This window comes from Schistocerca cancellata, chromosome 3 (genome assembly GCF_023864275.1).
Source record: "Schistocerca cancellata isolate TAMUIC-IGC-003103 chromosome 3, iqSchCanc2.1, whole genome shotgun sequence".
Taxonomy (NCBI): Eukaryota; Metazoa; Arthropoda; class Insecta; order Orthoptera; family Acrididae; genus Schistocerca; species Schistocerca cancellata.
The window spans coordinates 842286876-842358964 of NC_064628.1; positions in this window are offsets into that span (position 1 = coordinate 842286876).

Sequence of the window (72089 nt, forward strand, 5' to 3'; positions counted from 1 at the left end):
CCTCTCGGTAATGCCAGATGGTCATCTGGAGACCGATCTTCTTGCGACCGTACATTCTTGCGACCACCGCTGCATGTAAGTGGCTTCATTCCTGTCGAAACTTTCTGCAGTATTACAGAAGTAACGCCCAGCTCCCCATATCCCTATTACATGACTTCGTCTAAACTCAGTGAAGTGTGGATAATGGCGTCTTCATCGCTTTAAAAGCATTCTCGACTAATATCAATTGACCACGTCCAAGCTCAAAGGTAACCAACGTTCACGATCGTTACAGCGTGTATTCAAAGAAAACCTGATTTGCAGCCTCATAGTGGCGCTACTAGCGTCCTTCATGTGCGGCTGGCTCTAAATTTGAATGGATATCATATTTCAGATGTAGAAACACGCGTACCAACGTCGGCTTAGGTCACACAGCTTCTTCTTGGTGCTGCGAGTTTTCTTTCTATCACTGTGTAATGCGGGAGGTTATTCCAGAGTCGGGTTCCCACTACTGAGAAGAACTACACGAAAGTGGCAGAAAGGTTCAGTGGAACAGAAAGAATTTTGGTGTGATTGGAACGGCTGTTTCTGCCATCAGAAAAGAGAGTTAAGGTTGAGGAGAGATAAGGGGGACAGTGTGCGTTGATACAGCAGACTGATGGTATGACGGTCTCTGCATATGTTCCCACGCAGCCAGGATAGCTGTACATATTACGGTGAAATATGATCGAAGAGCCGAATATCACAGCTATGACATACACAGAGATTCATAACGTTCCAAACGCTGTGAGCTTTCCTGAGAAAGCTCTTGCAGGATAACATCGCTGTAATCAATTGCTTCACAGAGTTGGAAGTCCTTCTGAGGTATACCATGGCAAATTGTGTCAAAATAGCGTGATAGATCGTCAAAATCGAGATCCGGTTGGAGGGCCCTGCCCATAATGCTCTAAACGTTCTCAATTGGGGAAAGATCCGGCGAGCTTGCTGGCCAAGGTAGGGGCTGAATTGTAAGTCCACGATGGCTTGCAATTATGAGCAACAAAACAGGACGTAGGATATCGTCGACCCACTGCTGTGCCGTAAGGGTGCCGCGGATGACAGTCAAAGGGGTTCCTGCTATGAAATGAAATGGCACCCCAGACCATCACTCCTGGTTATTGGGCTGTATTGCCTGCGAGAGTCAGGCTGATATCCCACCATTGTCCGAGTTGTCTCCAGACACGTCTTCACTGGTCACTATGTCTCAGTTCGAAGCGGGGCTCATCACTGAAGATAATTTTACTCCTGTCAGTGACGTTCCATGCTGAAGTGTGTGGAGACGTTGCAGACAATGGTTGAATACCAACCTGATTGTTGGGTGCCATACGGCCTGACAACCTGGATTCATGGTCCACGATGCCATTTCTTTCCATAACAGGACAACTTCGGTGCAGCACAGCCCCATTTTGTAATCCTTCTTGACAAGCCGTCCTGGGCTTATATTTCAGCAATATAATGCCAGCCTGCACATGGAGAGAGTTTCTACCGCCTGTCTTTGTGCTTTCCAAATCCTACCTCGTCCAGCAAAGTTGCTGGACCTCCCCCTAGATGAGAACGTATGCAGTATTACCGGCAGGAATCTAAAGTAATCTCGGGATTTTGACGATCTCACCTGTCAGTTGGACAGACGTTGGTACGATATCCCTCGGAAGGACATACGACAACTCTATGAGTCAATGCCAAGCCGAATAACTGCTTGCATAAGAGCCAAACGTGGACCAAAGCGGGACTGACTTGCTCAATTTGAGAAGCTCTTTCTGTTGAATGAATCATCCAATTTTTCCGAAATAGTAACCATTTGTTTCTCGATGAATATACATCACATCTACCCATAATGGTGCGTTCCTTTTTCTTATTTTTTATTGTCTTACAATGCAACAGACTACTGGCCATTAAAATTGCTGCACCACGAAAATGACGTGCTACAGACGCGAAATCTAACCGACAGGAAGAAGATGCTGTGATATGCAAATGATTAGCTTTTCAGAGCATTCACACAAAGTTGGTGCCGGTGGCAACACCTACAACGTGCTCACATGAGGGAAGTTTCCAACCGATTTCTCATACACAAACAACAGTTGACCGGCGTTGCCTAGTGAAACGTTGTTGTGTAAGGAGGAGAAATGCGTACCATCACTTTTCCGACTTTGATAAAGGCCGGATTGTAGCCTATCGCGATTGCGGTTTATCGTATCGCGACATTGCTGCTCGCGTTGGTCGAGATCCAATGACTGTTAGCAGAATATGGAATCGGTGGGTTCAGGAGGATAACACGGAACGCCGTGCTGGATCCCAAAAGCCTCGTATCACTAGCAGTCGAGATGACAGGCATCTTATCCCCATGGCTGTAACGGATCGTGCAGCCACGTCTCGATCCCTGAGTCAACAGATGGGGACGTTTTCAAGACAACAACCATCTGCACGAACAGTTCAACGACGTTTGCAGCAGCATGGACTATCAGCACGGAGTCCATGGCTGCGGTTACCCTTGACGCTGCATCACAGACAGGAGCGCCTGCGATGGTGTACTCAACGACGAACCTGGGTGCACGAATGGCAAAACGTCATTTTTTCGGATGAATCCAGGTTCTGTTTGCAGCATCATGATGGTCGCATCCGTGTTTGGCGACATCGCGGTGAACGCACATTAGAAGCGTGTATTCGTCGTCGCCATACTGGCGTATCACCCGGCGTGATGGTATGGGGTGCCATTGGTTACACGTCTCGGTCACCTCTCGTTCGCACTGACCGCACTTTGATCAGCGGACGTTACATTTCAGATGTGTTACGACCCGTGGCTCTACCCTTCATTCGATCCCTGCGAAACCCTACATTCCAACAGGATAATGCACGACCGCATGTTGCAGGTCTTCTACGGGCCTTTCTGGATACAGAAAAGGTTCGACTGCTGCCCTGGCCAGCACATTCTCTAGATCTCTCAGCAACTGAAAACGTCTAGTCAATGGTGGCCGAGGAACAGGCTCGTCACCATACGCCAGTCACTACCCTTGATGAACTGTGGTATCGTGTTGAAGTTGCATGGGCAGCTGTACCTGTACACAACATCCAAGCTCTGTTTGACTCAATGCCCAGGCGTATCAAGGCCGTTATTACGGCCAAAGGTGGTTGTTGGGGGTACTGATTTCTTAGGATCTATGCACCCAAATTGCGTGAAAAAGTATTTACATGTCAGTTCTAGTATAATATATTTGTCCAGTGGATTCCCGTTTATCATCTGCATTTCTTCTTGGCGTAGCAGTTTTAATAGCCAGTAGTGTATTACTCTTACACTGTTTGTTGAAGGAGTGAAGTTGATATTTACCCTATCCATGGTTAAAATGTTTGTGGTTCCCAATATTTCGGCTAATGAGCCTAGAATGACCAACCCGTGCCGCTTGGATTTTGAATGGGTTGAGCTTTATATTCTGTACCCATTTTGTTAGTGCACGCAGGTCGGTATTGAGGTTTTCAACAGCTGTGTTAGAATGTGTTAGTTATGCACTTAGATTTAACTGGGGGTCATCAGCGTAAATGTGGTATTTTGAGTAGGATAAAGTTGATGGGATATCACTGACATACATGAAAAGAGTGTAGGATGTAATACTGAACCTGAGAGCGCTTGATACTATATGCCTCCACTGTAACTTTATGGATCTAGGCAAGACGCCTTGGTGGTGAGAGACGTCAGGTATGAATGAAATCATCGCACTGCACTTGTCACGGAATTTAGGCTGCTAAGTTCGGCAAATAATATGCAGACGTCGACAGTATCAAAGGCTTTCCTGAAGTCTGAGCAGCACATGATAGTAACCCGTTGTGCATCCATGTGAAGCTACTGGTCATCTGCTACAACATTAAGGCAGAAGTTGTGCTACAATGCTTATGGAAACCAGACTGGTATTCGTCTAGTAGGATGTTTGTGGTTAGTTAGTTTATTAGCTGGTCATGGATTACGTATTGTATAGTCTTGGATAGTGCAAAAAGAATGCAAATAGGTGAGTAATCAGAGGCAACATCCTATTTGGCAGTGGGTTAACTAGTCCCTCTTTCCATGCCTCAAGGAAAACACTTGTGGTTAAAGAGCGGTTGAAGATATCTTTTGTAGTGGCCAGTAGTTGGTAAATAATAAGCTTCATCGTCTGGACTGTGACGCCGTTTTGTGCTCCGATACGTATGGTTTCTTTTATGATGGTGTGGCAAGTAAGATATTTAGACAGAATTTTTCGTGACTACTGTCTTTTACCTGCATGAAGTAATCAATGAGTCTCTGTCTCGTTTGAGGTTTTATAGTTGTTTTATGAGATGTGAAGTATCTGTTCAGTTCTTCGGTGAAGGCAATGGGATCAGCTGCAGCCTTTAACTTTGCCTATACGGAGCCATAAGACAGCTGGTCTACTTCTTTTGTCGGTTAATGTATAGTACGCCTGAGTTTTGTATTCCTCACAGCTCGATTGACTCTGTTCCACTTCTGCTTGTAAGCAAAATGATTTCCAGGCGTGGTTTGAATGCTCGATGTGCGCTTCTTGAGTTCTTCAATTAGCCAAGGTGCAGGTTTTCTTCTTACTTTTCCCATCCTCAGGGGGGCGTATTTGCCATGTAGCGGAGTAAGTTCGGTGCTAAAACTATGAAGCTTTTCGTTTGTGTCCAAGAAGGGAATAGAGGACGTCCGTCAAACTATCGCTTGCACTTCAGTTGCTATTTCAGATAAATTAATGCGCCTGAAGTCTCGACGTTTATTCAACTGTGGTTTCCTCTCGGTACGTTTTACCGAGTACGTCATGAAGATGCCGGCCGCGGCGGCCGGGCGGTTCTAGGCGCTTCAGTCCGGAACCGTGTGACTGCTACGGTCGCAGGTTCGAATCCTGCCTCGGGCATGGATGTATGTCATGTTCTTAGATTCGTTAGGTTTAAGTAGTTCTAAGTTCTAGGGGACTGATGACGTCAGATGTTAAGTCCCATACTGCTCAGAGCCATTTGAACCATTTGAACCTCATGAACATCACTGCCAGCGGCTTAGAGAAACATGTGCCTCGAAATTTCTTGTCTGGCCGAATGTGTTCTCAAGCAGCTGGGACTGAGACACTAAAGACACTAAGTGCACTTCATCAGCGATCTAGCAGCAATAAAACAGAGAAAGCATGTAGACCATAAATAGTTTGCGCCAACGGTGAAATGATAACTAACAACGTTAGTTGCCGTTCCACATTCTTATAATCTGCGGAGACGAAGATTGCCACCGCGAAGGAATGTACTGTTTACGTAAGGCACAACCTGACATAACAGCCGTTGCAACTCCAGGCAAGCCTGGATGCTGCACGCATCCAGAGTAATGAAGAGTTTTTAGCAAACAGAACACAGCATGTTGTTATCAATGGGGAGACGTCTACAGACGTTAAAGTAACTTCTGGCGTGCCACAGGGGAGTGTTATGTGACCATTGCTTTTCACAATATATATAAATGACCTAGTAGATAGTGTCTGAAGTTCCATGCGGCTTTTCGCGAATGATGCTGTAGTATACAGAGAAGTTGCAGCATTAGAAAATTGCAGCGAAATGCAGGAAGATCTGCAGCGGATAGGCACTTGGTGCAGGGAGTGGCAACTAACCCTTAACGTAGACAAATGTAATGTATTGCGAATACATAGAAAGAAGGATCCTTTATTGTATGATTATATGATAGCGGAACAAACACTGGTAGCAGTTACTTCTGTAAAATATCTGGGAGTATGCGTGCGGAACGATTTGAAGTGGAATGATCATATAAAATTAATTGTTGGTAAGGCGGGTGCCAGGTTGAGATTCATTGGGCAAGTCCCTAGAAAATGTAGTCCATCAACAAAGGAGGTGGCTTACAAAACACTCGTTCGACCTATACTTGAGTATTGCTCATCAGTGTGGGATCCGTACCAGATCGGGTTGACGGAGGAGATAGAGAAGATCCAAAGAAGAGCGGCGCGTTTCGTCACAGGGTTATTTGGTAACCGCGATAGCGTTACGGAGATATTTATCAAACTCAAGTGGCAGACTCTGCAAGACAGGCGCTCTGCATCGCGGTGTAGCTTGCTCGCCAGGTTTCGAGAGGGTGCGTTACTGGATGAAGTATCGAATATATTGCTTCCCCCTACTTATACCTCCCGAGGAGATCACGAATGTAAAATTAGAGAGATTAGAGAGCGTACGGAGGCTTTCAGACAGTCGTTCTTCCCGCGAACCATACGCGACTGGAACAGAAAAGGGAGGTAATGACCGTGGCACGGAAAGTGCCCTCCACCATACACCGCCAGGTGGCTTGCGGAGTATTGATGTAGATGTAGCTGTAGATGAATGAGGCTGACAGTCGCTCACGTGTCGACTGGAAATTCGATCGGTCGCCTGTGCACTACCAACGTCAGCAAAATACCCTGAGGCAACACGGTTGGGCCACCGGACACAGCCACAGTGTCCAGTGGAAACACGGGGGCCTCTGACGCATGTCTCGTGACCCGCTGGCTGTCATGAGCAGATGTCAGATGGTCTGTCCGGAGGTATACTCCACACATCGCCTCCAGGTGCAGGTAACAAGTCGAATATGCAACATGTGGCATTCGGAGCAGGACCACTGGTTCGCCCAACCAGCAGAAGGAGAACGACGCAGAGAATTCAGAAACCGCCGTGGGTGGGTATTAGTACGCTTCGACCGACATGAACCTGCCGAGCTCGGTGCAGAAGAAGGCAGGCAGTACAACGACGATACTGAACGGAAATCACCAGCGGCGTCAGCACACGGTAACTCGGAAGCAGACCAGACTGCCTGAGGTACACCATTGGCCACCAGCGGCTGTTTACCACACACAGTCAATTATCAGAAAGGATTTCCCTCACCGCCGTCGTCAGGTCACGCAATTCTGCTCAATCTGGACTACGTCTGCTAAGGACGGTTTAGACGAAGTCATCGTCCGACTCCGAATCTTGGAATCAGCAAGTCTGCGCAAAAATGTTGCCTTCGAGATACTCGAAACGACATGGGGTCGAGAGGCCCTGTAGATAAGCGAACCTGGTCCCACACAAACTGCAAAATGCAACCACGCCGCCACCAAATGGGCCGGCCGCGGTGGCCGGGCGGTTCTAGGCGCTTCAGTCCGGAACCGCGCGACTGCTACGGTCGCAGGTTCGAATCCTGCCTCGGGCATGGGTGTGTGTGATATCCTTAGGTTAGTTAGGTTTAAGTAGTTCTAAGTTCTAGGGGACTGATGACCTTAATGTTAAGTCCCATAGTGCTCAGAGCGATTTCAACCATTTGAACCACCAAATGGGTTTTGTGTCCGAAACACTGCGTCAGCCACGGACAAAGCTTGGCAAAGGGGAGTTTCTCAAGCTCAGTGGAGGGCTTCAAATTTTGGATGACTTCGTATAAATCCGCGCTGCTGGACGAGAACAAGGTGGCCTTAGGAACAGCACCGACGATACGTCTTACGTGACAGTGCAGCAAAAAAAGGCGAAATGGGCAAACGGCGTCGGTGGTGGGAGGAGAGGGGCGGGGAAGAAAACCGCATAACGCCTGTCCCGCTGCTGGTAGGGAGGCGTGGGCGCAAAGCAAATCCGCAAACCTGCAGCTGCTGCTGCTGCTGCTGCTACTCTTTCTGTAGGCGCAGCTCTTCCTGCCAGCACTGCAGAAATGTCGGCTGCCATTGTGGTCCAAAGTTAACACTAGTTAAAGGTAAACGAAATATAGGGGCGCCACACGCGTAAGAACATCCTTCTTCGCCATTTTAGTATCTGCACAGGCATAACAAGGTGACTACACTTCATTGTTGGTGTGGGTACTTCACGGGCCGACAGTGGCTCCATAATAATTCGGAACAGAACACCTGACAGGAAATGAATCTCGCCGTGTGAGTCGCTCTGCAGAAAGCAGAGAGTCCGGAACCACGTATAGAGACGTGCACTAGAATAAGCTCAGCATGCATCTGGAACGGGCGGCTAATGACTGAGCACTCGGTAACAACGCTTGGCATGAAATACAAGGCGAGGTCTGTGGTGGCTGAAGTCAGCGTAAGCACTGTCCTGCTCAGCTTACAGGTAGACACTTCTGTCAGCGGTCTGCCCATACTAAGCTTCGCTTCCGTCCTCCATGGCGGGTTTCTGTACTATTCCGCTGTGCTACTCAAGCCAGCTCATCTGCCTCCATCGCTGCAGTGGTTAGCACACTGGACTCGCGTTCGGGTTGACAAACGTTCAAACCCGCGTGCGTCCATCCTGATTTAGGTTTTCGTGATTTCCCTAAATCTCTTCAGGCGAACTTCACTCCCCACATATGCATTTTAAAGAACAACTGTAACAAACTGCCTAGTGCTATAGCACACTTGTACCTACTTGCTCAATACCTCGACACATCACGGCAAAAATGTGAGAAAATGCTCCGTGTTAGAACAAACATTCCCATGTTACAGAAAAAAATGTAACAAATCGCCTGATACATCTCTATGTTACATTCTAATTGCAACAAATTGCTCCATACATCACGGTGTTTTATTACGGGCAATGCTGCTGTTAGTGATTAAACTCTTCGCGACACTCATACAGGGCGCAGCACTGAATAAAAGCGATGTTCTAATAATAACCAACATCATTCGTACTATTTTAGCAGCAATCCATGTCAAAGCATTTTTTCACTTTATGCATAGCGGAAAAAGTTATGGAGCTGACAGTAACATGTAAGTGACAATGAACTAATTTTGGTAGCGACTCACCAACGATATGCTACAGAGTTTTTTCTCAACTTCCCACTGTTACACTAACGACACAACGTAGTTCGTACGATATAGAAAGTGCAGATAGGCAGTTATTCCGGTAGCTTGTATTTTCTTCTTTCAGAAGTCACGCCTCAATTGAGTTTTTAATATGCCACTGCCTCATGGATTGATCTACCACAGGTATCTCGGTGTGGACAAAACCACTGCATCCTTACCGCGGTGAGCAAACGGAAGCCATGTCGATGATGAAGTCTGTTGTGACTCGGCAAGACAGCCAAGTCACTATGCGAGGATGCCGAAATGCACGCGCTTAGCTCACGCAGGCTTGCGTGAGGTCTGGAACAGTGTAAAGTAATTAATATAGCAAATAAAGTACGGTCGTAGCAATTGACGTAGCTGAAGGCTATGCTAACTATCGTCTCGGCAAATGAGAGCGTATTTGTCAGTGTAGCTTCGCTAGCAAAGTCGGCTGTACAACTGGGGCGAGTGCTAGGAAGTGTCTCTAGACCTGCCGTGTGGCGGCGCTCGGTCTGCAATCACTGACAGTGGCTACACGCGGGTCCGTCGTATACTAGCGGACCGCGGCCGATTTAAAGGCTACCACCTAGCAAGTGTGGTGTCTGGCGGTGACACCACAAAGTCCTTACAGACAGAAGCCAATTAGTAAACAGAGCATGGTGTATTCAGCAGGAAAGCAAACTGAAGACCTGGGTAGGTTGGCAGCATTGCCCTGTTTACCCTCTAGAAACATGGGGCTCAGACAGTGGCAGGGTACAGTCCAGCGTTCTCACAAGTGGAGCGCTGCCACTCGCTACTAAACACTGAATGGCACTTTCTCCAATATTCTTAACAAATTTTGAAAATATACGCTACTGGCCATTAAAATTGCTACACCACGATGACGTGCTGGAGACGCGAAATTTAATCGACAGAAAGAAGATGCTGTGATATGCAAGTGATTAGCTTTTCAGAGCATTCACACAAGGTTGGCACCGGTGGCGACACCTACAACGTGCTGACATGAGGAAAGTTTCCAACCGATTTCTCATACACAAACAGCAGTTTACCGGTGTTGCCTGGTGAAACGTTGTTGTGATGCCTCGTGTAACGAGGAGAAATGCGTATCATCACGATTCCGACTTTGATAAAGGTCGGATTGTAGCCTATCGCGATTGCGGCTTATCGTATAGCGACATTGCTATTCGCGTTGGTCGAGATCCAATGACTGTTAGCAGAATATGGAATCGGTGGTTTCAGGAGGGTAATACGAAACGCCGTCCTGGATCCCAACGGCCTCGTATCACTAGCAGTCGAGATGACGGGCATCTTATCCCCATGGCTGTAACGGATCGTGCAGCCACGTCTCGATCCCTGAGTCAACAGATGGGGACGTTTGCAGGACAACAACCATCTGCACGAACAGTTTGACGACGTTTGCAGCGGCATGGACTACCAGCTCGCAGACCATGGCTGTGATTACCCTTGACGCTGCATCACAGACTGGAGCGCCTGCGATGGTGTACTCAACGACGAACCTGGGTGCACGAATGGTAAAACGTCATTTTTTTCGGATGAATCCAGGTTCTGCTTACACCATCATGATGGTCGCATCCGCACATTTGAAGCGTGTATTCGTCGTCGCCATACTGACGTATCACCTGGCGTGTTGGAATGGGGTGCCATTGGTTACACGCCTCTGTCACCTCTTGTTCTCATTGTCGACACTTTGAACAGTGTACGTTACATTTCAGACGTGTTACGACCCGTGGCTCTACCCTTCATTCGATCCCTGCCAAACCCTACATTTCAGCAGGATAATGCACGACCACATGTTTGAGGTCCTGTACGGGCCTTTCTGGATACAGAAAATTCTCGACTGTTGCTCTGGCCAGCACATTCTCCAGATCTCTCAGCAACTGAAAACGTCTAGTCAATGGTGGCCGAGGAACTGGCTCGTCACAATACGCCAGTCACTACTCTTGATGAACTGTGGTATCGTGTTGAAGCTGCATGGGCAGCTGTACCTGTCCACGCCATCCAAGCTCTGTTTGACTCAATGCCCAGGCGTATCAAGGCCGTTATTACGGCCAGAGGTGGCGCTGGACAGCAAAACGTCAGTGAGTGCTACCGTGACGGAAGAGAGGTACGCCGATATGTTACAGAATCGCATCATCCCCAGCCTGGCTGATAAACACCTGCTGGATGGCGCTCCACCCCATATTGCTAGACGCGTGAAAGGTCTCCTGCGCGCGTCGTTTGGTGATGATCGTGTGCTCAGCCGCCACTTTCATCATGCTTGGCCTCCCAGGTCCTCAGACCTCAATCCGTGCCATTATTGGCTTTGGGGTTAACTGAAGTCGCAAGTGATCGACCGACATCTCTAGGGATGCTGAAAGACAACATCCGATGCCAATGCCTCACCATAACTCCGGACATGCTTTACAGTGCTGTTCACAACATTATTCCTCGACTACAGCTATTGTTGAGGAATGATGGTGTACATATTGAGCATTTCCTGTAACGAACATCATCTTTGCTTTGTCTTACTTTGTTATGCTAATTATTGCTATTCTGACCAGATGAAGCACCTGTCAGACATTTTTTGAACCTTTGTATTTTTTTGATTGTAATAAAACCCCATGTCATTCTAAGCATGTGTGTCAATTTGTCTCTCTCTACCTACATTATTCTGTGATTTATTCAGTTTTCAAATTTATACTGACTTTTTGATCACCCGGTATATACACTCCTGGAAATTGAAATGAGAACACCGTGAATTCATTGTCCCAGGAAGGGGAAACTTTATTGACACATTCCTGGGGTCAGATACATCACATGATCACACTGACAGAACCACAGGCACATAGACACAGGCAACAGAGCATGCACAATGTCGGCACTAGTACAGTGTATATCCACCTTTCGCAGCAATGCAGGCTGCTATTCTCCCATGGAGACGATCGTGATACATGCGGACGTGCATTGTCCTGTTGGAACAGAAAGTTCCCTTGCCGGTCTAGGAATGGTAGAACGATGGGTTCGATGACGGTTTGGATGTACCGTGCACTATTCAGTGTCCCCTCGACGATCACCAGTGGTGTACGGCCAGTGTAGGAGATCGCTCCCCACACCATGATGCCGGGTGTTGGCCCTGTGTGCCTCGGTCGTATGCAGTCCTGATTGTGGCGCTCACCTGCACGGCGCCAAACACGCATACGACCATCATTGGCACCAAGGCAGAAGCGACTCTCATCGCTGAAGACGACACGTCTCCATTCGTCCCTCCATTCACGCCTGTCGCGACACCACTGGAGGCGGGCTGCACGATGTTGGGGCGTGAGCGGAAGACGGCCTAACGGTGTGCGGGACCGTAGCCCAGCTTCATGGAGACGGTTGCGAATGGTCCTCGCCGATACCCCAGGAGCAACAGTGTCCCTAATTTGCTGGGAAGTGGCGGTGCGGTCCCCTACGGCACTGCGTAGGATCCTACGGTCTTGGCGTGCATCCGTGCGTCGCTGCGGTCCGGTCCCAGGTCGACGGGCACGTGCACCTTCCGCCGACCACTGGCGACAACATCGATGTACTGTGGAGACCTCACGCCCCACGTGTTGAGCAATTCGGCGGTACGTCCACCCGGCCTCCCGCATGCCCACTATACGCCCTCGCTCAAAGTCCGTCAACTGCACATACGGTTCACGTCCACGCTGTCGCGGCATGCTACCGGTGTTAAAGACTGCGATGGAGCTCCGTATGCCACGGCAAACTGGCTGACACTGACGGCGGCGGTGCACAAATGCTGCGCAGCTAGCGCCATTCGACGGCCAACACCGCGGTTCCTGGTGTGTCCGCTGTGCCGTGCGTGTGATCATTGCTTGTACAGCCCTCTCGCAGTGTCCGGAGCAAGTATGGTGGGTCTGACACACCGGTGTCAATGTGCTCTTTTTTCCATTTCCAGGAGTGTATATATATTCTTTACTGTCGTTTCTCGTTAACAATATCAGCTTATTCCCAAGAATTAGCAGGTTTTACTCAGTTAATACTCGGCAGAAATCCAATCTACATTTGTGTGGCACTTCCTTAACTCTTGTGCAGAATGGTGTGCAGTATACTGCTGCATCCATTTTTAATAAGCTACCATAAGAATTCAAAAATCTTAGCAATAATCCACGCACTTCCAAATCGAAACTGAAGAGTTTCCTCAGGGGCCACCCCTTCTATTCTGTTGAGTTCTTTGAAAATCAAAGTGATCCTTAAGCTATAGTGTTGATTTACTTAAACTGATGGCCATTTTTTTTTTGGATTCTTAAGCATTTTATTTTTTATCGGTTATTACTTTTATGTTGTAGTTTCATGTACTGACACGTTCCATGACCTTTGAGATTTGTTCCTTAACGTGGTCCAACGGAACTAGACGTGTAAATACAATCGCAAAAAAAAAAAAAAAATCAACTAATGTTTCCGCATACTTTGATGTGATAATGCAGTACACCTTATTTGAAAATACGTCGTCTTGTTCGTACACATGACCACGCATTTATTGTTGCATGTTTTAAAATCAAATTCCATAGATCAAATTTTCTCACGTTTCCTTGTGAGACTTGAAGGCTAGTCCTGTGCAACAAAATCGATTAACTTCTCCCAAAATTGTTATTATTTTGTATAGTTTATAGTATCCCAGAAATCTTTACCTAATAAAACGTTTATCCACATCGACTTTGGGATACTTACAGGGTGCAGTTTCTGTCTTCTTTGCGATTGGTCCTTGAATCTCATTCTGCTAAGTATCATGCCCCTACTGCCATAATTTGCGCACTACGGTTTTATTCAACTTTAACATTTTGCTTGCATGCATCGTCAGCATTGCCAATCTTTCGCGGTAGTCGCTAACATGAAGTTGTTGGGGCTGCCCACGGAGGCATGTTCGGCAATGACATTCTTCCTTTTACTGCAACGTAACAACGTGCATTACTTCGAACGGGAACGTGGCTTTAATTAGTCACATCACCAGGCTAGTTTCTCATACAGCCTAGTATACGGTTCACTTCATCGGCTAATACAAAGCTAGCATAGATACGAAGGATCTGCATGATTCTTAATATCGCGATTTTTCCGATAGCAACGGTAAACAAGTAAAGCCGAAAATTGTCTTCTGGTGTTGTATCAAAGCCCCTGAAGTGCGTAATGACCATAAATACTGTTTAAAATCCATAACTCGTTACGAAGTATTTGTTGGTTTATTATTCCAACACGCTGTCATGGAAGTAGCCTAAGTTAACTCCTTTCTTCCAGGAGTGCTAGTTCTGCAAGGTTCGCAGAAGAGCTTCTGTGAAGTTTGGATGGTAGGAGACAAGGTACTGGCAGAACTGAAGCTGTGAGGACGGGTCGTGAGTCGTGCTTCGGTAGCTCAGTTGGTAGAGCACTTGCCCGCGAAAGGCAAAGTTCCCGAGTTCGAGTGTCGGCCCAGCACACAGTTTTAATCTGCCAGGAAGTTTCATATCACCGCACACTCCGCCGCAGAGCGAAAATGTCATTCTGGAATATTGGAAATACATGAAATGTATTCGCAGTTGCGATCCATCAGCTGTATCCTGGAATAGCGACGTTGAAAATTGAACCTGAATGTCCCGCTTTACGCGAACGGTCGCCTAAACCGCTTTTGGTATCCGTGCAGGACCCACGGCTAGACCCAATCTTCCAACTATCGTCGTTTCTAAGTTACAGTCTCTGCTCGTACACACATTATGTAATTCCCGTACATGAGAGGACATTGTTTTTGAAAGTCGCTGCGTGGTATCGGTGCCCGTGTTGTTAACAAGAATGATGCAATGTTCCTTCGGACATTCTTATTAAGAACGCAGTACTGTACATATGTGAAGTTTTGATATAATATACTCCTTGATTATAACTTAATGGACTCTGTCTACACAATTCAAGTGACTATTTCTCCACAGACACAGCGAGCTGTAACCGGAAATTTCTCAACAGCTGATGTTTTCCTTAGCTTGTGAGCGAAAACAAAAACTAGACTAGCGAAGGAAGATCGAAGGAAATGGTATGACTCCATAGTTGAGGTTACAGCTCTAATGTTCAACTGTCTTACACGGTAAGCAGATGTCACGGAAAGTAGATACACTAGCTGAAAAGAAACACCAGAATTAATTGTGAAGAAAGCACGCATCTAATGGCGAAGTTTTAGCCGTAAAACACCAAACAGAAAACTAGAGAACTTGCGCGGTGGGGCCGAGCAGTTCTAGGCGCTACAGTCTGGAACCGCGCGACCGCTACGGTCGCAGGTTCGAATCCTGCCTCGAGCATGGATGTGTGTGATGTCCTTAGGTTAGTTAGGTTTAAGTAGTTCTAAGTTCTAGGGGACTGATGACCTCAGAAGTTAAGTCCCACAGTGGTCAGAGCCATTTGAACCATTTTTTTGCGCGATGGAGGTGAGTACCGAAACAACGCTCATCGTAAAATATTCTTTCTTCCACGTGACTAATGAAGAAGGCTCGTTGCTTTAGATGATGTGCACAACACACGATTTCTATACTCGACATACACTGGGGTGGCAAACGTCATGGGATACCTCTTAACATCGAGTCGGTCTTCCTTCTGCCCGGCAAAATGCAGCAACTGGACGTGGCATGGACTCAACAAGTCGCTGGAAGTCCCCTGCAGAAATACTGAGCCACGCTGCCTCTACAGCCGTCCATAATTGAGAAAGTGTTGTCGGTGCGGGGTTTTGTGCACAAACTGACCTCTCAATTGCGTCCCATTAATGTTCGATAGGATTTATGTTGGGCGATTTGGATGGCCAAACCATTCGCTCGATCTGTCCAGAATGTTCTTCAGTCGCGAACAGTTGTGGTCCAAGGACATGGCGAATTACCATCCATAAAAATTCTATCGTTGTTTGGTAATATGAAGTCCATGAATGGCTCCAGATGGTCTCCCAGTAGCCGAATATAACCATTTCTAGTCAATGATCGGGTCATTCCACTTAAACATAAGCCACACCTTTATGGAATCATCACCATCTTGCACAATGCCTTGTTGACAACTTGGGTCCATGGCTTCGTGATGTCTGCGTCACACTCCAATCCTATTACCAGCGCTTACCAACTGAAATCAGGACTCATCTGACCAGGCCGCGGTTTTCCAGTCTTCTATGGTCCAACTGATACGGTCACGAGCCCCAGAGAGAGGCTGCAGGAGATATCGTGCAGCAAAGGCACCCGCGTCGGTCGTCTGCTGCCATAGACCATTAACACCATATTTCGCCGCACTGTCCTAACGGATACGTTCGTCGTACGCCCCACATCGATATCTGCGGTTACTTCGCGCAGTGTTGCTTGTCTGTTAGCACTGACAGCTCTACGCAAATGCCGCTGCTATCGGTCGTTAAGAGAAGACCATCGGCCACTGCGTTGACCGAGGTGAGAGCTAATGCCTGAATTTTGGTATTCTCGACACTCTCTTGACACTGTGATCTCGGAATACTGAATTCTTCAACGATATCCGAAAGGGAATGTCACATACTTCTACCTTCAACAACCATTCCACGTTCAAAGTCTATTAATTCCCGTCGTGCGGCCATAATCACGTCGGAAACCTTTCCAAATGAATCAGCTGAGTACAAACGACAATTCTGCCAACGCACTGCCCTTTTATTCCTTGTGTACGTGATATTACCGCCATATGTTTATGTGCACAGCAAACTACTTGATATGGTGCAGAAAAATGGTTAACTGTCCTCTGCTCCTGATTAGATCTCTGTTGGTATTTGGATGCACGGCGATCCGAATACAGGGCCGGATATAGTTGCCAAATACTCAATTCTATAAACGTTCGCCAATTCCTGGAGAGCGAAGCTTAAGGACAAGAGTTAAAAATACAGGAGGTCGCAGTTACTTAACAACGCGCGTTATTGTCACTTAGTTCATTTGGGATATGGGAAAGTCATAAGAGATAAAGCCTTTACTGTGAGGACCGTTTCTACTACCCTTACGTCCAACAAGTGGCATTTATTATTTTCAATTAACTGCAATTAATTTCAAAGCCAAAAGGCTTCATCCACAGACACGTAACGTGGTAATCGATGCAGTACAGATTCGAATATGTGTAACGAACCCATAAGGCAGCATCTAACCATCATCGGGTATGACGACAGTGCTACTCACATGTTCACGATTCTGTAACTCCGGCAAATACACGCTGTATTTCCACCGTGACGACTTTTGAACTTACCTACGTATATTACTACTTAGTTCTTCCAGCTCTGCCGTCAATTACTCTTATCTACTTTGTGCTGCGTCCATTTGGGCCATGTTGTTACTATTACTTCCATCATAGCGTGCATGAGAGTTTGCACTGACTACATTCAAAATCACCTGTCGATTGAGCGAACCAAGATATTTTTACATAGCAGTTCAGCATACTACGGAAACTTTCCATAGCTCCATGTACTCAGATTGAGTAAATCCATCGTCCAGCTGAGAAATTATTACCTGCGCGCAGACCTTGCAAATGGGTCTCCAAATTGCTTATTGCCTTACATCAATGTCGTCGCTCTTTCCTGGGTGCATATTTAGAAAATTTAAAAATAATTCTTTATTCCGAGAGCGGATAACTTTGTTTCCAGAGTTTGGAATTTTTGCTATCAAGAGTATACACCCTGGTGCAGGAGAAGACCCGTGGAGAAAATAATTCTGATTCTGTTCTCAAACCTCTCTTGCACCATCCCTGAAGTGAGCATGGATGCTGCTCCTGATATACACACTGTGACGGGACCCGAGTACGACTCGGGATGCATCAGTTAGTCAGGCGCACAGCACCCGAGTTTTTCTTCAGTTCTTGGACGGTGGAATCGTAGTGGGTCACAATTTCCAAAAGAAAACGCATCCAGCAGGTGTCTGGAAAGCTTGTACCGATGTCAGTAAGAGCTAGAATGGAAAACGTGCCGAAAGCAAATATTGTGGCGCTGTCCAAAGAATGACGTCTCTCATTATATGCCTGAGAGTTTCAGAGGACACTACACTCAGTCAAATTATGTGTAAAAACAGTGTGTACAAGTTTTTTTCATAATAAAAACATTATTCAGTATAACATTTTGCATACGCGGTATTTTTAATATTTCGTAATAAGATTACTGAGACTAGATAAACCATCATTTCAAATGAACCATCACACTAATTCATTGCATTCGTCTTTATAAAGCTATGATTTTCGAAAAATTTGTTAAAGCAGCGTTCCAGCTACTCAGTGCAGGGTGACTAAGGCCAGTCTCGAATTTGTTACTCCCTCAAGCTATGGCTGTCGCACTGATGGCATCGTAATATTTATCATAATATGGATTTACTGGGTAACATCAAGTCGACCAAAGACATATTTCTACATCAAACTGATGCATGAAAAGGTTTTAGTTTGCAAAATTAAGGTGCGACTGCTTGCTCAAGTCATGGCGAAAAGCCTGTATCGAAACTATTAAATCCTGAAAATGGGAATTTGGCTCCGAATATGTACAGATAAATAAAACATCGCAAGAGAAACATTTGACGGACTGTTATTCATTAGAACGTACCTTCTACTGTCTCTGAGTGACAGCAGTTGCACCCTCCGAAGAATATTAACTTTCTCGCACGCATTACCACGTTATGGAGTTTTCGTCATTGTTTCGTGTCTGAACGCCCGTTTTGAAGAATCAAACTTCAACTCCTTCGCTACGACCACCACGTTTCAATGCGTTGCTCCAGAACTAAGTTGTCTCAAACAGCAGTGCAGAGTCCGTATTGACTTCATCCTATTCGAGCCTCTTGTGCGTAGCTGTCGGATTCTTCTAATGAAAATGTGTTTGCCGACCTTGTACGCCACAAGTGTCACTAACCGCTTCCGATAACTAGCTGTAAGTAATAGGACTCCGTATCAGTTTGGGATTACCAACGAAAGTTTTTCAAGACTCACGCTCATCATCACTGACGTTACTCTGACAAATTAGTTTCTGTAATGTCTATGTTTTCTTATTTGCAGTCTCCTGTCAGTCTCATCTAGAGGCTAGGCTCCAGTTCGGCGCGAAAACATTGATTTCGTGTTTCAACGTTTATAAATTACAGCAGTCAGCCAGTCCCCATGATTTTACCACAGCCACATTCCACATGTCTGTTTTTGACTAATCAGGTAACTGACCCGTAAGTTACACTGACAGAAACTATGGAAACAGTGAAAGCGCTTTAGTTTTGAAGACACGACGCCAGGCATGGTGTTTAAATAGTTCCCTTGTGGTTCTGGTAAGTGCTGAAGCTACGTGTGAGGGGTCAGATGTATTCGCATGGTTATAATACTGTCTGTCACGAGTTGTACTTTTTTAAGGGTTGTCGGCAAAGAGGGTAATCAGTAACAAACAGGGTCGACAGTGAATGTTATCAGCCAAAAATAGGGTTGAGTGTTTGCACCTTGGAACACTTTTCAGACTTTCGTCTCTCGCCAGCCCTGTAATAGAAGTGTAATATATTTCAATACTCTATTTTTAAATGATGGCATTCACTTTCTATGTCCGCACTCTTCTTCTGAAATTACAAAAACTACTCCGGAAAACTGAGGTTTCCCCAAATGTGAAAGACTGTTCCAAAGTGCAATATTTTCATGTACGTAAAAAGATACTAAAAGGTATCAGATAGATTATATAATGGTAAGACAGAGATTTAGGAACCAGGTTTTAAATTGTAAGACATTTCCAGGGGCAGATGTGGACTCTGACCACAATCTATTGGTTATGACCTGTAGATTAAAACTGAAGAAACTGCAAAAAGGTGGGAATTTAAGGAGATGGGACCTGGATAAACTGAAAGAACCAGAGGTGGTACAGAGTTTCAGGGAGAGCATAAGGAAACAATTGACAGGAATGGGGGAAAGAAATACAGTAGAAGAGGAATGGGTAGCTTTGAGGGATGAAGTAGTGAAGGCAGCAGAGGATCAAGTAGGTAAAAAGAAGAGGGCTAGTAGAAATCTTTGGATAACAGAAGAAATATTGAATTTAATTGATGAAAGGAGAAAATATAAAAATGCAGTAAATGAAGCAGGCAAAAAGGAATACAAACGTCTCAAAAATGAGATCGAAAGAAAGTGCAAAACGGCTAAGCAGGGATGGCTAGAGGACAAATGTAAGGATGCAGAGGCTTATCTCACTAGGGGTAAGATAGATACTGCCTACAGGAAAATTAAAGAGACCTTTGGAGATAAGAGAACCACTTGTATGAACATCAAGAGCTCAGATGGAAACCCAGTTCTAAGCAAAGAAGGGAAAGCAGAAAGGTGGAAGGAGTATATAGAGGGTCTATACAAGGGCGATGTACTTGAGGACAATATTATAGAAAGGGAACAGGATGTAGATCAAGATGAAATGGGAGATACGATACTGCGTGAAGAGTTTGACAGAGCACTGAAAGAGCTGAGTCGGAACAAGGCACCCGGAGTAGACAACATTCCATTGGAACTACTGACGGCCTTGGGAGAGCCAGTCCTGACAAAACTCTACCATCTGGTGAGCAAGATGTATGAGACAGGTGAAATACCCTCAGACTTCAAGAAGAATATAATAATTCCAATCCCAAAGAAAGCAGGTGCTGACAGATGTGAAAATTACCGAACAATCACTTTAATAAGCCACAGCTGCAAAATACTAACACGAATTCTTTACAGACGAATGGAAAAACTAGTAGAAGCCGACATCGGGGAAGATCAGTTTGGATTCCGTAGAAATACTGGAACACGTGAGGCAATACTGACCTTACGACTTATCTTAGAAGAAAGATTAAGGAAAGGCAAACCTACGTTTCTAGCATTTGTAGACTTAGAGAAAGCTTTTGACAATGTTGACTGGAATACTCTCTTTCAATTTCTAAAGGTGACAGGGGTAAAATACAGGGAGCGAAAGGCTATTTACAATTTGTACAGAAACCAGATGGCAGTCATAAGAGTCGAGGGACATGAAAGGGAAGCAGCGGTGGGGAAGGGAGTAAGACAGGGTTGTAGCCTCTCCCCGATGTTATTCAATCTGTATATTGAGCAAGCAGTAAAAGAAACTAAAGAAAATTTCGGAGTAGGTATTAAAATCCATGGAGAAGAAATAAAAACTTTGAGGTTTGCCGATGACATTGTAATTCTGTCAGAGACAGCAAAGGACTTGGAAGAGCAGTTGAACAGAATGGATGGTGTCTTGAAGGGAGGATATAAGATGAACATCAACAAAAGCAAAACGAGCATAATGGAATGTAGTGGAATTAAGTCGGGTGATGCTGAGGGAATTAGATTAGGAAATGAGACACTTAAAGTAGTAAAGGAGTTTTGCTATTTGGGGAGCAAAATAACTGATGATGGTCGAAGTAGAGAGGATATAAAATGTAGACTGGCAATGGCAAGGAAAGCGTTTCTGAAGAAGAGAAATTTGTTAACATCGAGTATATATTTAAGTGTCAGGAAGTCATTTCTGAAAGTATTTGTATGGAGTGTAGCCATGTATGGAAGTGAAACATGGACGGTAAATAGTTTGGACAAGAAGAGAATAGAAGCTTTCGAAATGTGGTGCTACAGAAGAATGCTGAAGATTAGATGGGTAGATCACATAACTAATGAGGAAGTATTGAATAGGATTGGGGAGAAGAGAAGTTTTGTGGCACAACTTGACCAGAAGTAGGGATCGGTTGGTAGGACATGTTCTGAGGCATCAAGGGACCACCAATTTAGTATTGGAGGGCAGCGTGGAGGGTAAAAATCGTAGGGGGAGACCAAGAGATGAATACACTAAGCAGATTCTGAAGGATGTAGGTTACAGTAGGTACTGGGAGATGAAGAAGCTTGCATAGGATAGAGTAGCATGGAGAGCTGCATCAAACCAGTCTCAGGACTGAAGACCACAACAATAACAACAACGTAAAAACAACTATTCGATTGAAATTTAAGTGTTGCAACCGAGAAAATCTTGTCAATGCTGTAGTCTATCTGTTACATTATTACTTTTCTACGCACCAGTTATCAGTAAGTGAAATTAAATGAAGCAGAAGTTTTATCAAAAACCACTTACAAGTTAAAAATATTTTGAAATACAAGCTATTGAAAACAACCACAGATTTTCTTTTTCAAGAAACGGTAAACTGCTAAGACGTGAAGAAAATTCAGTTATTTGCAAGACTCTCATGTTCCATAGTAAAAGAGCTTCTGTTTTAAGGTAAAAGATAGTCCACGATCGACGATGTTTGGCTTCACTGTCCACGTGTTATATATAAGTAGTTCTACAAATATATAGAATTTTATTCAGCAAAATATTCTGTACCTGAAGAATTAACCATTTATTCCGAATAACTTTAGTATATTATACGGCACTTGATTGTGTAGAACGTCGTGTATTTACAAATCTGTGCAAAGAGGAGCCTCATCTATAACAACAACAAATACTGTATAAACTGGCAAAAACTACTTACGCCGGCGGGGTGGCCGAGCGGTTCTAGGCGCTACAGTCTGGAACCACGCTACTCCTACGGTCGCAGGTTCGAATCCTCCCTCGGGCTTGGATGTGTGTGATGTCCTTTGGTTAGTTAGGTGTAAGTAGTTCTAAGTTCTAGGGGACTGATGACCTCAGAAGTTAAGTCCCATAGTTCTCAGAGCCATTTGAACCATTTGAAACTACTTATGGCGGTCTCTAGTGCGCATTCGATTAAGCGAGTGTAAAATCAGTCACTCAGCTAAGTAATGGCGACCTTAGAAGTTAAGTCCCTTAGTGCTTAGAGCCATTTGAACCATTTTTGAACTCAACTAAATTACGGACCAAAAAACTCAAATGTTCAAAAAATGGTTCAAATGGATCTGAGCACTATGGGACTCAACATCTTAGGTCATAAGTCCCCTAGAACTTAGAACTACTTAAACCTAACTAACCTAAGGACATCACACACATCCATGCCCGATGCAGGATTCGAACCTGCGACCGTCGCGCTCACGCGGTTCCAGACTGTAGCGCCTAGAACCGCACGGCCACTCCGGCCGGCTGTTCCTTGGTACACTATCTTCTACGTACAACACTATGCCCTACTCTAAGAAAGCTTTACTCTATCAGCGTTATAGTTTTCTGTCTACCGTACCCATCTCCAGGTGGCTATATTTCTTTTACTATATTATTATATTTGTCAGCAGCATATCGTCCGCTCCTGCACTTAACAACAGTCCGACGTTAGCACCACATGCTGTGTGTTTGAGTTCAATAATGCAAAAAAAATATGGTAATGTACTGCAGTTGCTAATATAGAAGTGTACGAGTTAACTGCACTTGCTTTTGCCGCAGTGAACGTCGTGTCATCTCATTTTCCCCCGCGGCACGCATCATTTACACGGCGACCTTGTTTACAGCAATCGCAGCCGCAGAGGTCCCATCTGGGAAAACCGCGACGTGTTCATTCAAAACTAGCTCGTCACATCTCATATAACTTCTTACAATGTAATCAGCATGTTTAAAACTGATAAAGCGCGCCATCGAATTTCTGAATGAGTACTACGGTCAGAAACAGAACATTGCATTCGTATGAGGATCAGAAATCTTGAAACAATAATAGCCCGGTACATAGAAACTCACTCCGTCTGAACAGACCTTCTAAGGCTTAACGGTACCGACCAACCGCCTTGTCATCCTCAGACGATAGGCTCACTGGGTGCAGATCTACATCTACATCTACATTTATACTCCGCAAGCCACCCAGCGGTGTGTGGCGGAGGGCACTGTCGTTACCTCCCTTTCCCGTTCCAGTCGTGTATGGTTCGTGGGAAGAACGACTGCCGGAAAGCCTCCGTGCGCGCTCGAATCTCTCCAATTTTACATTCGTGATCTCCTCGCGAGGTATAAGACGGGGGGGGGGGGGAAGCAATATATTCGATACCTCATCCAGAAAAGCACCCTCTCGAAACCCGGACAGCAAGCTACAACGCGATGTAGAGCGCCTCTTTTGCAGAGTCTGCCACTTGAGTTTGATAAACATCTCCGTAACGCTATCACGCTTACCAAATAACCCTGTGACGAAACGCGCCGCTCTTCTTTGGATCTTCTCCTCTGTCAAGCCCTACCTGGTACTGATCCCACACTGATGAGTAATACTCAAGTATAGGTCGAACGGGTGTTTTGTAAGCCACTTCCTTTGTTGATGGACTACGTTTTCTAACGACTCTCCCAATGAATCTCAACCTGGCACCCGCCTTACTAACAATTAATTTTATATGACCATTCCACTTCAAATCGTTCCGTACGCATACTCCCAGATATTTTACAGAAGTAACTGCTACCAGTGTTTGCTCCGCTGCCATATAATCACACAATAAAATATCCTTCTTTCTACGTATTCGCAATACATTACATTTGTCTACGTTAAGGGTCAGTTGCCACTCCCTGCACCAAGTGCCTATCCGCTGCAGATCTTCCTGCATTTCGCTGCAATTTTCTAATGCTGCAACTTATCTGTATACTACAGCATCATTCGCGAAAAGCCGCATGGAACTTCAGACACTATCTACTAGGTCATTTATATATATTGTGAAAAGCAATGGTCACATAACACTCCCCTGTGGCACACCAGAGGTTACTTTAACGTCTGTAGACGTCTCTCCATTCATAACAACATGCTGTGTTCCGTTTGCTAAAAACTCTTCAATCCAGCCACACAGCTGGTCTGATATTCCGTAGGCTCTTACTTTGTTTATCAAGCGACAGTGCGGAACTGTATCTAATATTTTCTGGGTCTCATGAACAAATAAAGCGAGTTGAGTCTCACACGATCGCTGTTCCCGGAATCCATGTTGATTCCTACAGAGTAGATTCTGGGTTTCCAGAAATGACATGATACGCGAGCAAAACACATGTTCTAAAATTCTACAACAGATCGATGTCAGAGATATAGATCTATAGTTTTACGCATCTGCTCGGCGACCTTTCTTGAAAACTGGAACTACCTGTCCTCTTTTCCAATGTGTGGGGTTATGCGGTCAGCACACTAGAGATGGGCAAACTGAAACACGTAACGAAACAAATGAAACAGTACAATGTAATGTTTCGATACACTGTTTCGAAACAGTGAAACAGTTTGTGTTTTGTAATCTAATAAACCTAGACATTTTATCATCTTGAATGTCTACTGTATAGGTATGTCCACATAAACACAAATGACGTGCGAGAGCGCTAATCATATCGCAGAAAGTATGAAACTCACTTAGGCGTCTTGGCAGTTTCGTATTTTATGCAGCAAATGCGCTGCTTTCGTGTCGTGTGACTTTCATACTTTTCAAATGGCTGAGGACAGCCATAGCTGAAGACAGAAGAACCACCACGAACGGAACTGAAGGTTCTGCAATTGCAGAAACAACGGATATGGTACTGGGACTCCCACATTCCGCTAGTATGGGAATATACCCATCCTGCTAATTCCCATGCACACAAAGGGAATCATTGTGGATAATAGGCACAGTGACTATAGACTCACAAATAATGCCAAATAATTCGAATAAATAACAAAATATAACAGAAAAATTTTTGTCTTTCAAGGTGTTTCGAATCGAAACTATAAATTCACCATGCTTCCCAGCCGTTCCCGTTCACCATTATACTATCAGTGATATGTCAAACAGATTGCTTGCAATTATACCTACATTACATTTATGTATATGTATAACTGTCACTCTACGCCTTTTTTTATTCAAAATGTTCTAGGCTTACTTGTGTTTCTTAATATGATTACTGTACTTGAACAGAGAAACGTATGTTATAAAAAAAAGTGTAATTTAACTAAATGATTTTCACGTATTTATTATTTTGAATGTGAATAGTATGCGTTGTTTTATTGTTTCGTTCATGTTTATAAAGCAAATGTTACGCCATTTCGGAATAGGACAGTCATCTAGAAACGAAGCTTTATTTTCGGATATCTTAAGCTTCATGCTATTGCTTGTCAAAACGATTTCGACACTCTTGAAAGTGTTTCACGAAGTGGTATGTTGTGATTCAGTATCTGTGTTGAGCCCGAATCTCGTCCGACACGAGCGGAATGAAACATCACTGTTTCGATACAATCAGTCCGTTCCAAGCACAGGTGGACTGAAACAGCCTTATTTTGAAACAACGATACAGTTTCTGTGTCTGGCTCGAGATCGAATCTGGTCCAGATATCCGAGACAGGGGCGGAATGCAACACCACTGTTTCGAAACAGTGAACCACAGCCGTTCCGAAACACTGAAACAGTTCCACGTATCGATACACTGTATCGAAACATAGAAACAGTGGCCAAGTCTACAGCACACCGCTCTCCCGGTCGTTGTCAGTTTTCGTGACCGGAACCGCTACTCAATTGGCCTCACAAGGGCTGTTTGCCGACAGCACTCGACAGACCTGGATGGTCACCCATCCACCTCCTAGCCAAGCCCAACAGCACTCCGGTGAGCTAAAAGTAACAGGTGTTACCACTGTGGCAAGGCCGTTTCAAAATAAGCACCATCTGATGATGTGCTGTTTTCCCACATCTATACGAGTGTGTCAATAAGACATTCGTCAAGTGGAACGATCTGGACTGACAACGTGTATTACTTGGATTCTAGACACATTTGTTCTTATAAAAACCAGAGGGTTACGAGAACCAGTTTTAGCTCTGTGGTCAATAACAGAGTGCAGATCAAGGAAAAAGAAGGAAACATATATTGCACTCGTAGATTTGGAGCAGACATTTGATAATGTGGAGTGGAATGAAACCCGTTGTGTTCTTAGGCAGCTTGGCTCTATTAATGAAGGGTAATCCATTCTTTCTGTGTAAAATAAAATAGTTATAAATCGTGGAATGATAGGAGATGCCAGAATCTGAAAATATGGGGCTCGGTTCCGGACCGCAGCCACTACTATTTGATTTTTATGTACAGAATGAAACCCAACCATACTGAATGAAACTTATAGATTGTTGAAAGATATTTTCCGAGGATTTTGGTATGAAGAACCTCTGGTCATCAGTGACTCTTTACGGAGTTATAAGAGCAATTATTTATTCGGGCCGTTACCTTAATTACCATTGTTTTTGCGGAAATACCTTCATAACGGTCAATATCCTCTCACCAAAAGTAACAACACAAAACACAGAGCAGTGCACTAAACGTGAGACGAATACATACACTGTGGTGTGGCTGTCGTTGGTTTATGAACAGCTCAGCATAGCGTCATAGTGTCGAACTGCCATAGCATTCAGCGAACCCAGACACGGGCTGAATAGACCCGCCAGGATAGCCGAGAGCGCTAAGCGCTGCTTCCTGGACATGGGTAGGCGCGCCGGCCCCGGATCGAATCCGCCTGGCGCATTAACGACGGCGGCTGGTGTGCCTGGAAGTGGTTTTTAGGCGGTTTCCCACAGCCTACTAGGTGAATACTGGGCTGGTCACCACGTCCCGCCTCAGTTACACGACTCGCAGACATTTGAAACACACACTATTTCACAACACTAGACGCAGACAGCTGGGGTACACTAACTCCGTCCCGTGGGGAGGGGGGGGGGGGAAGGGGGGTACGGGGTGCCGGCAGGAAGGGCATCCGGCCAACCCCTAACTTAACCATGCCAAATCCGTCCTTAACCCTGCCGACCCCGCGCACAATGCGCGAGAAAGGCGGTAGCGAAAGAAAAGACACGAGCTGATTACAGGCCAGCTCTTCCTCAGCAAACTTGTCCGTACTGCCGTGTATCGCTGTCACAACTGACACCGCCAGAAAAACAAACTCAAGCCAGGACTGAACAGTACTTGATGCAAACTTGAGGACGCAAAGTAAAGTGGGTATTACTGTCGTCAGTTGCCAAGTAGCAGAAGCGAATGGAAAAAAATTTTCCGCATACCGTCGATATTTTCACTGTTGTGTAGATGTTTCAGTGAAATACAGATACAAAGTGTAGTGAGTTATTCTGCACGTTGCGTAAATAAGTTGTTACAATTGACAGTATTTTAAAATTTTTTCATCGACCGTGTACAGCTACGTATACACCATCACTTGCTTACACAGTATTTGTCAGATTACAGGTTCGTCTTCTTCAGACAATACGAGCGAGAACGTATAATGACGTCCTATTAAAAATTTGTATTAAAGTCGTCATGGTTTAATTGTTTATTGCTATGATGCTTAGACAATCTCAGATAATGTTTAATAGAGTGATCACCAGGGCGGTCACCATGGAGGTGCAATAAGGGGAGCTCGTAAAATGTAAACTTTCACCACCAGAATTGTCACAGTTAGTAAAATATTCCGGGCTATTATGCCGTGTTCTAAGGGATTTCGCCGCGCGGGATTAGCCGAGTGGTCTCAGGCGCTGCAGTCATGGACTGTGCGGCTGGTCCCGGCGAAGGTTAGAGTCCTCCCTCGGGCATGGGTGTGTGTGTTTGTCCTTAGGATAATTTAGGTTAAGTAGTGTGTAAGCTTAGGGACTGATGACCTTAGCAGTTAAGTCCCATAAGATTTCACATACTACTCTAAGTGATTTCACTTCAAAATCCGACGTTTCGTCCCTATCAGCGGAGAACATTTTCAAGGATAACGTAGCTTTGTTGAACGTCGGATTAACACCCTGGCTCGCTGTTCACTACAGCAAAATTCCGCTTCCGCGAGCTTCGGCGCAGTGGCGTGCGTCACATGTTTTGAACACGCGAGTGCAGCTGGGCGTTGTCGGCTGCCGTCGTCCGCTGTTACTATCCTCCCATGTCCGCCCCCGGTAGGCGAATGGTCAACGTGACGGACTGTCAATCCTCTGGGCCCGGGTTCGACTCCCGGCTGCGTCGAGGAATTTTTTCTGCCCAGGGACTGAGTGTTGTGCTGTCCTCATCATCATCCTATCATCCTCATCGACTGCAGGTCGCCGAAGTGGCATCAAATTGAAAGACCGGCATCCGGCGAACGGTCTGCCCGACGCGGGGCCGTTCAAAAAATGGCTCTGAGCACTATGGGACTTAACTTCTGAGGTCATCAGTGCCCTAGAACTTAGAACTACTTAAACCTAACTAACCTAACGACAGCACACACATCCATGCCCCAGGCAGGATTCGAACCTGCGACCTTAGCGGTCGGCGGGGGGAGGGGGGGGGGGAGGTGTAGCCATACGATTAAATAAATAAATAAATAAACTATCCTCCCATGATGAAAGACTGGTTCACATCTTTTCAGCACCGGAATCCAAATTTCGTTGGCAATGTACACTCACGTGAAATGAGAAAGGTGCAAGTTAACCAACAACTGTGGTCTGAACCCCATCTTCAGTTATTACATTAGTACTTTCATTCAATTTCACGCCCTCCTCCTTCCTGATAAAATTCCTGTGGTAGACAATGGTACTTTCGCATTCGGTATATTCCTGTACAGAAAAACTTAGCAAGTCAAGGAAAAAATTGTGTTACTATTAAATAATTGAAGCGAACGTATTATATATACATTCTTCTAGAGCGGAGGGTACTAAATCAAAATTAAGCTGTTTTTACAGTCTAATAACTGAAGCTGGGTTCAGACCACAGTTGTAGGTTAATTTGCAGCTTTCGTATTTTCTCCCATTTTTCTAAGAGAGTGTGCACTTGTTATTACAATGTCTTTACTCTCAACGAGAAATGTCCTATTTTACGGTTTTTAAAACGAAGCAAACCTTTCCGCTTTTCTTGTCAACAGAACTTGAAACTTCCCCTTAGAACAATTTATACAGGACTGAGCTTAAACGGACATACAATATTTTTAGCGCAACGCAATCTGACTTTCAGAAAACCCTACAAAGGAATGGCCCTGACTAACATTAACCTGTACCTTTCACAAATCACTTACCTCACCAAAAATCTTCGTTACTCGAACTACTGCAATACAGCGAGCGCCACTATTGCCAGCTAAATAAAAGATTCAAACTACGGAAGTCACTAACTACTGATAGGGATAGTTAGCAAATGAAAGATATTAATAGAGAACAAACAATGTATTTACCTTAATAGTCATAATATATATAGCAGTTCATGACAAATTACAAAACTCCGCCATCTCTCTCTCCACATCCACCACTGCTGGCGGCTCACCTCCAACTGCCAACACTACGCGCTGTTCACATCCAGCTGCCCAACACTACAATGGCAGACAACAATGCAAACTAGCCACAGACTGCACACAGCAAAGCCAGTGATTTTCATACAAAGCGCTACGTAACGTTGCCAATAAGAAAACAACAAACAGCCTACTTACAAACTGACCTACGTTATTTATGATTACTTTTCCATTTGAGTATAATCTTCGGCAACCTATATCTGCGCGATGACTATCAGTTTCAGCAGCACTAAGACCACACAGAATCAGTAATGCACTATTACCATTGCGTTACTGTACCATGCCGAGGCGTATGTGTCAACTGTGTGCTGCCGATCACTGTCGGACGTCATTGATCCCACCAGTACACCAACAAAGTTTAGTTCTGTGTTCTGCCGTCGGCAAACGTAAAATGAGCAGGTTGTAGTTAACTTGAAACCCAACAAATCTAAAGCAAACCCGATGGTGAGATGAGATGAGATGGTGACTAAATAAGTAAACACAGACAAAACAGCAGCACGATTGGAGCTGCTCTAGGCCTGGCAGTACCCAAGTGGTGTCGGGTCCGGGCACATGCCCTCGGGTCCTTCGCCACAGGAAAGGCCCCTGGACCTACTTTTAAGCTCTGTGCCAGTAAGTCAGAGACAGCAACGTGGCTAGTGAACAAAAGCGCCAGCCCAGCATTAGCAGCAAGGCAGAGGCGACAGTTCAGCGACCTCTTGGCGCCCCGGCTTTGCATCATACCCTCTGTTCTTACCCGGCCCGCGCCTTCTAAGAATTCGCCCGGCAGTCCAGGCCGGTGAAAATACCACTTTGTAACGTGTTTGCTCTTCAGAAAGAGACAGCCAAACAGGGCCCAGAAAAATATAGAGAAATGAAGGAATGCTCTGGCACCTAAGTAATCAGAACAACAATTTGTTGAGGCTGTCAGTAACCAGTCAATTTCAGAACATTAACTGGTAAACCATCAATAAATAAACTACAGTAGTGGGACAAGGAGGGTATGAGGGCATTTTATTAGAGTGGGTTGCCTACATTCAAGGGCAAGCATACATTCAGGTCCAAACCTATTGTTCTCTTTTGATTGACAGGTCCCTAACCTAGTGTCCCCCCCCCCCCTGCCCCTCACCCTGTCCCTCCACTCCCAACCCTCAGGAAACCTTCAACTTTCCACTCTCTCCCTCACTGACACTGGTACACTTTCAGGCCTGAGTTATTCGAGTATCCCCCTCTCACTCATACCAATTTTATTGACTACTTCATTAACTTGACCAATTAATTAACCTCGCCCCCTCTGGTAAGCCTCAACCCTACCCTCCCCTCTCCTCCTCCCCTACCTGGAAACTGGCTGCTCTGTGCTGGAGAGGAAGGAACACACAATTATTTTTTTATTTTTTTATTTTTTTCTATTTTTTTATTTTTTTTTTTGATGATTCTAATTTAGTGTAACCTCCAAACAAAGTTCTTTCACAGTGTAGCCTCCCCACAAAATTCTTTCTCATTTGCAACCTCCCTACAAAATTCTTTTCACATTAACCTCAACACAAATTTCTTTCTGATTTAATCTAAGCTCAAAATTCGTTCACATTTAGCGCAACCTCACAACAGAAAAATTCCTAAACCTCTCAATTAAATTGTCGCTCACTTATGACTTTTCAATAATTCACTGTGAATTTAACCTGGTAAATTTTGGATGACAGCTGTGCTGCATCATGGCCCTGAAAGATCATTCTGAATATAGAAAAGAAAAAATTCTTACCTCAATGAAATCGCCAGATATATCTGCTCTTACAATAAATTTTTCCGGCACAGCTCTGTGCAATGCTGGCCGACCGATCTGTCATTTATGAAGGGAAGCAACTGATTTCTCTATTGCAATAATTGGGATGATCATGGATGGGAGAAATTAGTAAATTCTTTAAATTGAAATGAATGGTTGTTAAAAGTTACTTTTTATGAGGAAGATTATTATTACGGGGTTTTAAAACATTTACATCCGACTAGAGATAACATTACTACATATGCGCAAGGCTGCTTTTTACCTTGTACAATAATACTCAGGCTCCGGCATCGCTGCACCACGACCGGGCCAGCCAACACGATACACCAGACCAGACCAGAGCAGACTCCAGAATAGCCACAACTTACTGCTACAGTTACACAGTTCCTACTGCAGTTAAAACTGCTCTCTGATCAGAGATATTCTTATACCTTGCATATCGCAGGCAGTGCATGAGCAATACATCGAAATTACATTTACATCTGCTCGGACCTCTTACATAACCCTCCACTGGGGGGGGGGGGGAGGGGCAAAAATTTGGCAGCGATGGTGAGTCAATTGGACTTGCCATGAGCAACAATTTTTTCTAAAATCTACTTAATTAACTAAGTTTACAGTCACAGAGTATATAAAAATATATATAAGTGCAGAACATGAAATGAAATAGAGTGCACATGTGCTGAGTACAGAACATATCAAGCAATGACAAATATCAAGCAATGACAAAATGTATACGCAATGAGTACAAAACATATTAATAAATGACAGAAAGCGCACATGCACTGCATATATTTTTTACCATTTTACAAGAACTAGGAAAGGAAAGGGAAGGATTGCATCATGGTTGTAGCACAGTAGGTTGCACGTAGCTGCACTGAAAGTCCATATCTTTCTACAGAAGCACAACACCAAGTGAGAAAATCTGAAGTTCTCTTCCCTGAAGTATTAATCAGTGTAGCCAAGACACTGAAATGTCGTATTAATATTCAATGTTATCATTTTGGTAGTACATTAGGTACACCAAACAGTAGGACCATAATAACATATCCATTGTTCAAGGTGGTGGACAGCATGATGTGTCAACACCACACTCCTGCAGAAGGATGGACAGGACAAACGGATATTGCAGTAATTTCTGGTAATTAGGTCAGAAGGTGAAGGACATTAAGTCTTATGCTAGTCATCATTGAGAATTACATTAGTCTATCAACCGATTTGACTAATTGTTGGCACTCATTGCCTAGTTACTAAATATTTCTGTGCTATGTATGGAGTATTACAGAACATTATTCATAAGTCATCTGATTAAATATTGGCACTCATTGGCCAGTTACAAACCATATTTATGCATTGTTCAGAAGTCATCATTCAAAACAAGAGTTAATGAGTGTAGCATCAAGCTACTGGTATTCATATATGATATCATGTAAATGACATAAGACAAATTTAAAATATAAGAAACAGTGGCATTCATTGGCCAGTTACAAAGTATTCATATAGTCTTATAAAACATTATTCAGTATTATTCAGAAGTCATCATTCAAAATGAGAGTTAATTATTGGCATAGCATTTATAGAGTATAACAAAAATATTATTTACAGAAATTATTGGCATAGCATTTATGCATTATTACATAACATCATTCAGTATTACTCAGAACTCATCATTCAAGTGACATAGGACACATTTAAAATGTAACACACTGTAACTATTACTCAAGGTCTGTGGTCCAATAATATATAGATATTGCATTATATTTAGTACTAGAAATATATCTTAAATTAGTAGCATAATTTGGTTGTATACTGGTAATAGCTGGGACTGGTAATTTTTTTTTTGTGCTAACAATGCATTGCGTTGGGATCGATAATTAATTGCTGGGGGATGAAAATATTTGCTTTTGACTTATTGCTGCAAATAAGGATTAGTAACGTCATTCGTCATGAGTCAGCTGTAGCAAGGTTATGATACAAGTAGAGTATATGTGATCACATTCATGAATGACACACACAAATGGGTAATTAAAATGCAAGTACTAGAACAGGTTTAATAACTAACTGCTTATAGCACATTAAATTCATGAATAGCTTCTCCTGGAAAAAATACAAAATGGATTATTAAGCTGAAAGAAGAAACGCATATTATGCTGAAAAGTAGTGAACTTCGAATTAACAGGTAATGAAACGTGTACTCAATATGTATGTACTCTAGCTGTCCTTTCCAAAACATCCAGTCATTATACCATGCGATATAAGACATACTGTCAAAACGAACTGCAACAAATACTTAAATAACTACATAGCATCTCTTAACTAATAGTAAATATATAAACTTCATCATTATCCTCATCTGCAAAGAAAAACTTAAAAGTGGTGCGTTAAGTGGCCATATAAAATTTATCACTATCATCACCTGCAAAGAAAAACTTCATTATTCATATTACCATAACTTCATTACTATCATCACCTGCAAAGAAAAACTTCATTATTCATATTACCATTTAATTCATACAACTATTCATAGTATAGAGTTTCTTATTTCTAGCATATTTCATCACTAAAACTAAGATGTGTAGTTCTGTCTGACAGCCTGCATCAATCGCCTCGTATTCTGAAAGAAAAATAATTAGTCAAGACTGCTATCATACGATGTGTATAGTATATTCTTGTTAATGCTTGTTAATTCTGATCCATTTACTGTTCAACACAAGGTATTCCATTTTCTTTCGTTCATTCCGAAGGTGAAATTCCCATTTCATAGTAATCCACTGTGGTTTGTTTAATTCATTTCTTTTACACGTTATTGCTTTCTGCAAATGATGAATAAGGATTAATATCTTGCATTTAAATCATATACCCATTAAATAAAAACTGGTTTCTAGTGATATAATTAAGCATACAGCATAGCATGACAGAAAACGTATTATGTCAAAAACATAGAGAGTGTTCAGGTGCAAAAATGTACACACAGTCTCATAATGCAGTAGCCAAGAGTGTAGAATAGTCAAGATATTGCGATATCATAAGGAAAAATGTTAAAGTCAACTGGTGTTTGTTATATCTTAAAGATTTCGTAGTGCATACAAACAAAACACGAAAACAATCATACATACACGAAAAATGGAAAATGTGCACGGTCTGATATATAACGACAAGAAATGACTTTCTTTGTGTTCAGCTTGTATGTTGTGTAGTTGATAGAGGCGAGAGTTGAAGACTTTAATGGAGAAAGAATTTGATAAAATTAATATGTCATTAGATAGAATTGCATAATTGGGCATAAAATACGTAAGTTTATCTGGAAAAATGTGCATGGTCTGATGTGTAACGACAAGAAAAGCGACGTGCTAACCTTACCTTGCCAGGCACTTGCCAAGAAAAAATATGACAATCATCAGTAAGGGTTCATAAACATATAATTGCATAAGTGGTCATATAAAAATTGGGAAATGGCATTACAGTGTGATAAATCATAAAGTATGTTCATTCAATAAAGGGTTTAATATTGGAGACATGGTGATTGCCCTTGCTTTTTCTGGTTCTCAAAGTTTCGACGTGTACTACATTGGGGTGAGGAATGCTGCGAATTCGATATGGACCTGCGTATAGAAGCTCAAATTTACTACATCTACTCTTTCCTCTGTTGGATAAATAATGTGTGCGTACTAATATCTTCTGTCCAATGTGAAAGTCACGGCGTGTACAAACCTGTTTTTGCTGTCTTCTCCGGCGCTCTGCGGCACGTTTGATGATGTTCAGCGTAATGTCAATTATTTCATGGTGTCGCAGTCGACGAGATGTAGGAAAGGATATTAATTCTTTTTGTTAGGTGGTGCAACATTTTTCAATATAACAGTCGGAGATAGCATAGTAGATTCATTTGGTATCGAGTTAATTACATCCTGGAATGACAGTATGTGTGTGTCCCAATCAATATGTTTTTTATAGCAGTATATTCTACATAGTTTACCAATTTCTTTCATTAGTCGTTCACAAGGGTTCGAAGAAGCGTGATACTTGGATATATAAATCGGAGAAATGTTTCTTGTTCGTAAGATACGTGTCCATATAGCAGATCGAAATTGTGGTCCGTTGTCGGAAATTACTTTCAATACATGCCCTACATGAAATAGAAAATGTTTTACAAATGCATTCGAAACAGATTTAGCAGTAGTTTTGCTTAACGGCGTGAAGGTAACAAATTTCGAAGTGAGTTCAACAGCGACAAAGATGTAGCAAAAACCTCTATTAGATCTGGGAATCGGACCAAAATGTCTACAGCGGCCATATGTCTCAATTTAACAGGTACAATGGGATGTAACGGAGGAATATGTGTAGTCGTGTCTGACTTAGCTTTCTGGCAGATTTTACATGACGCTAAAACTCGTCGAATACTTTTTTCCATGTTGGCAAAATACCAGTTCTGTCTCAGTATTTTTCTTAACAATATGGAGCGGGTTTATGTACGGACTAACTGCCGGTTCAATAATACCTTGGTCAAGCATAGCTTGCAATTCTTTCTTAACTTGTTCTCTGTGAATATACGGAATGGGATAATGTTTGGCTTTAAACGTGTCGTGCTGTTTAACTTGGAATTCATACATAAAACCAGACATAGTACCAGGGACGTTGTCAAAAACTGGAGCTTGCTGTAAAAGAATTTTGTGTAGTTGAGTACGTTCGTCGTCTGTATTTGCATTGCTCTGTTTAACTTGTGCCACAGATCTAATTTCTTCACTACTGTTCCTAGCACAAGCCTTAATTTCCTCACGTAATTGTTCTTTAGTATCATGACATTGCGCGGCAACGGCTGTAATCTGTTCACTAAGTTGTTTGTTCTGTTCATTAAGTTGTTTGAAATTGTTATCTAGCTTATCATTCGACTGTTTGGAATTGCTATCTAGTTTTTCACTAAGTTGTTTGTGCTGGTTGTCGTATTTTTCATTGAGTTGTAGTAATAATGCCATAACTTGATCCATGCCAAAATTAGCTGCTGTATTTTCTGTGCTGTGTGATGGTGTATGTGCATTTGTCACGTTTTGTGTAACCATTAGGTCATCCTCTGATTCTTGAAAATGTTTGCTAATCGGATGTGCATTGTTAGTCACTACCTCCGAATCAAATAAATCTGACGTATTTTGACTACATTGTTCATCTTCGTGAGAAAAATTTAGCTGTTCACAATTCAAATTTTGCAAACCGTGTGTGTCAAACTGCGCAGCGTTCATTGTATCGGAATGTGCCGTGTCATCAATTGTTACATTTACTGTGGACATAATTGAATGTTTGTTTGTTCATCATTAGGATCAAAATCATTACTAGTGATCGGTAGGCACTGATTATCTGTAATTAGAGGATTATCACTATTACACTGAGTGTCGCTAGTATTATCGGTCAAATTATTCGAGTTGTCTATTTCACTCATTGCACATCGCGATGTACTGTTAACAGTTTTTCGCGGCATTTTTCACAAATCAAAATTAAGCACAAAATGAAACAAAGACAAAGCGAAATGGAACAAACACAATTACAACAAAGAGCAATAAATTGCCGATGATCTGTGAAAGAAAAAGTGACAAATTAGTAAATGCGTTGCGCCAGATGCAAACTACATTTAAGTAAATAAGAGGAGATATATGACTACTTCTCAGAGATTCACAAATAAATACGATCCTGTCCGGTTGTCGCCAAGTGTAACCTCCCCACAAAAAATATAAATAAATAATAATAAGAGTATGATTCTAATTTAGTGTAACCTCCAAACAAAATTCTTTCACAGTGTAACCTCCCCACAAAATTCTTTCTCATTTGCAACCTCCCTACAAAATTCTTTTCTCATTAACCTCAACACAAAATTCTTTCTGATTTAATCTAAGCTCAAAATTCGTTCACATTTAGCGTAACCTCACAACAGAAAAATTCCTAAACCTCTCAATTAAATTGTCGCTCACTTAAGACTTTTCAATAATTCACAGTGAATTTAACCCGGTAAATTTTGGACGACAGCAGTGCTGCCTCATGGCCCTGAAAGATCATTCTGAATAAAGAAAGGAAAAAATTCTTACCTCAATGAAATCGCCGGATATATCTGCTCTTACAATAAATTTTTCCGGCACAGCTCTGTGCAATGCTGGCCGACCTATCTGTCATTTATGAAAGGAAGCAACTGATTTCTCTATTGCAATAATCGGCATGATCATGGATGGGAGAAATTAGTAAATTCTTTAAATTGAAATGAATGGTTGTTAAAAGTTACTTTTTATGAGGAAGATTATTATTACGAGAGTTTTAAAACATTTACATGCGACTAGAGATAACATTATTACAGATGCGCGAGGCTGCTTTTTACCTTGTACAATAATACTCAGGCTCCGGCATCGCTGCACCACGACCGGGCCAGCCAACACGATACACCAGACCAGACCAGAGCAGACTCCAGACTAGCCACAACTTACTGCTACAGCTACACAGTAGTTCCTACTGCAGTCAACACTGCTCTCTGATCAGAGATTTTCTTATACCTTGCATATCGCAGGCAGCGCATGAGCAATACATCGAAATTACATCTGCTCGGACCTCTTACACTCTTGTTCATCATTATCTGCTGTTTGGGAAAATGCATATCTTACAGAATACATGGAAAACAAGTAATTAAGTCGATCTCATTTTTTTTATTCCAATCACAAAAGAATACCATCATGAGACACCTATCACACGTAATTACACTGTTAAAAATCTCTCAATTGCAAAGCATGCACCATCCACTGGTCCACACAGAATGTCACCCACACAGGCTACCTGAGTGGACACCAGCGCATGGTGTGAACACTGATGAACAAGTCACTTCATGGGTGCCACTTGGGCTCCGTGACTGACAGACCATATGTCACATTAAAGCACAAACAAAGGACCCAAGAAATTTTTGTTAAACACATGCCCCTGTGGAATACTGATGCATGCAAGAACTCCTCCCAAGGCTAATTCCTGACTGGGAATGGATTCACCCATGGGCTCTAAGCTGCCATCTGTGCTGGCGAGAAAGGATCTCACTATAAGAAATTGAATTATATACCATAGGAAATATTGTTTATCTATAAAATTCAATTTTCAGGGACTGGATCTCACTTTTACTTGGTGGGAAAAGCTCACATATAGCAACTACATGTCCTAATTATGTAATCACATTGCTGCAGAATAACGGTGTCGTCTTATTGGAAAATTTCCCTGTGTGCGGTTGCCTTGTCATGCAGGAATCAACTGAGATAGTGCACAGTGACACCACCAGAGGACAGTCTACTCCCCTACCCATCGGACCTCTCTCCCCACCAGTCCCAGCAAAAAATTATAGGAGAAAGACTCACCTTGTGCTGGAGCAGAAAGATCTCATGACACGAAATTCAAATCAAATTCTATAATATATTGATACATATTCTTTATTTAATCAGTTTGTGGGAGACCGGGTTCCCCACTTGGGTAGACATCATGACTCTACCGCCCCCACCCTTGCTCCCCAAGTCATAATAAATGTAATCGCAAGGGAATGGAATGAAGTGCGATATAGTAGCCACCATTTGGGGTCTCTCGTGTGAATGTCTAGTGTCAGTGCGCCGCCATGAAAGACAAAACAGTCAAATGTCCTAATTACAGATCAGGTTCTAAATACCACCAACCAAGGGCCACATATCTGTCTCCTTTGATGTCACGGCCCCCAAACAAGGCATCAAGTGGCAGAATTCTGTTGATCCGCAAATTCCACACTCGCTTCCTGTCTCTGTCGCTCTCAAGAAGTCATTCCCTGTTTGTCTGTGTGAACCAGCTTCTCCAAACAGAAAGACGGAGGTTGTCATCTCTCCTCAGAATACTGCTTTCCTATTGGCTAATGCTGGAGACAAAGGGAAAGCCGGCGCAATTTCGACATCAAAAATAGGGTGAAGTAATCCATTTGCACTACCCTCGCTGAATAATTGTTTAACAATTTACAGGAGTCAAATAGATCGCTAAAACCACTCATTTCCACTTTATGATGGTCCTTCCTCATAATAAACATATTTTCAAAGTTTGAGTATCACACACAGACATTCTGCAAATCAAGTAATGAAATTTCCATCACAAATCGATCGTAGCGCTAAATATATCTGAGGTCTCCTACGCACCCTCCTCCATCGCAACGTTTCCAGTAAAGATATCTGGTGAAAAAAAAAAAATACTGGCGATCACAAAGCGTGCACCGCCAACTGCTGGGTAGCCATGTCCACGTCGGCAGGGTAGCCATGTCCACCCATACCAAACACACACACTCGTCCACTTTTGTCCCACTCACACAGCACACTGGTCACTTCACCAACCCTTGCTGCCATGGGAAAGGTCAGACAGGCAGGTGCATTCTTTGTACATGTCAAAGGATGAGCTAATCTGTTATTTCCGGTTGTCGACTCCTAGTGACCACCCTTGCAGGCACTCACAGTACACTGTGAAACAAGCTGCTGCAGGTTGGACATAAACAGTAGTTCTAAACAATTCCACCCCAACATAGACCCACCAGTTTATGCTTTACCCAATCCGAGGCAACGATGTTGTTGACCATACGTCTCGAATTTGTCACGCGAAACGTAGATTCCTCCCGTTAGTACGAGTTATATTCACGATGCTAAATTACCGTTACTTGTTGTGAAAATCCTGTACAGGACTATGGCATAGGCTACAATTCCCTGTAAGTAGGTAGAAAAATATCTTTCCTTATCTGTCACATCATGTATCATAGGACTAGACTATTAAACTCATTTTTGGCGCATGAGGGAGTGCTAAGATCTACCACTGTCAGAGGACGACTTCTCACTTTTGAACTCTCTCTTAAGGTAACCAAATGTCTCGCCACATACAAAGTCTCACAAGGTAACAGCACGGAAAAGTTGTAAACATAAATTTTATACTACGTATCACTTTATAAATTTGGTAACACATCTGATTTTATTGCGATGGTTGTCTCTCCTTGTATAGGTGGACGATTGAAATACCGTTAAAAGATATCGCCGCAACATAAAAAACACCAAGTGGAGAATCATATCTATGCTGCCCTAGCCATCGCTTACACCCGCCATACGGCATATCACTGATATCAAATTGATAGGCTAGTTGCCGGCCGGGGTGGCCGAGCTGTTCTAGGTGCTACAGTCTGGAACCGCGCGACCGCTACAGTCGCAGGTTCGAATCCTGCCTGGGGCATGGATGTGTGTGATGTCCTTAGGTTAGTTAGGTTTAAGTAGTTCTAAGTTCTAGGGGACTGATGGCCTCAGAAGTTAAGTCCCATAGTGCTCAGAGCCATTTGAACCATTTGATAGGCTAGTTAATTAAATTGATCATGAATATCACTTTAGATGACGAGTAATTTTTCTTTTTCAATAGTCTGATTACGCCCACCAGGTAGTTCTAATGGTAATCCCTGCAGGGAAGGTGATGTTCTTTTCGAGGAACACTATTGAGAACCGACATTTGAAGCTGACCGCAGAAGGATTCTACTGCCGGCAACATACATTACACATAAGGACCGCACTATTAAAAGCATGTTCGCAATGACCATATCACCATCACCCTGCATAAAAGGCAGTCTTCGTTCTGCAGGCACACACAGGAGACACTGATAATGTAACACTTTCTGGTAGAAATGCTATCAGCGATTTGCAATTGAGTCTTTCCATTCAACCACGTACTTGCGTTGGATCCTATGGAGACGATTTTTAATTGTTACAGCCACCGGTGAATCACACTCAAGGCACTCCCATATTTCGAGATGAATCACCTTTTTCGAACCTATGTATCAAAGCAAAACTCCAAAGTGATTTTGGACAATTCCTATGCATCTTGTAACTGTTCCTCAGTCTCAGCCCTGAACTCCCTGCAGGTTCATCCACGTGATCGTCCAGTTTAAGGCGGAACTGAGCCGAAGTCAGAGAGCACTATATCCAGTACCTTCTGCAACCCGTTTAGAAACAGGGTGAGCTTAGTTGATGCAACAGGGCCATCTTTTGAGCACTCGATACAAATGAGAACATGCTGTTGTAGCACTGCCAACGAAGCTGACCACGGATGGATTCTACCAGCGGCAACATACATCATGCATAAGGACTGCACTATTAAAAACATGATCACGACTATATTACCGTCACCCTGCATAAAAGCGATCTTGGTTCTACAGATACACACAAGAGTCGCTGATAGTGTTACGCTTTCTGGAAGAAATTCTGTATGCGATTTGGAATCGAGTCTTTCCATTCAACCAAATACCGGAGTTGGATGCTATGGAGATGTCTTTTAATGATTAAAAATACTAGTCAATCATATTCGTGCCACTCTCACATTTCGAAACGAGTCACTTTCTTCGAACCTATCTGCTACATTAAAACTCCAGCGTGGTTTTAGACAGTTCCTATGCATCTTGTATCTGGTCCTCAGTCTCTCCGCACCATCCCTTCAGCTTTGCGCATCTGATCATTCCATTTAAGTCGAAACTGAGCAAAAGTCGGAGATCGCTATATCCACCACCTTCTGCAACCCATGTAGAAACAGGGCAAGCTGAATTAATGCGACAGGACCATGTTTTGACAACTCGATGGAAAATGTTGTCTTAGTTCTGCCAGTGGTGCAAGACGTGTAAGACCAGCAGCAAACCAAAGTTTTCTCCTGCAACACGAGGGAGTAAAAGGCAGTATAAACAGTTACAACGGTGTTTCTTATTGGAAACATTAAGGAGACTCTCCATCGTACGGGAACTGAGACGAGGATTTTGCCACTTCATTCCAATGCGTTTCCACACTACATGCAGGTACTGCAGTCCGCAGGAAATCTGAACCCCTCAGAATGCATTCATGTCTGTCACCCAAACATTCTATCATCGTTATTATGTATCATCCAACAGAGAAAAACTACGAACTATAAAAGCTCTGCTAACTTTATCTGACAGAGAACTCGATAAGATTTTTACTGCATCTCTCTGTTGCTTTTTTTTTTTTTTTTTTTTTTTTTTCAGCCTACTGACTGGTTTGATGCGGCCCGCCACGAATACCTTTCCTGTGCTAACCTCTTCATCTCAGAGTAGCACTTGCAACCTACGTCCTCAATTATTTGCTTGACGTATTCCAATCTCTGTCTTCCTCTACAGTTTTTGCCCTCTACAGCTCCCTCTAGTACCATGGAAGTCATTCCCTCATGTCTCAGCAGATGTCCTATCATCCTGTCCCTTCTCCTTATCAGTGTTTTCCACGTATTCCTTTCCTCTCCGATTCTGCGTAGAACCTCCTCATTCCTTACCTTATCAGTCCACCTAATTTTCAACATTCGTCTATAGCACCACATCTCAAATGCTTCGATTCTCTTCTGTTCCGGTTTTCCCACAGTCCATGTTTCACTACCATACAATCCTGTACTCCAGACGTACATCCTCAGAAATTTCTTCCTCAAATTAAGGCCGATATTTGATATTAGTAGACTTCTCTTGGCCAGAAATGCCCTTTTTGCCATAGTGAGTCTGCTTTTGATCCCCTCCTTGCTCCGTCCGTCATTGGTTATTTTACTGCCTAGGTAGCAGAATTCCTTAACTTCATTGACTTCGTGACCATCAATCCTGATGTTAAGTTTATCGCTGTTCTCATTTCTACTACTTCTCATTACCTTCGTCTTTCTCCGATTTACTCTCAAACCATACTTTGTACTCATTAGACTGTTTACCGAGCGGGGTGGCGCAGTGGTTAGACACTGGACTCGCATTCGGGAGGACGACGGTTCAATCCCGCGTCCGGCTATCCTGATTTAGGTTTTCCGTGATTTCCCTAAATCACTCCAGGCAAATTCCGGGATGGTTCCTCTGAAAGGGCACGGCCGACTTCCTTCCCAATCCTTCCCTAATCCGATGAGACCGATGACCACGCTGTCTGGTCTCCTTCCCCAAACCAACCAACCAACCATTAGACTGTTCATTCCGTTCAGCAGATCATTTAATTCTTCTTCACTTTCACTCAGGATAGCAATGTCATCAGCGAATCGTATCATTGATATCCTTTCACCTTGTATTTTAATTCCACTCGTGAACCTTTCTTTTATTTCCATCATTGCTTCCTCGATGTACAGATTGAAGAGTAGGGGCGAAAGGCTACAGCCTTGTCTTACACCCTTCTTAATACGACCACTTCGTTCTTGATCGTCCACTCTTTATTATTCTCTCTTGGTTGTTGTACATATTGTATATGACCCGTCTCTCCCTATAGCTTACCCCTACTTTTTTCAAAATCTCGAACAGCTTGCACCATTTTATATTGTCGAACGCTTTTTCCAGGTCGACAAATCCTATGAAAGTGTCTTGATTTTTCTTTAGCCTTGCTTCCATTATTAGCCGTAACGTCAGAATTGCCTCTCTCGTCCCTTTACTTTTCCTAAAGCCAAACTGATCGTCACCTAGCGCATTCTCAATTTTCTTTTCCATTCTTCCTATGTATCAAAAACAAATACCATCTGCATGCCGGCATCGAGCATATGTGGTGATCCTATTAAATATACAGGTATTTATCCATTGGAGCAGATGACCAGTGATCGAAGTCGCTTGCACAGACCAGTGTAATGTTTCATCATCTGTACTGTAGGGCAACCACATCCCACAAACTATCAGTTGCAAAAGAGGGTCTCCATTTTGTCGTTTGATACATCATCTTTTCGGCTGTAACATGTTTTGTACACTGCCATACATTCTGATTTTTCCAGCATGACTTCGAGGTCTGTGTCAGGTTCTAAACTGATATTAACATGTTCGATCCATTGGCTCTCACAGAAAACTGGACATCGCATGGTGTGAATCATGTTACTGCTTCTCCCACAACACACACACTGGATGATTGAAATAAAAGATAGTCACAGATAAGAAATCTGGAAGAGTTTTGTGGCATTGTGGAACGTTTCCAAACTTCTGTCTGAAGGTGATTGACGACCTCTACATATAAACTCGTCTTTCAGAGTGATGGAATAGCTGATGGCTTGGTGTTCCATTTAGACTGATTCCTCATATTGCAATCATGTATGCGATCACTGTTTCAGTGCTAGCCATCCCTGGAAGGTGTTGCCCCTCCACCAAGACTCTTTCTCCATCTCAAACAAGTGATGTCAGTCAATCATTATGTGGTAATCAACAAGGTACCAGTGGGTGGATTGGATGGAAAAGCACCACCGATGTACTGTAACAAGCATCACAGTAGATAGTGCGATCAATTTTAGCAATTTTACCAGTTTTGTACAACGCCAACCCGTGGCGGAAGTAGAAGTAGCTGACCGGAAGTAGACTGATAAATTCCACGTTTCGTGAAGAAACAGAGCGAATGATGCGCGAACGTCGAGGAGGCTAGCATCCCTTTTCGATGTATAGTAGATATGAAAATGTTCATACAACAGATGGATAATAACCAGAAATGGACGGTTACTATGCACGATGGAGCTCCAGATGGACAGAGTTTGAAGCATTTTACGTAAATCAACTGCGCTATCAATTCTAAAACATTGCCCTAGTGGCTGGGGTCAGTACCAAGAAAGTACTGGTAAGACAGAACATAAACACATGCACTCCTAAGGCTATCCGGTTCTGCACTTGAAATACGCTATAATGTTAGATCGTTACTGTTTCCGACCTATTAGTCATGTGGAATGCAACGCTGTTACTATCCGAATGTAAGAAATATATTTCCAACCCATGACGTACATTCTCCTTGCAGGTATCTCTACGATAAACTATGGTGACAAACTGTAAAATAAAAAAAACTACTTCCTTAAAACCGATTCTTTGTCGTACATGCACAATATTGCTTTGCAGAGGTGTGTAGCAGCCACTGTTCACTTCCGATCATGGCAATGCAGAAAGCCTCGTCTAAAGAAAGAGACATGTGAAATTCCACAGTATACTACCACTAACTCTATAAACGGGGCATCCGTCAAGGAGGTGCATACACAGGGCTTGCAGTACCTCACAAACACCTGGCGCTAACTTAGAATCACTATAGTTATGAAACTGAAGACTCGATTTTATGCCCAAGATGCGGCAGGGGAATGGAGTACGTCACATAAATCTTCGTTCGTCTAGAGAAATGTGTCGAAACAGGATGGACATGTTTCGTCAAACGTGAGATGGAAGTCCTCTGATGACCGAGAGGTTTGCTGTTAATGATCACAAGTAGACAGTGCTCTAAGTCACACACAGAACACGCAGTTGTCTATGAGTCGAACGCAGGTTATATCACACAATTGATGCATCCCGACAGAACAATGGAAAAAATGGTCAAATAGCCTTCAGCAACATCTCCCTCTCTCTTTAGAATGCATCATCGATCTACATTAAATCATACCTCATTAGAACTCCATATCAATCAATCACTCCATCCGCTCTCGGTCATCCTTTAATGCAGATGCACGTAAGATTAGAGGCTGATGGTTCTCTTTTTACCAGGAAAACATCAAAGACAGCAGTCAGCTCGTGTGTATCACTATTACCTCAATAGACATACAGTAGAATATGGCCTCGACGAAAAAAAATGTCTATTTCCCTGGGTCCCGGTGCTTCCAAGTCAACGTTTTCTCGGATTCCTCTTGCTGTTGTATACTCGTTCCCATGTACAAAAATTGTTCTGCAAGTACTGCCTCAATTTCCCTGCATTTCAGCGTATTTCTCCTCAATTTTTATTTATTTTCCGTCATTTTTCGTAATTTTATTGATTTTATGTCCCTTCTACAAATGATATCATGACATCACTTCTCGTTCTGTATTCTAAAATGTACTATTTTTCTGGTCAGGCGGCATAGTACAGCACTGTACTCGAATGCATCCAATCACCTTCAACCACATATTCTATAGTTGCAGTGCGTTTGCTCTGTTTTCTGTATCTCAGCGATTTGAATTTCGTATCGCGAGATCCTTCTTCTCCAGCACAGAATGAGTCTTTTTCCAAACAATTTTTTCTTAGAGGTGTGGGGAGGAAGGGGGGTAGGGAGTGGAACGTCCTCTGGTGGTGTCATTGTGCACTAGCTCAGTGGATCCCTGCCTGTCAAGGTAACCACACAAAAAATGGCTCTGAGCACTATGGGACTTAACATCTGAGGTCATCAGTCCCCTAGAACTTAGAACTACTTAAACCCAACTAACCTAAAGACATCACACACATCCATGCCCGAGGCAGGATTCGAACCTGCGACCGTAGCGGCTGCGCGGTTCCAAACTGAAGCGCCTAGGACCGCTCGGCCACTCTGGCCGGCGGTAACCACACACAGGAAAATTTTCCAATAAGACGACAGCTGCCATCTGCAATCCAGTCGCTGAAAACTGAAATTTATCAATAGACAGTATAGCCTATGCTATATAATTGAATTTATTATCATGAGATTCTTTCTCTCTGGCATAGATGGGAACTTAGAGCCCATGGTTGAATCCATTCTCAATCAGGAATTTGCCTTGCAAGGAGTTCTTGAATGCATTGGTATTCCACAGGGACACATGTTTCAACAGGAATTTCTTGGGTGCTTTTGTTCAGGAATTAGCGTGACATCCGGTCTGTCAGTCACAGGGCCTGAGCTGCCCACACGAAGCAGCATCTCCGTCAGTGGCCGCGCCTCACGCCGATGTCCACTTAGGCAGCCAGTGTGGACGACATTCTGTGCAGGCTTCGCATTCGGGAGATTTTTAACCGTGTAATTGCAAGTGATGTGTGTTTCAAGATGGTATTCCTTGCGTGATCGGAATAAAAATTCGATCGATTTAATTACTTGTTTTCGATGTATTTTACAAGACCTGCATCTTCCCAAACAGCAGAGAATGATGAACAAGAGAGATCCAACCCTAGCAAACTGAATTTTTGTAAATAAACAATATACCCTCTGCTATGTAATTGAATTTCCTGTCATGCAATCCTTCCTCCCAAGCACAGAGCCGCCAATTTCCAGGTAGGGTAGGGGGATTGTGGATAGCAATGTGCGGCTGTTTGCTGATGATGCTGTGGTGTACGGGAAGGTGTCATCGTTGAGTGACTGTAGGAGGATACAAGATGACTTGGACAGGATTTGTGATTGGTGTAAAGAATGGCAGCTAACTCTAAATATAGATACATGTAAATTAATGCAGATGAATAGGAAAAAGAATCTCGTAATGTTTGAATACTCCATTAGTAGTGTAGCGCTTGACACAGTCACGTCGAGTAAACATTTGGGCGTAACATTGTAGAGCCATATGAAGTGGGACAAGCACGTAATGGTAGTTGTGGGGAAGGCGGATAGTCGTCTTCGGTTCTTTGGTAGAATTTTGGGAAGATGTGGTTCATTTGTAAAGAAGACTGCTTATAAAACACTAATACGACCTATTCTTGAGTACTACTCGAGCGTTTGGGATCCCTATCATGTCGGATTGAGGGAGGACATAGAAGCAACTCAGAGGCGGGCTGCTAAATTTGTTATTGGTAGGTTTGATCATCACGCGAGTGTTACGGAAATGCTTCAGGAACTCGGGTGGGAGTCTCTAGAGGAAAGGAGCAGTTCTTTTCGTGAATCGCTACTGAGGAAATTTAGAGAACCAGCATTTGAGGCTGATTGTAGTACAATTTTACTGCCGCCAACTTACATTTCATGGAAAGACCACAAAGATAAGATAAGAGAGATTAGGGCTCGTACGGAGGCATATAGGCAGTCATTTTTCCCTCGATCTGTTTGGGAGTGGAACAGGGAGAGAAGATGCTAATTGTGGTATGAGGTACCCTCCGCCACGCACCGTATTGTGGATTTCGGAGTATGTATGTAGATGTAGATGTAGAGGAGAAATTAGAGTTGGGGTTTGCCGGAGGGGGAGGGGTTAGTTAATTGATCAATTTAATTAAATAGTCAGATTTATAAGAGTGAGAGGGGGCTATTCATATAACTCAGGCCTAAAAGTGTACCTGAATCAGTGAGGGGGAGAGTGGAGGGTTGGAGGTTTCCTAAGGGGTTGGAGGAGAAGGGAGAGGAGAGGGGCAGGGGTGGGGGAAAAATGGGTTAAGCATCTGTCAATCAAAAGGAAGGATTATCTCCATGGGGTCATAATCATCTTAGCAGAGCCATAGGTTAAGGACCTGTCAATGATAAGAGGACAGTAAGTTTGCCCGTGAATGTTTACTTGCCCCGCAATGTAAGCGACATGCGTTAACAAAACGCCCTCATTCCTCCCTTGTCTCACTACTGAATTGTAGGTAACCTGCAGTAACAAAATGCCCACATGTTCTCCTTGTCCCACTATTAACTAAATGTGCTTGACGTGTTTCAGTGTTGGTCCTGCTTCGACGCTTTTGGTAATAATGTCACAATAGTTCATGATTCTGCATTTACTACACGCCTGTTGGAAAGACATGAATACCACACTAATCCCTTACCGACATGTCGCTGCTTATATATCCAAACTGGTGTCATATTACATATCATATACGCAGCAGGAATGCCGTAAAGCGGAAACGTTTTTCTCGAGCCAGGATTAGAATTTTAATACTTCACTGATCCAAGTTGTTAAATTTTTATCTACCTTTTCATTACTCCTAATTGATTAAGTTACTTTAGGGTGTTTGTTCCGATCTCTCGCTATATGAGGGTACGTCGAGCATTATCAAATGTGATTGTTTCAATGGTCCAGAAGTTACGTTATGGGAAGGCATAATGTCATGCGTATGCACTGACCTCCAAATCTTTGAACATGGTTCACTGAATAATAAATTTTATTCGGACACTGTACTACTTCTCATGTGCATCTATTAAGGGGTGCATTTGGCTCTTACTTCATTTTGAGATATGACAATACACGACTGTATTCAAATGTTTTTGTAAGGAGAGGCTATTCAGCAAATGGAATTGGCTGCCCGCTGACCTGAGTTATATCAAAACCTTCTTAGTCCAGGTGGTGCTGCTTAAATCGCGTCGTTCACGCGTGGGAAGAGTTGAAGGGACGTATTGCAGCATGTCCACATGTGCTAACGACCACGCAACAGTTGTCAACCGCATTCACTGAGGAGTAGAGCGCCCCACCACGGGAGCTCTTTACCAACCCAGCGCCAGCTTGGGATCCACTGCAGGGCAAGCTCTGCTGCCCGTGGTGCACCTACATCCTATTATGAACCATGTCTCTCCTTTTGTAACGTCCAGGCAACCAGCTTAAGTAAAAATGTCTGTCCGATTTCAGTTTTGACAGCACTTGGTCGCAACAGTCAAGATTAGGTATTTTGTGTACGATAAATTTATTAGAAGGGTATAAGCGTGTTTCATTCTGACAGTGTATTAGCAGTTCCAGTTTACTGTAATGCATTCACATATCTTGACAATCTCGTAACAAATGATCAGGGAAGTGAATATTTTATTCAAATTTTCTGTGGTTTTATGTTATACTTTCTGTCATATTCCACATTCGCGAGAATCATCTCATTTTTGCTCTATGGAACGAAAACCGAATCTGTTCTAATCTAATCATGAATTGCGATGACTTCAATGCAATAATTGTCTTTGAATAAAAATGTCATTTCTGTTCGTCCTATTGCATATTTTTTTCTGTTATCTTCAGTACTATACTACAGCAAGCTCCTTCTACGTATGGCCCAAATTTCATCGAGATATGTTACTTGGCAGCGCTGAAGGTTACTTTCGTCCTTAAGTTTAGCGCACCAGTGCATTATCTTACCACATGGCAGATTCAACGTCGGAAATTCGATGTGAGAATACATACAGCTTTTTGAAAGATGGAGATTTGGATACCACAACGCATTACAGGAGCCGGCCGCTTGGTCTCGCGGTTCTAGGCGCTCAGTCCGGAACCGCGCGACTGCTACGGTCGCAGGTTCGAATCCTGCCTCGGGCATGGATGTGTGTGATGTCCTTAGGTCAGTTAGGTTTAAGTAGTTCTAAGTTATAGGGGACTGATGACCACAGATGTTAAGTCCCATAGTGCTCAGAGCCATTTGAACCAACCATTACAGAATATGATATGAATAACACTGTAGTGAAGTTATATTCTTAAATTTGTTGAGTAAAATGTCCGGCCCTTCGTACACGTATCGATTTTCTTTGTATTATTAACTAAAATAATTTTCACAAACGCCTGCGAGTAATGTTACTGTTTGGTTGCTTTGATATGACACTGAATTTTTTTTGTAGAAAAAATGTTACAGTTGTCTGATCGTACCCCGCAGACTGTACTAATAGCTGAATTTTTGACGTAATGAATGCAACTCAGTACTATGTTTATTTCAGCGTCTGGAACCTCTCTAGAAGGCTGCAAACGCTGTAGTCTGCAATGTGTGAGATGCTTTGCAATGGCGCGCGTCCAGATGTCAAATAGTAGTTTATAGAATTAAAGTCTTCCTTGTATGAGCTTCCAAATTTATTTTGTCTTTCTAGCTGCTTGTGAATGCTGCAAATATTACTAACCTGGACTATAAAATAACTAGAAAAATAATGAAGGATTCAATTGCGGACACAACTATATAATTTTATTTAGCTTAACCATTACGGATGTTTTAGAACCCATGACTGTTGATCCAGTGTAAATCCATAAAACTGCAACCAGCCACTTTTTTGAGGTAGTTGTTTATTATTCGATGGACCGGTTTTTGACCTTTTCAGGCTCGTCTTATTATGGTTTTCCGCAAGTTACATATCTATTTCAAACATAACACTGGGTGCTGGCTCTGGGTCAAGAAGATAGAACATGTTTTAATGCATTGCCATGAATATTGTTTATCTGTCGACTTGGATCCAAAATTTAGTTTTGTACTTACTGCGAATTTTTTTGTATCCATCTGTCTGCTTCCATTTTCTTGGCGAGGGAACCACATCTATTTATACTATAAAGACTATTTAAAAGAGCCACCCACACTGTCACGGTAAGTTCAAAACTAAATTTTGGGTTCAAATCTTCAGATATACAATACCAACGGCGATGCATTAGAACATGTTCCATCTTCTCGTCACAGAGCCAGCAGTGGAGATAGGTATGTAACTTCCGGAAAAGCATCTGAAGATGAACCTGAAAACGTTCGAAAATCGGTTCATGTAATAATAAATAACTACTTCAAGAAAAGTGACTGGCTGCAGTTTTATGCATTTACATATTATTTTATAATTCACGAAATTTTGCGATTTAAATATTCAGGAATGAAGCTATGTTTCGCACCGCACCTGAGTTTGTTCCCAAGACGTAACGTGATACATTTCTTTTAACGTGCAGTTTCACCCCTACAAAATTGATTCCTTATAAATGAGTCAACTGTTTACATTCATTACAGTCCGCAATACAACTCGCAACGCCAGATAGTGAGCATTCGTATCCGTAACCCTGCAACTGGACAAAATATCTAATTTCACTTCCGCTCACTGTCAAATTTATACAACTGTATTCGCCAAAATATGCAGCTGAATTCTTATCGAGGATTACTTTTCAGAATAAGGTTTCTTCCGCTATAATTATTCGTGCCATACATTTGTGTCTCCCTTCATACAAACCTTCACTCTTCACACAGATACTAAACTGACACTGATAGCAGATAAATTCCGCATCAATGCTTCAAATTTCTTAATATTTCAAAATAAATATAAATTGCAAATATGACAAAAAGAGCAGCATATAACTATAGTAAATTTCGTCGAGTTTTTATAGTTTATGTCACAGTACGGAACTTTCCTTCAGTATGGCCGTTATGGAACGAGAAAGTCATTTGCCAATTGTACAGTAATTGCTGTTCTTCCTCACATACCAGTGTTCTGCGAAAAACGAATCTGCATCTACGTAAATATTTCGCCAGCTACAATATAATGTATAGCGGAGACTACATCCTAGCAACACATTTCAGTTTCCTACCTATTCCATTGGCGTACTGAGCGAGGGAGAAATGATTATGTATCTCCGTACGCGCTCTGATTTCTATTATCTCTCTCTCATAATCATTATCCGTGGTATAAATTGCTAGTAGCACAGTTGTCTTGCAGGCTTCGAATACAGGTTCCCTAAGTCTACCCAACAAGGTAAATTCCCAACCATCCCCCATCTAAGTTCCCTAAGCGTTTCCGTTACACTTCTGCACCAGCTTCACCGTCCTGTTACGACCACAGCAACGCGTCTCTGCATTCGTTCGATGTCTGGTGTCATGACAAGAACTATAAGTGGTTTATATCGGAAAAACAACGTGTCCAGATGGAACAAATTTCCACTGTGTCTCGGTCCTCCCAACCCTTGGAACGATGAGCTTACCGTGTTATTATGTACACGCGATGCGACAACTGAGTTACCTGCAGTTGGACGATAGTCAAGTGGCGTGCTTGGATACCGATGCAATACTGCTGGTGACTTTCGGAGAGCCGTACTGTTTCCCCTGCTAAAACCAATACGTGGCGAGGCAGTAGTCGGAAGAAATCGCAACTGCTGATTTGTTTCCTCCATGTGACACCCCACAGAATAGAGTGGAATAGAAGTTTGCTGTCTCGTAACATATAAATTCAAGTCATTGACTTAATGTACAGGAGACTCGTCAAAACACAAAAATTGGTTAATCTACATCTACATACATACTCCGCAATCCACCATACGGTGCGTGGCGGAGGGTACCTCGTACCACAACTAGCATCTTCTCTCCCTGTTCCACTCCCAAACAGAACGAGGGAAAAATGACTGCTTATATGTCTCTGTACGAGCCGTAATCTCTCTTACCTTATCTTTCCGGGAAATAAAAGTTGGCGGCAGTAAAATTGTACTGCAATCAGCCTCAAATGCTGGTTCTCTAAATTTCCTCAGTACCTATTCACAAAAAGAACGGCTCCTTCCCTCTAGAGACTCCTACCCGAGTTCCTGAAGCATTTCCGTAACACTCGCTTGATGATCAAACCTACCAGTAACAAATCTAGCAGCCAGCCTCTGATTTGCTTCCATGTCCTCCCTCAATCCGACCTGATAGGGATCCCAAACGCTCGAGCAGTACTCAGGAATAGGTCGTATTAGTATTTTATAAGCGGTCTCCTTTACAGATGAACCACATCTTCCCAAAATTCTACCAATGAACCGAAGACGACCATCCGCCTTCCCCACAACTGCCATTACATGCTTGTCCCACTTCATATCGCTCTGCAATGTTACGCCCAAATATTTAATCGACGTGACTGTGTCAAGCGCTACACTACTAATGGAGTATTCAAACATTACAGGATTCTTTTTCCTATTCATCTGTATTAATTTACATTTATCTATATTTAGAGTTAGCTGCCATTCTTTACACCGATCACAAATCCTGTCCAAGTCATCTTGTATCCTCCTACAGTCACTCAACGACGACACCTTCCCGTACACCACAGCATCATCAGCAAACAGCCGCACATTGCTATCCACCCTATCCAAAAGATCATTTATGTAGATAGAAAACAACAGCGGACCTACCACACTTCCCTGGGGCACTCCAGATGATACCCTCACCTCCGATGAACACTCACCATCGAGGACAACGTACTAGGTTCACAATTTTCCTTATAATATTATTAATATAATATACTGTACTTGATAATTAATTAATTAATCAATTAACAATTTTTCTTAGAAAAATAACAAACTTTAAAAAATTAACAGTCCTAAGTATTTGCTCTCTCCTGCTCAAATTTTCAGGTTGTCCTTCATGAATTCTTCTACTGAACAGTAACGTTTTTTCAATGTTTCTAAATTTACGATGAGCAGTTCTCTTCCTTTCACTTTGTTATAAATTTTCTTACTCATATTCTCGAACACACTCTCTGACTTCTTTGAAACAGGCTTGCCGTTATTTGTTTGTTGATCCCTTAACGAGGTTTTAAGCCTTACGTCGGAACACAAACAGTCTAATCAAAACTTTTGCTGAACTTAGTGTAGCAAGCTTCTTAAATTTCTACACATCCTGGCAGTTCATTATACAGGATATCCCACTATCACTTCAAAACTTCATAACTTGTAAACTATTAGACATAGAAAATCACAGTTTGTTGTAAAACGTCTATCAGCCCTCAACGCTTTTTGCCCTTAGTACTTTTTGCGGATTTGACTTGGAATACATCAGAATGGCGACAGGACAGGAGACGATCCAATTTCTCATCTTTTATGCAGGATCAAAATCTGTGACAACGGTGTTGCAGAAATAGCGACTCCACTACGGGAGATAACCACCAGCAAAAACAAGAATAATGAGGTGGTTTAAACACTTTTAATAGAAGTGCCAAAGACACTCCTTGCATTCCCCTGTTTGTCGAGCACGAGTTGAAAGAGTGCAAGCTACAATTGAACGCAGCTTCCAGATATCGAACTATCGTGCATCACGTGAACTGCAGTAAGCAAGATACACTGTCAAAAATGGCTCAAATGGCCTCGGGCATGGATGTGTGTGATGTCAAAAAAAATGGTTCAAATGGGTCTGAGCACTATGGGACTTAACATCTGAGGTCATCAGTCCCCTAGAACTTAGAACTACTTAAACCTAACTAACCTAAGGACATCACACAACCGGCCGCGGTGGCCGAGCGGTTCTAGGCGCGCAGTCCGGAATCGCGCGACTGCTACGGTCGCAGATTCGAATCCAGCCTCGGGCATGGATGTGTGTGATGCCCTTAGGTTAGTTAGGTTTAAGTAGTTCTAAGTTCTAGGGGACTGATGACCTCAGATGTTAAGTCCCATAGTGCTCAGACCCATTTGAACCATTTTTTTTTTGATATCACACACATCCATGCCCGAGGCAGGATTCGAACCTGCGACCGTAGCAGTCGCGCGGTTCCAGACTGTATTTAGCGCTTAGAACCGCTCGGCCACTCTGGCCGGCGATGCACTGTCCATACACAAGCTGTGTTACACTCCTTTTGCGTCCAAAATGCGTCCAGGCATTTCAGCCAAACGATCGTTCTCTGCAGTATACATTCGTGAGTTCAGTGCTGGTGTACATAGAACCTGACAACTACCTGAAAAAGCGCCCGTTTCCAGATGAAGCAGCATCCAACGTTTCTAAACACGTGAACCGCCACAACACTAGAATTTCTGATTCCGAAAACTCACACAGCACCGTTGAACACATCCGTGATAGCCCGAACCTGTATGGTTAGTGTCAACTAATGCACGATAAGGTGCTGGCCCATTTTTTTCCGCTGAGAAAATCATATGTGGAAAACCGAGTGACTGTAATTAAAGTGCAGCTACTCACAGAGGAACCGCGTGGGTTGTAATTGTCGTACGGCAGCGAAACATGGTAGGTATTCTGATAGAATGTCATCTGTTCCAGGGACCTCGTATCGATTTACGCCTTTCAGTGCTCTGTCAAATTCTTGTCGCAGTATCGTATTTACCACCTCATTTTCACCTACTTCTTCTTCTTTATAATATTGTCATCACGTTCATTTTCCTTTTATATATTCTCCTTCTATATATTCCCTCTACCTTTCAACTTTTCCTTGTTCTGCATTCTTGATATTTGTGCAACCACTCCTCTTTCCTCCAAAATTCTGTTTAGTCTTCCTATGGGCGGCGTCTGTCTCTTCTACTCATGCAAGCTTCCACAGCCTTGCATTTGTCCTCTAACCATTTTGGCTTACTCGTTTTTCACTTTCTGCTTTCCGTCCGTCTCGTTTCTAGATGCTTACGTTTTCTTTTGCTTCCTTTATTTATATTTTCTCCTTTCATAACTGAAATTCAATATTTAGTGTGCTATCCAAGGCTTTATACTGGGTATTGTCTTTTTGCTTATTTGATCCTCTGCTGCCTTCACTATTTCGTCTATTGTACCTAACCATTTCACTGCTATTGTTTTAATCTCCCCTGTTTGAGTAGATTTTTGCGTAATGCTCCTATTGAAACTCCAAATAACTTATTGTTCATTCAGTTTATGTAGCTCCTATCTCCTTAATGCCGCGCCTTTGTGCAATTTCCCCAGTCTTAATCCGTATTTCGTAACCAATAAATTAGGGTCATTGTCTACATCCGTCCCTGGGAAAGTTTTCCAGTTTAAAATCTAGTTTACCAATCTTCCAGGCTCCCCAGGTCTCTTCCATACATACAGCCTTCTTTCATGATTCTTTAACCAATTGTTTCGAATAATTAAATTATGCTCTGTGCATATTTCGATCAGACAGCTTCCTCTTTCATTGCTTTCCCCTACTCCGTATTGACATTCTATTTTTCCTTCTCTTCCTTTTCCTACTATCGAATTCTAGTCCATCATCACAGTTACATTTTCATTTTCTTAACTATCCGAAAAATGTGTCTTATTTCATCATATATTGTCTCAATCTTTGTATCATCTGCGGAGCTGGTAGGCGTTTAAACAAGTCCTAATGTATGGCGTTGGCTTCATCCCTATCTTCCTTACCATAACACATTTATGATGCTGCTCATAGCAGCTTATTCGCATTATTATTTTCTTATTATTAGATTTACTACTGCATTCCCCTATTTGATTTTGTGTTGATGCCCCTGTACTCATCTGGCCAGCAGTCCCGTTGTTCCTGCCACCGCACTCCAGTAATTCCCGTTAATATAATAATAATTCAACCCAATCACTTCTTTTTCTGAGTTCTCTACCCGATGAAGCGTTCTAACGCTCCAGGCTTCGACATGTAGTCTTTTTTTCCCAATAATAACAACTTTCCCGTCATAAAGCACGCTCATAAACAACAGAAAATACCCGACTATGATATCGATTTCATGCATTACTCTCTAACGTCTAGGTATAATACAGGAAAGAGGGACGGGATAGGTAAACTACCACTATAAATGACAAACAAGATTTTTCTCATGTACAGTCAATTGTAATAACTGCAAAGGAAAAGATGGTTGTTATGTGTACGTTACTAAAAATTTAAAAAAAAGCAGTACTTAAGACCCACAATGCGTCTGTCATGTTAGTATTTTACTTGGATGTAGGCCTTTTGATTAGTAACGTGTTAAGAAACCAATTTAGACTCTGTTTCGCAGAGTTAAATCCTCGGTTCACCTTGAAGCTAGTCGGGCACGGACAGTGCTATCAGTCTCGTTGAATATGCTGCACTGTGTTACTTCAAGGTTTTGGCGATATCTGCAAGGCACAGGAAATGTTCCTCCTGGGGTAGTGCAAGGTCGACCACGATACCTGGCGTTCGCTGTACGATGTTGTAAGATGCCTACAAGACGGTATTGTCTGCACAGCTCACAGCAGCCTCGGGACTTACCAATTCCCAAACTACCCACCAGATGGTCAGAGCAGTTGGTCCGTCGTCAGACGTCCAGTAGGGCGTACCCTGTACAGTAATTGTAAAGTGGAAATCAGTAATGGGCTAGGTGCCGAAAGACTGATTCCGAGTTATTCAGTTTTTTTTTTTTTTTGACCATATTTTTTATTTATTGTAACAGTGTGAATCACGCAACTATTGCAATTTTTTAAATTTTCTCCTTTTATCCATGAAAATAAACATTTAATTCCGATAAACGCAGAACGTGCTAAATGCCACAAGGCATCCGCAAAACTAGGTAAGTGCCAATGAAAGAAATATCAAGTATTTATCAGTTTTGTTAATAATAAACATTTTACAGATACGCTATACTGTGGTTAAATCCTTCGTTTAATTTTATAGAGCACAAAGCAATATTAATTGATTAGCTGTTCGAAAAATGTTCTCTTAACTACTTTCAAATCTGCAGATCCTGTTTTCTTTCCAGCTCACAACTTATTATAGTGCTGTTGCGATTTTTTATTATGTCAGTGCTTATCTCTAACTTCAAAATCTTGTTGGTACTCCAGTCTTCAGGCTCGTTTAACACGACACCAGGTGCATTTTTTTTTCTCTTGAATCCTTGGAAATGTATGTATTCGTTGTTTTTATGTATATAGACTGAAGCGGCTAGTGAAAATTTGTACCATTGCCGGGAAACGAACCCAGGTCTCCTGTTCCTGCCACTAAGCCACTTTCGCACAGCAGTTCACAAACCTCCGCTGATTACCCTGGCACGCCCCACTCATCCGATCCCAATTCTTACTGACGCGCAGTCTACACACGAACAGAATTGCCGAGGCTCACAGTGTCCTGGAATAGCACCTCAACATCCAACGTGATTCTGTTCGTGTGTAAGGAGAAATTTAAAGTAAACTGGGGCGACAGTGAGAATTTGGATCGAAGAGGCAAGCGTGCCAGGGTAATCTGTGCAGTTGTGCCTTAGTGGTCTGCCAGCACGGTAGCTCAGCGTGTTCGGTCAGAGGGTTAGCTGCTTTCTGCATTAATAATTTAAAAAAAAAAATGAAGGAATGGATCAACGATCAACTTGAACGGGTGGCACGGGACGTCTGCCCCGAACAAATTCGATGAACAATAACGAACAAAAACAGATATTTTTTTTAGAAAAAGGTAACTAACGTACCTGCCTAGTAAGGAGGAGACCCGGGTTCGATTCCCATCCTTGGTACAAATTTTCACTCGCTGCTTCAGTCTATGTACATAAAATCATATCTGTATGAGACCAGTTAAGTCTCTGAAACTGTGTCATTCATTTCCGTTCTGTTAATATCGGTATCGGCTGCTTTTTTTAAACAAAGAAGACCTCTGGCTAGATCAGAATAACCAGAAATGGATTGTTAGGTGCCGCATTCTCCGTATGTTTTGCAAAGTCCTTACCTACTTGACGCTCTGACATTCTTGTAGCCTCTTACGTTTTTCAGTCTATTGACAGTCTCTGCCCCTCGCTGCAAACAATTACGAAGCTTTGTGGCACTTAGCCCGCTTTAGCCTCGCCAGTGTGTCGGTACATACAGCTCATGCTATCTTTTGGGCATTATATGCACTACTATAAATTATCGTAGTGCCGCTTTTCAGGGTGTTGGCAATGTCGCTTAGCTTGACTTTTCGGGTCTAACGCAAAAAAAGTTTTTTTTGCCACTTAGACCGTTATTGATTTCCACTCCACAACTTTTTTTAGAATCAACAACATCTAGACTGAGCCATGAAGAAATCGAGTGATTCGCTCTTGACAGATGAATCACGTTACGTGCCAAAATTATGTAAGCAAATATTTAATATTCGCCGACTAATGCCCTCTTATTAAACTGCAGAATTCTTATTGTTTTGTTGAGTGAACTGGACTATGAGAGTCTCAAAAATTAGCTCATTCAACATTTCTTTCTTTTCCTTATTTTGTCTAACAGGTTCCTGCTCTCTCTCAGTCGTCTCATTATCTCCTCGTTCTTTACTGCAGCTCAAATCCTCAATAGTGGCGTAGGCAAGAGAAGTTCGCTGACAGTTGCAGCGGTTTTGACTAGCTGCTTCGCACATCTACCTCATCCAGTCATGTAAAGCGAATTTGTATACGTCTCTATGGCAACGCCTCGGTGTTGTCGCATCTCTACAAACAGTTACTGTTTCCGCCTGCAGCTGCTTTGAGTTTAATCTTCACAGTTGACAGCTGGCAACAGCGCTGCCAGCTACCAGGGGTTCTCTTCCGCTATTCCCCAATGGTTTCCTCCACAATCAAATTTTTAGGGCCTCCAGCCAATTTCCTTTCTCCATCTTTTCGTAATGTCCAGGTCACTCTACCACATAACATTACGCTTCATATTCACTGAGGTGACAAAAGTCAAGGGATAGCGGTATGGGTATATACAGATGGCTACAATGTCCTGTACACAAGGTATAAAAGGGCAGAGCTGCCGAGGTCCCGACGTGATTATGGCCGCACGACAGGAATTAACAAAATTTGACTGCTGAATGGAAGATGGAGCTAGACACATGGGATATTCCATTTCGGGAGTCGTTAGGGAATTCAATAGTCAGAGATCTACAATGCCAAGGGTGTGGCGCGAAAATCAAATTTCAAACGTTATCCCTCACCACGGTCTTCAATTAACGACCGTGACCACCGGCGATTGCGAAGAATTATCAGTGCTAATAAATAAGAAACACTGTTTGAACTAACCGCAGACATCAATGTGGGACGTACGACTAACGTACCCGGTAGGACAATGCGGCGAAAGTTAGAGTTAATGGGCTACGACACGAGAGGACCGACGCTGGTGCCTTTGCTAACAGCACGACATCGCCTGCAACGCCTCTCCTGCGCTCTTGACGGTATCGGTTGGACCCCAAACGACTGAAGAACCGTGGTCTGGTCATATGAGTCCTGATTTCAGTTGGGAAAAGCTGATAGTAGAGTTCGAGTATGGCGCAGACCCCACGAAGCCAACAAGGTACTGTGCAAGCTGGTGGTGCTCCATAATGGTGTGGGCTGCTGTCTGCAAGGAGTGGACTTGGTCCTCTGGTCCAGCTGAACCGATCATTAAGTGGAAAAGGTTATGTTCGGCTACTTGGAGGCAATTTGCAACCATTCAACGACTTCATGTTCCACAAACAACGATGGTATTTTTAGGGACGACAAAGCGCCGTGTCACAGGGCCACAGTTGTACGCGATTGGTTTGAAGAACGTTTTGGACGCTTCGAGCAAATGATTTAGACAACAAAACGCCCGGAATAAATCCCGTCGAACATTTACGGGACATAATCCTGCATCGGCAGCACTGTCGCAATTATGGACAGCTGTAGAGGCAACATGATTCACTATCTGTGCAGGGGACTTCCAACGAGTTGCTGAGTATATGCCACGTCGAGCTGCTGCACTACACCGGCCTAAAAGAGACCCTACACGATATCAGTGGGTGTCCCTTGACTTTAGTCACCTTGATGTCTGGCTTTTGGCCAATCTTTTCCTGTTGGTTTTTTTTTTTTTTTTTCAGAGGCCCGCACAGCAATTTCCTTGTTCTTTTGACGACTCCTTTGGCATCGTTATTGTCGATCTTATTTCTGTGTCACATTTTAGGTTCACCTTTAAAATACACTCCTGGAAATTGAAATAAGAACACCGTGAATTCATTGTCCCAGGAAGGGGAAACTTTATTGACACATTCCTGGGGTCAGATACATCACATGATCACACTGACAGAACCACAGGCACATAGACACAGGCAACAGAGCATGCACAATGTCGCCACTAGTACAGTGTATATCCACCTTTCGCAGCAATGCAGGCTGCTATTCTCCCATGGAGACGATCGTAGAGATGCTGGATGTAGTCCTGTGGAACGGCTTGCCATGCCATTTCCACCTGGCGCCTCAGTTGGACCAGCGTTCGTGCTGGACGTGCAGACCGCGTGAGACGACGCTTCATCCAGTCCCAAACATGCTCAATGGGGGACAGATCCGGAGATCTTGCTGGCCAGGGTAGTTGACTTACACCTTCTAGAGCACGTTGGGTGGCACGGGATACATGCGGACGTGCATTGTCCTGTTGGAACAGCAAGTTCCCTTGCCGGTCTAGGAATGGTAGAACGATGGGTTCGATGACGGTTTGGATGTACCATGCACTATTCAGTGTCCCCTTGACGATCACCAGTGGTGTACGGCCAGTGTAGGAGATCGCTCCCCACACCATGATGCCGGGTGTTGGCCCTGTGTGCCTCGGTCGTATGCAGTCCTGATTGTGGCGCTCACCTGCACGGAGCCAAACACGCATACGACCATCGTTGGCACCAAGGCAGAAGCGACTCTCATCGCTGAAGACGACACGTCTCCATTCGTCCCTCCATTCACGCCTGTCGCGACACCACTGGAGGCGGGCTGCACGATGTTGGGGCGTGAGCGGAAGACGGCCTAACGGTGTGCGGGACCGTAGCCCAGCTTCATGGAGACGGTTGCGAATGGTCCTCGCCGATACCCCAGGAGCAACAGTGTCCCTAATTTGCTGGGAAGTGACGGTGCGGTCCCCTACGGCACTGCGTAGGATCCTACGGTCTTGGCGTGCATCCGTGCGTCGCTGCGGTCCGGTCCCAGGTCGACGGGCACGTGCACCTTCCGCCGACCACTGGCGACAACATCGATGTACTGTGGAGACCTCACGCCCCACGTGTTGAGCAATTCGGCGGTACGTCCACCCGGCCTCCCGCATGCCCACTATACGCCCTCGCTCAAAGTCCGTCAACTGCACATACGGTTCACGTCCACGCTGTCGCGGCATGCTACCAGTGTTAAAGACTGCGATGGAGCTCCGTATGCCACGGCAAACTGGCTGACACTGACGGCGGCGGTGCACAAATGCTGCGCAGCTAGCGCCATTCGACGGCCAACACCGCGGTTCCTGGTGTGTCCGCTGTGCCGTGCGTGTGATCATTGCTTGTACAGCCCTCTCGCAGTGTCCGGAGCAAGTATGGTGGGTCTGACACACCGGTGTCAATGTGTTCTTTTTTCCATTTCCAGGAGTGTAGTTCACAAGTACTTAAGTTTTGCAATCTGTTTTAATTTTTCTCCAACTTTAGTCATTTGGGCTTCGGCTCTTTGTCCCAGTATCATGTTTTTCATCCACTTCTTGTTTATTTTCATTTTGAATTCTTCACAGTTGGTATATACGTCTTCCACCATTCCATTGAGCTCCTTCTTGGATTCTCCCAACACCACCCTGTCGTCAGCAAGCGTATCCACACCACCCTTTTGCTTCCTATATGCAGTTCTCTGTAGATGCTAAACACCATAGGTCGAAGCCAAGATCCTCGCGTGATTGGAAAAGGGCACAGGTCATCCCCGTTTTCAAGAAGGGACGTCGAACAGATGTGCAGAACTATAGACTTATATCTCTAACGTCGATCAGTTGTAGAATTTTGGAACACGTATTATGTTCGAGTATAATGACTTTTCTGGAGACTAGAAATCTACTCTGTAGCAATCAGCATGGGTTTCGAAAAAGACGGTCGTGTGAAACCCAGCTCGCGCTATTCGTCCACGAGACTCAGAGAGCCATAGACACGGGTTCACAGGTAGATGCCGTGTTTCTTGACTTCCGCAAGGCGTTCGATACAGTTCCCCACAGTCGTTTAATGAACAAACTAAGAGCACATGGACTATCAGACCTATTATATGATTGAGGAGTTCCTAGATAACAGAACGCAGCATGTCATTCTCAATGGAGAGAAGTCTTCCGAAGTAAGTGTGATTTCAGGTGTGCCGCAGGGGAGTGTCATAGGACCGTTGCTATTCACAATATACATAAATGACCCGGTGGATGACATCGGAAGTTCACTGAGGCTTTTTGCAGATGATGCTGTGGTGTATCGAGAGGTTCTAACAATGGAAAATTGTAATGAAATGCAGGAGGATCTGCAGCGAATTGACGCATGGTGCAGGGAATGGCAACTGAATCTCAATGTAGACAAGTGTAATGTGCTGCGAATACATAGAAAGATAGATCCCTTATCATTTAGCTACAAAATAGCAGGTCAGCAACTGGAAGCAGTTAATTCCATAAATTATCTGGGAGTACGCATTAGGAGTGATTTAAAATGGAATGATCATATAATGTTGATCGTCGGTAAAGCAGATGCAAGACTGAGATTCATTGGAAGAATCCTAAGGAAATGCAATCCGAAAACAAAGGAAGTAGGTTACAGTACGCTTGTTCGCCCACTGCTTGAATACTGCTCAGCAGTGTGGGATCCGTACCAGATAGGGTTGATAGAAGATATAGAGAAGATCCCACGGAGAGCAGCGCGCTTCGTTACAGGATCATTTAGTAATCGCGAAAGCGTTACGGAGATGATAGATAAACTCCAGTGGAAGACTCTGCAGGAGAGACGCTCAGTAGCTCGGTACGGGCTTTTGTTGAAGCTTCGAGAACATACCTTCAACGAGGAGTCAAGCAGTATATTGCTCCCTGCTACGTATATCTCGCGAAGAGACCATGAGGATAAAATCAGAGAGATTAGAGCCCACACAGAGGCATACCGACAATCCTTCTTTCCACGAACAATACGAGATTGGAGTAGAAGGGAGAACCGATAGAGGTACTCAGGGTACCCTCCGACACACACCGTCAGGTGGCTTGCGGAGTATGGATGTAGATGTAGATGTAGATTCCTCTTCCTATACACTCCAACAACTCTGACTCCGACTTTTTGCGTTGTTTCCAATCGATGCCGCGTTTTCTTACGATAAGCATGGGCCTAGAGCGGATCTCCAGATGGTTCCAGATTTCTAGATTTCGACAAGGCTTTTGACACAGTTCCTCACAAGCAGCTTCCAGTCAAAATTGCGTGCATGTGCAGAATCATCTATCTATCTAACGAAACTGAAAACTTCGGTTCCGCACCGAAATCTTATAAGCCCTGTGCTGTTCTTAATGCACATAAATAATTCAGGATAGAATATTAGCGGCTCTCTCTAGTTGTTTACATATTAAGTCGTCGTTTACCCTGTAGTTAAGCCATACGAAGAATAAAAAGAATAGCAAAGTGATTTAGGCAAGATATCTGCATGGTATAGAAACGGGCAGTTAATCCTAAGCAATTAAAACTGCAAGGCCCTCCACATGAGTGCTAAAAAATACGTTAAATTTCGGGTTCACCATAAATTACACAGATTAAAGGTTATACCAAAGTATTGCAATTACGAACAACTTACAAGGAAAGTATTTGGGCTGGAACAAACACATTTACAACACCGTCCCGAGCGCTCATTTAAAGGTCCCTTATTGCTCCGGTGATTTTCTCTTACCTGCAAACCTGTAATCATTCACTGGATGCCGCTGTGTATGCCTTGCCGAATTCGATCTTTGCCTGTCGCTATGCCGGTGATACCAGTAGACGCGGTGCAGTATTTGTGTGAAGCTGCATTTTGTGAAGTTATTTGTGTAGTGAATCGTCAGATGGGTAGGCGATTGGTAATCAACCCTGCTAAAGACTGTGACTGGTTGAATGAAGTTACGACGAACTCTTCTTCGTGAAGATGGTGTTAGTATAAAAGATGAATCATTCACATAGTTTCTGGTATCTGTTAAGGTGCAAAAATATTATTAATACTTAGAAAGGGATACTGCTGTAACGCTAACAAATAATTATGATGCTGGTGATGATAATGACGAACACAACAATGCGAAAGGTAGTGATACGGCATGTTCGAGAAGAGGCGAAGGAAACACTGAAATTGAATTCCAATCTTCTCTTGAAAAGAAGTTTAAGTAGAAAGATAGATTCTTTATCATGAAAATGCATTCTGTCTTTTACAGTCAGTTGTGTTATTTTATTACGATGCTCGTTACGTGTCAGAGCGGTAACTCTCTTTCCTGTATTCTTAAATAACACAAAACATACTCCCCTTTTTTAAACATTTTCGATGTTATGGCGAGATTTGATGAAGTGCGAGAAAATGGCTCTTCCGTTCATTACCGGCATTTACAACATTGGACTTTGGATGCAACCGCATATGTCAGGCGTACAAGCTTTACAGCGTCGCTGGAACTTATTATTAATTTGAAAAAGGAGTTTATGGTAACATCATGCATTGTAACTATTCTCCAAACATGAGAAGATAAGGACGACGGAGAAGAGATGATTCAAAGAGCTCAAACATTTGTTGCTGAAGTCAATGCACTTATCACGACAGAATACATTTAGCTGGGTTCTGTATGGAACTGTCATGAGAGTAAGTTCAGCTACGAGTTTTCTTCCATGAAAGGGGAGCCAAGCACTGTCTCGATGTTGCCGTCAGTTAATGCAACACACAGCTGCTCGGTGTTGCTGTATTACTGTGTGGACGACTGACAGACAAACTCTGTATGTGCTTCCAAGAACCAAATGGATAGTTTGGACTCCATGTGTCAAGTCAAATACAAGATCGTGCGCTCCATGTACCTTAGTAGATGTAGTGTGAGCGGGAAGATGAAGCAAGAACATCTCAAGACGTTTTTCTGTCAGTTTTGGATCCAGCCTTGCCAAAAAGTCACTAGTACTTTGTGACTCCTAGTCTGGACATAAGGATGCACAGGTACTATTGGAAGTCTCTGAATGAAAAAATGTAGTTTTAAAAATCATTCCACCTAAAAATATTTCAATACTGACCTCGATGCACTGGCAAAATGGGCACAGGACTTAGGTCTAAAACTAAACCCATCTAAAACCCAAGCGGTACTTGTTGTTCACTCTAAGCTCATTAGCCCAAAACATCGGGAATCTGTACCACCTCTTATCCTAAATGGAACAAATATTAACTTCTCTCCTCAGCAAAGAGTTTGGGAGTAATAATAGATGAAAATCTAAATTGGACAGAGCACGTAACTGCAGTGTGCAAAAAAGCATCAGCATCCCTTCATGTCCTACAAAAATATAAAAAGCTCTTCCCTTTCGATCCGAAAAAGAAATTAGTACAAACGCTTACACTCCCAATCATTGACTACAGCGATATTATCCTACAAGGCCTCTCTCAGGAAAATTCCCGACGTCTAGATCTGGTCACGAATGCCTGCGTCCGATATATCTGTGACGTTCAACTTTTTGATCATATTTCACCAGCATATGCAAAATTGTCCTGGCTGCGTGCAGACAAACGCAGAGATTTCCATACACTCTGTCTCATCTACTGCCTTATAAATGTACACTGTCCCTCATATCTCTCCTCGTCCCTAACGCTCATGTCGGAACAACATGACAGAAACACACGTTCCCATTATAATAAAATCCTCTCCTTTCCACTCCATCGCTCAGTCACCTTCTCCAAGTCCTTTACAGTAGCGGCAACCCGACTCTGGAATAACCTCCCTCGTTATGTTAGAGAACTTAAAAACATGACCGGCTTCAAAAAACAGTCAATGACGTATCTACTTCAGCAACAGTAATGCCTTCCTCTGTACATGAGTGCACTTTACCTCATTACGTCCCTCTTTCCCCCTCCTTCAATCTCCCTTCCCCAAAACTCGCTAGACTAGTAAACATCTACTTTACACACCAAGATATTAATGTACATCTGCACAAACCTTCATTACTATTACCAATCTTTCTCATGTTTGTCATTATCATTTGATTTTTTTTACTGTTATTATGCTTTCACCATAATCTGTATGTGTAGCACCTGATGTAAAAATACTGCCAGCATTTACTTTATTAGGTCTCAGTCATGTTTATCATTATTATTTGATTCTTAGTTTTACTGTTATTATTATTGCTTTTATCATAATCTGTGTGTATAGCACCTGTTGTAAAAATACTTCCGCATTTACTTATTAAATCTTAGTCACCACTCTTTATTCATATTGTCACTAGAGTAAGCTAATTTTCTCATTTGAACTATTGTCATGATGTAACTCTGATGTGTGAAATGTTGCATGTGTGGAACACTGGTCTGATGTAAGAGAGGGCCTGATGGCCCTAATCTGGTCATGTTAAATAAATAAATAAAACTACAGAACACGCACAACTTCTATACGTGTATTTCTTCAGGCAATATAATATATTTGATGGAGAACATTGAAATTGCATTCGTTGGAAGTTTTATTATAATGACTGTCGTCCGAACACTCGTGTCAAGTCGAAAATGTCATTACAGTGTTTGATGACAACACACTAGAGAACATATACGATGATTACCACGTCAGAGGTTTCAACACAAATGACAAGCTCCTGAAAAGATACTATAAACTGAGGGCCAAAAACAATATTTAAAGCACGTTGGACTATGTGCCAAAGAAAAGATAGGGCAACGCAGTTTCAAAGGAAATCGTCCGCTGCAGTTCAGTATCATCAAGCATTACAATATTTTACAAAATATATTGTACAAACGCACATTTATGTCTATATAAATAAAAATGTAAATGTTCGTTTCTTCAAAACCACCGATTGCTTAGAAATTTTTACACAAAGTTGCAGCCGAATATGCACGTGACTTTATATACCTATTTTATGATACACGTCCGTAAAACAATTAGTACACCCTTTTAGATTCATGGTTTCAACAGTGCATATGGAACACATGCATGAAATGATTACATTTACAGATCAACAGTACAAGCAGTTCTGAGGTATCAGGTATCGACCCATGCTGAAACAAACATAATAGAACATAGTGTAGCCTCCATGGGTGGCAACGCAGGCAAGGACTCTGATTCCCAGTCGATGGTACAGATGGCAAATACTGTCCTGGGATACGTTATGCCACGTCTGCTTGACTTGTCACGTGGCTCTGTAAATAGTTGTTGGTTGCCGAATCACACGAGTCACTTCTCGCCCCATCAGATGCCACACTTTCTCAATTGGAGACAAGTCTGGATGTCGTCCTGGCCAGGAAAGTTGCTGCACGTCTTGCTGAGCATGTTGAGTTTCACGAGCAGTGTGTGGGCGAGCGTCATCCTGTTAGAACAACTCATCTCCTCCCTGTTGGAAAAACGGTAAAAGAACGAGTCTAGCAACACACTGCAAGTAACGAGCGCTGATTAGCATTCTCTCTGGAAACAGCAAGGTGAACCAGAGATGTAGCATATCGCACCACAGGCCGTAAGAGCAGGGATGGGACCATTGTGTACTGAACGAATGCCCCCTACGAGACAGCGCTCACCAGGTTTACGTTGTACATGCAGACAACCATCACTGGTGTGCAGGTAGCATCTACTTTCATTGCTGAAGACCACGATTCTACCCCTTTCAGACTAGCTCAGTTGGCTGTAGGAAGCGCGAGTGCGTCTGTGTGGTATTGTTGACAGCTTACTTCACACTTTGCTTACCACACTGAGTCTTCTGGCTGTGAGCGCTCCCTATTAAAGGGAGACACAGGTGGCGCTCTGGTACCCATGCCACTACGCTATCTATTGGCGGACGAATTTGAAACCATTATCAGTACTTGTACTATCCCTCCAGTGGCATATGACGTCGTCGGTACAAAATCGACGTCGTGTTTCCATGTGTTAATTTCTTTTCCGGCAATGTATATATCGTATAAATAAATGCGTAACATATAATTGTTATTAATTTTTGCATGTTACCGTAAGAAACGTTTGTATATAGCAAAAAGTTGTTAGTAAACAGGGGATTCGTATTTATGGCTTATTGGTTTATATTAGAATACTACTACAGAATCTCAATTTGTAACAACAGTAAACCAGGCTCAAGGTCAGAGAGAAGGCGGAAGAGGAGATGGACAGAGGGGAGGGAGGAAATGGACATAGAAAGCGGAAAGGAGGAGAGAGAGGACAGAGATGGAGAGAGAGAGAGGGAGGGAAAATGTGGATACAGAAAGGGGGGGAGGTTGTCATGGATGGAGACAGGGACAAGAGGAGATGGAGAAAGAGGGGGAGGAGAAGTTGGCCAGAGAAATTGGAAGGAGGCCATGGACAGAGTCAGGGGATGGATAGAGATTAGGACGTAAATCCAGTTCACATACATATTAGAAACGTGTGCTTTCTCTGTTCTTTCTCTTCCATTTCACCATACAGAGCCACAGCAACGCTTGGCCGGGAATGGCTAGTACAGAATATTTATGTATGGGTTATATGTCCCAGAATGTAGAAAGATTTTGGACAAATAAATAGGTTCGAATCCTGCCTCGGGCATGGATGTGTGTGATGTCCTTAGGTTAGTTAGGTGCAAGTAGTTCTAAGTTCTAGGGGACTGATGACCTCAGATGTCAAGTCCCATAGTGCTCAGAGCCATTTGAACCATTTCACAAATAAATAAATACGGAATTGCGATTTAATCAGGCAATGATGTAGAGCTAATCTTACAATTCATTGGTCCACACTACAAGGCATGTTCACGGACACGAACAAACTGACTCCTGAGAGAGAATGCTCTTACAAGCACATTACATCGAATATTAAAGAACATATTTGTATTAAATTAATGAAAGAGTCCCAGAATCTTTTAGAGAAAACAAAGGTCAATAAAATATTTGGACAATGCAGAACGCTAACTTTGTCTTCGTACCTCAATGCCTCTATCCCCTACACAACTGTGAATATCTGTAACAAATGATCAAGTCTTTTATGTTACGATATCTTCAAAACTTTAACAGTCGATATGTCGTTCACTTCGTTAGTTAGCAGGACTCTAAATGTTGCTCTTCGTTTGCGTCATTAAGAGCTTATAGAATTTTGAAACAGTGTGGTCTGAAACGTAAACTTCTCCACAAAACACGGCAACCAGACACATGAAGAATGGCTAACTCCCGGCTGGGACGGGACTATGTGCAAAACTCTGTTGAACACGCTGTTCGTTTTGCCCGAGAACACAGGACCGACCTGTGGATCGCTCCGCACATACGAGGCTTGAAATTACTGACGCCGTCGTCGAATACTTTGAGCTGCAGGAGTTGCATAACCGCACTCTCGACGAAATTTACGCCGCACGCTCGTAACTGAGTTGTGCCATTTGAAATGGAAAAGCGAAACGCCTTTTGTTTCTGTGTCGTTGCCGTCTCAGCTCGCCACGCATTGTGTAACGAAAGAGCGAGTGAATTATATGCACTATGGAGACCGATACCGTTAACAGCATCAACTGGCAACTCAATACTAACACCAAACTACAGCTTTAGTGGAAATTTACCCTACGTTTGTATCTTAATTCGTTTATAAGATACAGTCTTGCGAAACAGGGTGCATCTCTCCTTTTCTTTTTTTTAAAAAAGTGTCCTGTACGAAATGAGAGAACTACGGCCCTGGACGCAGTGAGATGTAGGTGTGTGACACTGTGATAGAGACCAGGTGATCAGTCGGCGTCGTCCTCAGACCTGGTATTAATAGCGCCTCCTACGTGCAGCCGCGGTAACAGTGAAGGCCGAAATGGCACATTGCGGGAGTGCTTCTCGAGTCAGACCACGCGTCGCGCCGGACACAGAGTGCATTGCGATCGAGTGACAGACCTGCAGCGCTGCATGCTGACTGCCACGTAGCCTCTTGTTCGTCCCGTGGGCGGGTGGGAGGGAGCTGGACCGGCGGAAGTGGCCGAAACACGCGTCTGCCGTGTGGTCGTCACAGATCCCTTCAGTAAGGTGCGTTCAAACAGAGGAACAAGTGACAGAATAAGACGTAAAGGAATTACAGACATTGGTTGCGAGTGGGCATTGACTTAAATCATCGGTCAAAGTTGAAAATTTGTGCCAGATCGAGATTCGAACCCGGATCTCCTCCTTACTAGGCAGATGGTCTGACTACTAACCCATCCGGTCACATCTGCACGGACTGCCCTAACACGCCTCCGGTCGGATCAAAATTCTTAGTTTATCCACACATTACTCACGTAGTGCGCCTTGTCCACTATCTTCACTACTTGCAGCATTTCGCCGATTCCCGCAAGAGTTTGAGCGTGATGTGAATCCGCACTGAAAAGATCACTGGCCGTGTCCGAAAGAACAGACACCATTTTGATCCAGCAGTCACTATTAACACACAAAGGAATTACAGATATTGGCTGCGAGTGGACATTGATTTAAGTCAATGGGAAGAGGAGAATGATCTCTTGAGTCTGGTTACGCACCACGGCCGAACTCGCGGGAATCGGCAAAATGCCGCGAGTGATGAGGAAAATGGGCAAGGGGCACTACAGCAGTGCTATGTGAATAATTTCAGAATTTGGGTCTAACGGGAGGCGTGCTAAGATAGTCCGTGCAGTTGCGATGACCACTGTGCCCAGATGGCTTACTGGTCA